The 72089-nt window shown below is 38.3% G+C and overlaps 1 non-coding gene across 1 annotated transcript; it reads right to left on the bottom strand.

Moving 5' to 3' along the window:
* Positions 1–34478: 34478 nt before the first annotated feature.
* LOC149494622 (small nucleolar RNA R71) lies at positions 34479–34585 on the bottom strand. The gene has a single exon (XR_016321952.1). It is a non-coding gene; the product is annotated as a small nucleolar RNA R71 (small nucleolar RNA).
* Between the last annotated feature and the right edge of the window lie 37504 nt (positions 34586–72089).

The following is a 72089-nucleotide window of genomic DNA, read 5'->3' as shown; positions in this document are numbered from 1 at the left end:
TTGGTTTTGGATGAAAAACGGTTGGTTATTGGTTAGAGTTTCATCCTAGGTTTTATGTAGAAAAAGGTTAACCATTAACGGGGTTCTACCCTGGGTTTGTGTAAAAGAGATTGACGATGGTTGGGTTTCACCCTGGGTTGTGTATTTTTTTTTTTATAACACTTGCCCCTGAATCCGACTTGGAGGATTTTGCCCCCTGCTTGAGAGAATTGATGCCCTTATTAGCTGAAATAGAATTTCTTCCTAATGAAAGACTAAAAATTCCGTGATTACTTCTGTGATGGGAGAATGGTGAAGGTTCTTATCACTTCTTGCCCACAGAATGGTGCTGACCATGGAATACTTCAAAACATTGGTGTTGTACTTGTCCAATCGATTGAGGAATCAAAGAGAACAAAGCCACTTATATGCTCGAGGAAACGAACAAGGTGAATGACATCGCTCGTCTGAAAGGATCGAAGAAACGATGGTCCGAGTGGAGACGAGGTATTAAAGGATTACCTCTCAACGATTGTGTTTGACATTTTTTTTTTTAGGGTTATTTTGGAAACCCCGGGGATTGAATTGACATTTTCCTCTCTCTCTTCTTTTTTTTTCGAGGAATGACTCAAAGAGTGACGCTTTCAAATGAACTTTTGAGAATGACTCGATTTTTGTGACTCGTTGGGGAATGACCACTGGTGATGGGGACTTGATTTTAGAGACTCATTGGAGACTCGATTTAAAGACTCAAATTTTTCTTGTAGTGAATTTTGACTCGAAGGAAATCAGTGATTCCCGAAAAAAATGATTTATATACTCCCAAGGAGACCTTTGAAAGGGATTTTTTTTTTTTTTTTAAGGACATACTTTGCTATTTATCCTACAAAAATGGACTCTCTAAAAGAATTCATGAGAGCACTTTTTTTTTTTTTTCGCCTTAACTTTTGCCTAGTAGCCGCCCTTTCGGGTTTTCGACTCTAGCAGGCTCTTTGCCCTAACTTTTGCCTAGACCGCCCTTTCGGGTTTTCAGCCTAGCGGGCTCAATTCTTGCCTGAAGCCGCCCTTTCGGGTTTTCAACTCCAGCTTTTATTTTTCTTTTCTTCTCTCTTTTTTTTTATTTATTTATTTTTTTTATTGGCAAAGAGAAAATGCTATTTATGATGCAAACTTATGTTTGTGACCTCGCCTTCGTGGCTGCCTACGTATCTCCAAGAACTCTTCAGGGAATGGGGAGAATCAGGTCTTTCGTAGTTCCTTCTGGGATGCGAACTTCGTGCTCGGCTGGTGCGGAATTCATCTCCGACTTGATGTTAGTGCAGAATTCATTTCTGACTTAATTTCTTCGCGGGATTCCTTCCCGGCTTGAGGTCTTTGCGAGATTCATTCCCGACTTGATGTTGATGCAGAATTCATTTCTGGCTTGATTTCGTCGCGGGATTCCTTCCCGGCTTGAGGTCTTTGCGAGATTCATTCCCGACTTGATGTTGATGCAGAATTCATTTCTGGCTTGATTTCATCGCGGGATTCCTTCCCGGCTTGATGTCTTTGCGGGATTCCTTCCCGGCTTGATGTCTTTACGGGATCCATTCCCGGCTTGATGTTGATGCAGAATTCATTTCTGACTTGGTTTCTTCGCGGGATTCCTTCCCGGCTTGATGTCTTTGCGGGATTCCTTCCCGGCTTGATGTCTTTGCGGGATTCTTTCCCGACTTGATGTTGAATCAACTTATTGACTCCAGCTCGTATGATAGTGATAACCCTAGGCGAATCTGATTTTGTTGTCGTAGTGGTTTTACCACGGGTTGACTGAAATATGACTTGTATTCATCACAAAGAGTTTTGAATACCCACATTGTGGTGGTAACTTGAGTGGCTTGAGTGTTGAAGAAGCTTTTATGCTTTGAGTTTATGACTTCGCCATGTTTGAATTCTTGAGGTTGATTTGGTTCCTTTTCTTGAACTTTATCTTCCTCTGAACTTGAAACTTATTTTCTCAATGGTTCTCCTCTCCATAAGGAATTTTGAGGAGACTCTTCCTTTTCCTTGTTTTGAGAAATGATCCTTGTTTATAAGGACACTTGTACTTGTGCCATGCTTGGCGCTTGATTTTCAAGGTGTTTGTTGTCTTCCAATTTGTGGAAATGACTGCTCCTTTTATGCTGCTTTTTCAAAATGTGAGCAGCCGCTTGATCTTTGTCCTTATGGCTGAAATGGTTAGTCATCTACCCTTGATGGGCTTGAATTTAACGGAGAGCTTGCAGTTGACCCGTTTTTGACAACTTGATTTCCCGTAGCTTTGTCCTTGATTCCTTTCTTTTGTGCAGAAGTTCCTTTTCACCTATTTTTTTTCTTTTTGCTTGTTTGCTTCCTTTTGACTAGGGGTTCCTCTCGTCCTGTTTTTCCTTTTGCTTGCGTAGAAGCAGCCTCTCCATAAAGAATTTCGAGGCAACTTGATTCTGAGATGACTTGAGTAGTGTATGGATAGCATTGCGACTTCGTGCAGACCCAACCCAATTCCAAACATAACTTCTTTATTCTGTCGCTTTTAAGCTCAAAATTCAGACGCCTCTCCGTCGGAGCAGCTTCCTTTCCTGGGTTTTCGGAGAAACCATTCTGGCCCTAACCCCTTCAATCGGCTTTACCTCGGTACTGTTTGAAGTTTTGCATACCCTTTGCTGGATCCTTTCCATGATTACCCTTCAAAACTTCCCCTTTGATGGTGCTTCTTAAGATGCCCCCAGCTTTGATTGATGCAGAGCAAATGAAAGGATGAATGCATTTTTCTTTGCCAATTTTTATTAACCTTTTTTTTTTGTCATCATTTTTTATTTTTCAATTTTTTTATTATCTTTTTCGATTTTTTTTTTTTTTGTGCTTTCACAGGAAAGGATAGGGAAAGAGTATAATCATGATTGGAATGTAAACTGATCCCTTTTTATTGATAAGACAAAATTTGTGTACAAAAGACACTTAGATTTACAAATTTGAATTGAATGAAAAAAAACTTGAATGGAAATGAAAATGAAAAGAAAAGCTAGACCCTAAAAGATAGACTCTAGGCGGACTGTGATGGACTAGGATTGGATTGACTGTAGTGACTTTGTTCCTCTCGATGCTTAAATCGATCAGACAGGTTGTTGTTGGTCTTGAACAATTCCTTTGTTCTTTTTGGAGGCTTGATCTCAACCTTCTCAGACACGAACTTCATTCATTTCTAAGAAAAGTTCGAAAGGATCGAACGATTCTTGTTCAGCAAATTTTTTTTTTTGCATTAATCCCATGGTTAGGCAAGGGATTGGTTGATATTCAGCTTGCTCTTGGGGATGATGGACCCATTGTCAACCAGGTCTTGTAGACGGTTTTTCAAAGTCCAGCATGATTCTGCTTCTTATACGAGTCTTCTTTGAGTTGACCCAACTGGATTAAGTCTTCCACCTTAGTTGCAGTCGCAATGAGCGATTGGAACATAGGCAAGTACTGTGTTTGAAGCTGTGACTGGTAGACAGGCAGTAAATTCTTGATTATTATGTCAACTTGTTCCTGTTCAGAAGGTCGGTTGATCATTTGAGCAGCTTTGGCTCTCCACCTCGAAAGGAATGAGGAGAAAGACTCATTGTTCTTTTGTTTAGTAGTTTCCAGCTCCCTCCGGGTAACATCCACTTCGATATTATAATGGTACTGTGTGTTGAAAGCATTGCACATGTCCTCCCAATTCTTCATTTTGGAACGATCCAAGCTTACAAACCACCTTAATGCAGCACCAGTCAAAGATTGCTGAAACAACTGAGCAAGGAGCTCGCTGTTCAGGCCAAACGGGTTGAGGGCTCCCACATACATTTTCAGGTGCGTTTTGGGACAAGTGGTTCCGTCAAACTTATCCATGTTGGGCATTTTGAATTTTATTGGCAGTCTCACTTCGGGGAACAAGGACAAGGAGTCCATGTCCACCACTTCCTTGTGTGTCTTGAGGGCAGTAATAGACCTTTCCAACAGTTCTAATTTTTCTCTCATTTTCTGAGCTTCCAGCTCAGAAGCGGTTCTGGAGGGCATGTCATCCAGGTCAAGGGTAGGTTTTGTCGGTTCAGTACCAGGTCCCTGATTGGAGGTAGCGGGTCCACTTCCCCCAGCGGAAGCCCCATTTCCATTATCCATACCTAGTTCAGCTATTAGTGCAGTCCTTTGGGCAGCCAATGCTTCATTCATTCTAGCCTCCATCCTGGCTTCCATTTGTTCCATGAGGTTTTGGATGTCAGACAGTGATGCCATTGGTGCAGGTGGGGTTGTTGGAGTTGTAGGTGAGAGCTCAGTTGGTGTTTCGGGTACAGGTGGTCTTTGGAGGGGTACCTGTGAAAGGACATAGTCAAAACGATTAGACTATCCTGTATAAGGTGTTTTCATAGGGTATGTGAGATAGTGTGAGGTAGGGTAATGTTGGTATGCTAGGACACCTAGGATAGGACCCAATGGGATGTGATATGTAAGGTAGAGTGCTTAGGGCTGGACACCTCGACTTTTTGAAAAGCCCTAAGTTCTCAAAGAATTTTTTTTTTTTTTGGGCCTTAGGGGCCAAAATGTGAATTTTTGGGCCTTTGAGGCCAACATGTGAGAATTTTTGGGCCTTTAGGGCCAAATTGAGAATTTTTGGGCCTTTGGGGCCAAATTGAGAATTTTTGGGCCTTTGTGGCCAAAGTGGGCATTTTTGGGCCTTTGTGGCCAAAATGTGAATTTTTGGGCCTTATAGGCCAAATTGGGAATTTTTGGGCCTTTGTGGCCAAAATGGGAATTTTTGAGCCTTTGTGGCCAAAATGGGAATTTTTGGGCCTTTAGGGCCAAATTGAGAATTTTTTGGGCCTCTATGGCCAAATTGAGAAATTTTTGGGCCTCTATGGCCAAATTGTGAATTTTCGGGCCTCTGTGGCCAAAATGTGAACTTTTGGGCCTTTGAGGCCAAGATGTGAACTTTTGGGCCTTAGGGACCAAACTGGGTATTTTTGGGCCTTTGGGGCCGAATTGCGAATTTCTGGGCCTCTGTGGCCAAATTGAGAATTTTTGGGCCTTAGGGGCCAAAATGTGAATTTCTGGGCCTTTGTAGCCAAATTGTGAATTTCAGGGCCTTTGGGGCCAAATTGTGAATTTCTGGGCCTCTGTGGCCAAATTGTGAACTTTTGGGCCTTTGAGGCCAAGATGTGAACTTTTGGGCCTTAGGGGCCAAGATGTGAATTTTAGGGCCTTAAGGGCCAAGATGTGAATTTTAGGGCCTTAGGGGCCAAGATGTGGATTTTCGGGGCCTTTGGGGCCAAATTGGGAATTCTTGGGCCTTTGTGGCCAAAATGGGAATTTTTGGGCCTTACAGGCCAAATTGGGAATTTTTGGGCCTTAGGCCAAATTGAGAATTTTTAGACCTTTGTGGCCAAAATGTGAATTTTTGGGCCTTAGAGGCCAAATTGGGAATTTTTGGGCCTTTGAGGCCAAATTGAAAATTTTTGGGCCTTTGGGGCCAAATCGGAAATTTTAGGACCAAAATGTGATTTTCCAGGTCTTAGGGACCAAAATGTAAGTTTTCAGGTCTTAGGGACCAAAATGTGAATTTTCAGGTCTCAGGGATCAAAAATGTAATTGTTTTTAGGTCTCAGGGACCAAAATGTGATTTTTCAGCTTTGAAATGGAATGTTTTTTTTTTGTAAGAGTCTTTTTTTTTTAATCATTTTCCAGACCCTCTTTTTTTTTGTAAAGTATGGGATGAATGCGTGAATGCGCACAATATCAAAACATAATTCATTTTAATGGAATGATTCAGCATCATTGGGTGCATATAACCTTAAAGGATAGGTTCTATAAGCTATGACACAAATAGAGAATCGGATTATTAAGGGACCCTTGAACCTTGAGTAAGAATGTACCTAACCACATGTGAAACAAAGAGTTTCGCGTGGGTCCAACGGTACGCATACTCATGGGCCATCCCCAAAAGGATTAGGGATGGTTTGCGGTAACAGGGAGGACGCTTTGGCTGTCCGTCGACATAATCAAAGAGACCTGCCGATCAGCGCTACTTGCTATCCAGACTCAGAAGTTTGAACAGAGAGAGAAAAAATTCATTTGAAGTTCATTTATTTTATGCAATGGAGAAAAGGATTCTCAATCGTGCAAATAAATCAACAAGTTTTAATGTCTTAGTCACATTCTACAATTAAGTCCAAATTTCCTTATCAAATATTCTTAAAGAAAGAACACTTGATTCGTGCTAGGATATCCTGCAAAACAAGGCACAACAAAATAGTACCCTAAAGAAGGGCGGGTTAGTTTACACAACAATTGTAGTCCACTTTATGCAAAATGATTACATAATCCCCAGCAGAGTCGCCAAACTGTGAACCCCTCCCCCAAATGTCATAGGCATATGAATGCATATGATTAAGGACAGAAATGCACGTGAGTGTGTGAGTCGCCACCTTGTTTAATTATTTTAGGGTAAACTAGGAAAAAACCCTGAGTGACTCCAATTTTAATTAACCTAGTTACTAGATTAATTATCCCAATGTTTAAGGCACAGTCTGCGAACCCGAGGTGGATCCCGAGACTATGTCATGCTGATAAACTAACCGATGAATGAATGCTTTGCAAGGTGAATAATGGATTAATGAAATGTTTAAATGATTTCGACTTGCCGCCCGGGGTGAAATCCTGAACGTGCCTACGTACTTCCGTTTGAATGGAAGATCAAAGTCAACGTAGTTCGATAGGCCTTCTTTGAAGGGCTTTGAAGGTGTATGCTTAATGCATGAGTGTGTGTATGCTTTGTGCATGTTTGTTTAGGCATTTTGCCAAAGGATCGATTGATTCGATTAGGCGTTCGTCGCCAAAAATGTTGGTTTTAAGGCATTTGTGCCAAAAATGGTTGTCGGGCGATTTGTCGCCAAAGTTGATATTTGGGCTTATTATTGCCAAAATTGATGTTCGGGCTTATTATTGCCGAAATGATTGATTTTAAGGCTTTTAGCCAAAATGTGTTGATTTAGGCAATCTGTTTGCCAAAATGATATGATTGGGCGATTGTCGCCAAAATGATTGATTTTAAAGCTTTTAGCCAAAATGTGTTGATTTAGTCAATCTGTTTGCCAAAAGTGTTGATTGGGCGATTGTCGCCAAAATGGTTGATTTTAGGGCCTTTGGCCGAAATGTGTCGATTTAGGCAACCTGTTTGCCAAAAGTGTTGATTGGGCGATTGTCGCCAGAATTGATTGATTTTAAGGCCTTTGGCCAAAAGATTGATTAATTTAAGGCATTTTGCCAAAAAGTTCGATTTAAGCGATTTGTCGCTAGACAGTGGTTAATCTAATTTATAGGCAATTTGTTTACCAAAATTGATTAAACCGTAGGCAATTTGTTGCCAAAATGTGATTGATTAAACTGTAGGCAATTTGTTGCCAAAACGCGATTGATTAAGGCTTTTAGCCACAATTATTGATTAATTGGACCTTTAGGCGAAGTGTTCGAAATAAAGGCAATTACACCGTAGTTATTGATTAACTAGGCATTTTAGCCAATATTGTCGGATTTAAGCTTTAACGCCACGTTTATTAATTAACCGGACATTTAAGCTTAATCGTGTTTAATTAAGACAGTTTATTTGTCTAAATGATGACGTGAATGCATTTATGCAGTTGTAGAATTATTAAGAGTAGAAGAGAAATATGCATGAAGTGCTAAAATTAAATGAGCAGAGTTTCGTTTGTGTACCTGATTTAATCGACGGCCGCTTCTTAGCTCCAGATTAAGCTCCTCGTTTAGGAAATATTAATTAATTTTATTTTGTTTAATTTTAGTGTCCAAGTATCACAATAAAAATGCAATAAAAATTAAATTAAATGCAAAAAGCGGTAAAGAAATCGCAAGGAGCGTGGGAGGGAGGAAGATCGTCCGTCAACACAGACAGAGGTGTCAAAATTGAAGAGGTAAGTGGCCTTTTATAGGCAAAAAATGGGTCGCCGGCGGCAGGTGCCACCGTGGTCGGCGGCAGGTGCCGCCGGTGCCGGTGGCAGGTGCCACCGTGACGGTGGTCGGAGCTACCGTGCTCGGCCGCGGTTACTTGGGCTTTTTCACTCCGAAGGAGTTTTCGGGAGTTCCGGGTCTCCGAAAAATATTCCGGGACCTGTTCCGTGATCGTTGCGACATTCCGGACATTTTAAGTACCATATTGGCATACTTTCGGTGAGTTTTCAAATTTACTATAGCAAAGTCCAACTAATTAGCATGGCACTGTTGCAGGCCGGACTGTTTGCAGTCTGGGAAAACTGGCTTTTTGAGCCTCAAAATTTGAGTATTCACACCATGTTTATTTCTACTCATTGATTTGGACTTCTTAAGTAATCTAACAAAAGATAAGAGATTGATTTGATTTTGAATCAAGCATTCTAAGTGAACATGGCATCTAAAACTTCAATTTAGCAAACAAAATCTAAAGTTCAAAAATCTAGCCAAACTTTAAAACATGAGATACGCAATTCTCCTTCCTTAGAATGCAAAATAGAAAATACTTAGGACAAGTTTAGCACACATGTAATGTTTCTCATCTCAAGGCATTTTTGGGTAACCTAGTTCTATTTCACAAAGTGGATGCATTTTATGCTCCGTACCACTTTTCATTAGAACAGATTTCCGTTACTTCCTCAATCTTGATTTTTCTCTGGCAATACCCTCATCCTTTATTGACTTGAAACATACTTGTATCATGGCTTTAGTTTCCCTTTTCTTCCTACTTCTTATTCAAGTTAGGATTCATGCTTCTCTTAAGCCAAAATTATGTCTAGATTTTTTTAACTAGAGATTTACAATTTCGCTAAAGAAACTTCATATGTCATGTTTCAAACCCTTATGCCTGAGTTCATAATCAAATCTAAACATATAATCATTGACCAGACGTTGACTGGGCTGTCGATGCCAAACTCTCGAAGTGATTTCCCGGGATAGATCAATTTTGGCTGATAGATCTGAGTCATGTATGCATGAAGAATGCGGGCACACAGGATGAGAAATGCAAATCTAATGTGCTAATAACCAGTATGGAAATAAGATCTCATTTTCAACAACTGGACTTAAAATTCGGCATAAATAACATAGCAATAATTTACTTTGTACTCGAACATTTCCGGCATTATCTGTTGTGACCGTTCCTTTTGGATTTTACAGTCGGCCATCTTCTCTCGAGTCCCTAATTTTTGCCTAGGAATGAAAGAATTTCCAAGCAGGATTTTATTTTGATTAATTACAAAATTTTTTTCCAATCTCATGCTTACTTTCAGATAATGCGAGAAATGAGAGAATACAAAAGGATTGCAACTCCCTTATAACTTCATTTACTTCTGGGTATTAATTCACCATAAACCATTGCATTATGTTATTAAAAACGAATTAGAGGTCCACTCTCAAAAGCAAGATCAAACGTCCATACCGAAAATTAGCCCTTATTAGTGCATGGCTGAAACGAAAACGTTATGTGATGAATGAATGTTACAGCATATGAACAGTTTATGACACATAGGGAAACGGGAGTTGGGAAATGCATGCCTTCCAACCTTATCTCTTCCACACACGAGTTCTGTTGGTAAAATTTTGACATCTGAATCCTAGGATTTGGTCTAATCTCGACAACCAGCAGGGGGTTTTGAGATTGACGATATAAACTCTCGGAAATGAATGCGGCAGAACAACAGCAAACAGAATCAGGTGTTTCTTAGGGGAAGTGACTAAGGCTTTTGACTACATGCATGGGCTTTAGTCCATTAGGCTTACAAAGTCCGGGTCCTGCAAATAGGATTCAGGCTTTTACATGGGCCTACTCCTTTTGACGCACCGTTTAGGGTACTAGGCTTGTGGTTGGTAAAATTGCTAATTCTCGGGTGGATGTGCCTAAAACGCGAGGTTTAGGCTGGATCCACCTTCGAAGTTAACAATGATACCGAGAGATAATGTGGGTAGAAAGTGTTGAGAAGAGAGAAATGCAGTATGAATGCAAGAACTTAGAAAAATAAAGGAAAGCAAATAAACAAACAAGTACGATTAAAGAATTTTCCACGGCTTTCTAACCAATTTTATTTCCAAATTTAGAAAATGTAGGTTTAGAGTTAATTCCTAATTGCAACCATCTAGTTATTTTAAAAAATAACCGGGGATTAGCGGATGCTCCCCAGTGAAGTCGCCAATCTATTTTCGTCTCGCCTCCGAGCAACTCGAAAAACGTGTTCCAACTTTTTTTGTTTTGAAAATGGAAAATGATTTTTATTTTGAACAATGGTGACAAAACCTTTTGGACTGTGGTACCGATAAATCGGTCTTACAAAACATTTGAGTCGCCACCCATTATTTCGGCAATGGGACCGTTTCCAATTTTATTTTATAAGGATGACTTCATTTAAACCCAATTTAACGCCAAAGTTATTTAAAAACTGGTCAAACGCACCAAGGCGATTCTAGGTAAGGGAATTGGGTACGCCGGTCCCGTTGGAAACCGACGCCGGGAAAAACCGGCCTCTTTTAACTTATGATTTCTAATTTATTTTAGTTAGAAAAGCCAAATTATTTATTTACTTAAACCCGACCCGAATGAATCGAACCGAGTTCTTAGGTGGAAAATGAATTAATCGTCCTATTCAATTTCAATTAGATTCAAACATTGCATCCATAATCATCCAAATTATCCACACAAAAATAATTAAAATAAATAAATGAAAGACCCGCTGTTGCCTTATGGTTAAAGGTGGGCCACAAACCAAACCTAAAAGTACATTCTACCCGATTAGAAAATTTTAACCCGAAAGCCGAAAACCCAAAATCATGTATAATTACATTGTAAACTTAATTAAATTGCAATCTGCCCACAATTAGTTGTCTTTGGATTTAAAAGAATTAAATTTTATCTCTTTTGTACAAATTATTATGTTTTTTTTAAAAGGACAAAAATCATTTCTGGAACCCTAGAACAGTCGCGCCACGCAGCTGTTCTTGGAAGAATAGTTGCGTGACGGATCTAATAGTCGCGTGACCTAACTGTTCTTCAAAGTCCAGATCCATCAAACGTATATCTTAATTCCGCAATTAAAATAAAATATTAAAAATAAAAATAAAACTGTGAATATGAACAGTTCTGTCACGCAACCTCAAGATCCGTTACGGATCTGACAGCTGCGTGACGCAACTGGTCTGGGTGAAGAAAGGATATTTTGGACATAAATAGTTCTGTCACGCAACTGCCAGGTCCGTGATGGATCTCCTGGCTGCGTGGCGCAACTGCTCTGGTCCGTAATTATTTTTCAAACAACTATTTTACGTTTTTCTTTTATTTAAACATGTTCTAATCAGATCTAAAAACAACCAAAAGTGGACAGAATACTGTTTAACTAAGATTAAACTACTAAAGCAATAATAAAATAAATAACAATGAATAAATAACTAAAAAAACACAAAGAAAAGTTTAAGGGAATTACGTGACCCTCAGACTGAGGATTGTAAATAACTTGAATGCCTTAAAGAGTGAAGGTTAAGTCGTTCCAGAAGCCTTTTCCACAAGATTTTAACACTCACCCTTTTCTCTCTTATTTTCTCTTTTTTATGATTTTCGTTTTAACTTAATGGATGTCTAATGGCTGTTTTTCTTCAAAGGAACTCAGAAGTGTTTCTGGAGAAAAACCTAGCCGCAAGTGTGTGTTTTTACGACCTAAAATTCTTGTCCCGAATAAGAGATAAAACGATGTATTTACATAGGTAGGTGTGAATACTCAAATTTTGAGGCTCAAAAGCCAGTTTTCTCGGACTGTAAACAGTCTGGCCTGCTACAGTGCCTTGCCAATTAGTTTGACTTTGCTACAGTAAATTTGACTTTGCTACAGCAACTGTGCAAACAGTCCGGCCGGACCGGATGCCATTTCGGAAAGATCACCGAAAATATGCCAATATGGTACTTAAAACGTCTGGAATGTCGCAACGATCACGGAACAGGTCCCGGAATATTTTTCGGAGACCCGGAACTCCCGAAAACTCCTCCGGAGTGAAAAAGCCCAAGTAACCGCGGCCTAGCACGGTGGCTCCGGCCGCCGTCACGGTGGCACCTGCAGCCGGCCACGGGGCACATGCCGCCGGACCGCCGGCGGCCCATGCCGCCGACCACGGCGGCACCTGCTGCCGGACAGCCGGCGGCACCTGCCGCCACCACCGCGGCACCTGCCGCCGGCGACCCATTTTTTGCCTATAAAAGGCCACTTACCTCTTCAATTTTGACACCCCTGTCTGTGTTGACGGACGATCTTCCTCCCTCCCACGCTCCTTGCGATTTCTTTACCGCTTTTTGCATTTAATTTAATTTTTTTGCATTTTTATTGTGATACTTGGACACTAAAATTAAACAAAATAAAATTAATTAATATTTCCTAAACGAGGAGCTTAATCTGGAGCTAAGAAGCGGCCGTCGATTAAATCAGGTACACAAACGAAACTCTGCTCATTTAATTTTAGCACTTCATGCATATTTCTCTTCTACTCTTAATAATTTTACAACTGCATAAATGCATTCACGTCATCATTTAGACAAATAAACTGTCTTAATTAAACACGATTAAGCTTAAATGTCCGGTTAATTAATAAACGTGACGTTAAAGCTTAAATCCGACAATATTGGCTAAAATGCCTAGTTAATCAATAACTACGGTGTAATTGCCTTTATTTCGAACACTTCGCCTAAAGGTCCAATTAATCAATAATTGTGGCTAAAAGCCTTAATCAATCGCGTTTTGGCAACAAATTGCCTACAGTTTAATCAATCACATTTTGGCAACAAATTGCCTACGGTTTAATCAATTTTGGTAAACAAATTGCCTATAAATTAGATTAACCACTGTCTAGCGACAAATCGCTTAAATCGAACTTTTTGGCAAAATGCCTTAAATTAATCAATCTTTTGGCCAAAGGCCTTAAAATCAATCAATTCTGGCGACAATCGCCCAATCAACACTTTTGGCAAACAGGTTGCCTAAATCGACACATTTCGGCCAAAGGCCCTAAAATCAACCATTTTGGCGACAATCGCCCAATCAACACTTTTGGCAAACAGATTGCCTAAATCAACACATTTTGGCTAAAAGCCTTAAAATCAATCATTTTGGCGACAATCGCCCAATCATATCATTTTGGCAAACAGATTGCCTAAATCAACACATTTTGGCTAAAAGCCTTAAAATCAATCATTTCGGCAATAATAAGCCCGAACATCAATTTTGGCAATAATAAGCCCAAATATCAACTTTGGCGACAAATCGCCCGACAACCATTTTTGGCACAAATGCCTTAAAACCAACTTTTTTGGCGACGAACGCCTAATCGAATCAATCGATCCTGTGGCAAAATGCCTAAACAAACATGCACAAAGCATACACACACTCATGCATTAAGCATACACCTTCAAAGCCCTTCAGAGAAGGCCTATCGAACTACGTTGACTTTGATCTTCCATTCAAACGGAAGTACGTAGGCACGTTCGGGATTTCACCCCGGGCGGCAAGTTGAAATCACTTAAACATTTCATTAATCCATCATTCACCTTGCAAAACATTCATTCATCGGTTAGTTTATCAGCATGACATAGTCTCAGGATCCACCTCGGGTTCGCAGACTGTGCCTTAAACATTGGGATAATTAATCTAGTAACTAGGTTAATTAAAATTGGAGTCACTCAGGGTTTTTTCCTAGTTTACCCTAAAATAATTAAACAAGGTGGCGACTCACACACTCACGTGCATTTCTGCCCTTTAGTCATATTCATTATATGCCTAGTAGCCGGGGTAAGGGGTTCACAGTTTGGCGACTCCGCTGAGGACTTATGTAATCATTTTGCATAAAGTGGACTACAATTGCTGTGTAAACTAACCTGCCCTTCTTTAGGGTATTATGTTGCTGTGCTTTATTTTGCAGGGTATCCTAACACGAATCAAGTGTTCTTTCTTTAAGAATACTTGATAAGGAGATTTTGGACTTAATCGTACAATTTAATTAAGAACATTTAAATTTGTTGATTTATTTGCACGATTGAGAATCTTTTTCTCCATTGCATAAAAAATGAATTTCAAATGAATTTCTTCTCCTTCTGTTCAAACTTCTGAGTCTGGATAGCAAGTAGCGCTGATCGGCAGGTCTCTTTGATTATGTCGACGGACAGCCAAAGCGTCCTCCCTGTTACCGCAAACCATCCCTAATCCTTTTGGGGGTAGCCCATGAGTATGCGTACCGTTGGACCCACGCGAAACTCTTTGTTTCACATGTGGTTAGGTATATCCATGCTCAAGGTTCAAGGGTCCCTTTATAAGCCTATTCTCTATTTGTGTCATAGCCTATAGAACCTATCCTTTAGGGCTGTATGCACCCAATGATGCTGAATCATTCCATTAAAATGAATTATGTTGTGATGTTGTGCTCATTCACGCATTCATCCCATACTTCACAAAACAAAAAGGGTATGGAAAATGATAAAAAAGGCATTCCATTTCAAAGCCGAAAAATCACATTTTTGGTCCCTAAGACCTGAAAAATCACATTTTTGGTCCCTGAGACCTGAAAAATTACATTTTTGGTCCCTGAGACTTGAAAAATTACATTTTAGTCCAAAAATTCACATTTTGGCCACAAAGGCCCAAAAATGCCCAATTTGGCCACAAAGGCCCAAAAAATTCTCAATTTGGCCACAGAGGCCCAAAACTTTCCAATTTGGCCACAGAGGCCCAAAAATTTCCAGTTTGGCCCATAAGGCCCAAAAATTCCCAATTTGGCCATAAAGGCCCAAAAATTCCCATTTTGGCCACAAAGGGCCAAAAAATTCTCAATTTGGCCACAGAGGCCCAAAACTTTCCAATTTGGCCACAGAGGCCCAAAAATTTCCTATTTGACCCATAAGGCCCAAAAATTCCCAATTTGGCCATAAAGGCCCAAAAATTCCCATTTTGGCCACAAAGGCCCAAAAATTCTCAATTTGGCCCCAAAGGCCCAAAAATGCCCAATTTGGCCCATAAGGCCCAAAAATGCCCATTTTGGCCACAAAGGCCCAAAAATTCCCAATTTGGCCCCTAAGGCCCAAAAAATTCACAATTTGGCCACAGAGGCCCGAAAATTCACAATTTGGCCTAAGGCCCAAAAATTCCCAATTTGGCCCCTAAGGCCCAAAAATTCACAATTTGGCCACAAAGGCCCAAAAAATTTGCAATTTGGCCCCAAAGGCCCAAAAAATTCGCAATTTGGCCCCAAAGGCCCAAAAGTTCCCAATTTGGCCACAAAGGCCCACGAATTCCCAATTTGGCCCCAAAGGCTCAAAAACTCACATGTCGGCCTCAAAGGCCCAAAAATTCACATTTTGGCCCCTAAGGCCCAAAAAAAAAAAAATTTTCTTTGAGAACTTAGGGCCTTTCGAAAAGTCGAGGTGTCCAGCCCTAAGCACTCTACCTTACATATCACATCCCATTGGGTCCTATCCTAGGTGTCCTAGCATACCAACATTACCCTACCTCACACTATCTCACATACCCTATGAAAACACCTTATATAGAATAGTCTAATCGTTTTGACTATGTCCTTTCATAGGTATCCCTCCAAAGACCACCCGTACCCGAAACACCAACTGAGCTCTCACCCACAAGTCCAACAACCCCAACTGCACCAATGGCATCACTGTCTGACATTCAAAACCTTATGGAACAACTGGAGGCCAAGATGGAGGCAAGAATGAATGAGGCATTAGCTGCCCAGAGAACTGCCCTTGTAGCTGAACTAGGTAGTGGTAATGGAAATGGGGCTTCAGCTAGGGGAAGTGGACCTGCTACCTCCAATCAGGGACCTGGTACTGAACCGACAAACCCTACCCTTAACCTAGATGACATGCCCTCCAGAACTGCTTCTGAGCTGGAAGCTCAGAAAATGAGAGAAAAATTAGAACTGTTGGAAAGGTCAATCACTGCCCTTAAAACACACAAGGAAGTGGTGGACATGGACTCCTTGTCCTTGTTCCCCGAAGTAAGACTGCCAACAAAGTTCAAAATGCCCAACATGGATAAGTTCGAAGGAACCACTTGTCCCAAAACGCACCTGAAAATGTATGTGGGTGCCCTTAACCCGTTCGGACTGAACAGCGAGCTCCTTGCTCAGTTGTTTCAGCAATCTTTGACTGGTGCTGCATTAAGATGGTTTGTTAGCTTAGATCGTTCCAAAATGAAGAATTGGGAGGACATATGCAATGCTTTCAACACGCAGTACCATTATAATATTGAAGTGGATGTTACCCGGAGGGAGCTAGAAACCACTAAACAAAAGAACAATGAGCCCTTCTCCTCGTTCCTTTCGAGGTGGAGAGCCAAAGCTGCTCAAATGATCAACCGACCCTCTGAACAGGAACAAGTTGACATAATAATCAAGAATTTACTGCCTGTCTACTAGTCACAGCTTCAAACACAGTTCTTGCCTACGTTCCAATCGCTCATTGCGACTGCAACTAAGGTGGAAGACTTAATCCAGTTGGGTCAACTCAAAGAAGACTCATACAAGAAGCAGAATCATGCTGGGTCCAGTGAGACAAATGAAATAGCCAGTATAATCCCCACGAATCCTTTACGTGTTGGGAATTTGGGAAACAATGAGCCAAGGAGGCAATATACTGATCTCGGCATGCCAATCCTTTTGGTGTTCCGAGAAGCAGTGAAAGCAAATTTACTGAAGCCCTTAGAAGCAAGGCCATTACCAAACCCCCTGCCCCGGAATTTCAAAGCCAATGAATACTGTGAGTACCATCAAGGACATGGGCATAAGACCGAATCATGCTGGACTTTGAAAAATCATCTACAAGACCTGGTTGACAATGGGTCCATCATCCCCAAGAGCAAGCTGAATATCAACCAATCCCTTGCCGAACCAGGGGATTAATGCAAAAAAAAAATTGCTGAACAAGAATCGTTCGATCCTTTCGAACTTTTCTTAGAAATGAATGAAGTTTGTGTCTGAGAAGATTGATATCAAACCTCCAAAAGAACAAAGGAATTGTTCAAGACCAACAACCACATGTCTGATCGATTGAAGCATCGAGAAGAACAAAGTCACTACAGTCAATCCAATCCTAGTCCATCATAGAGTCTATCTTTTAGGGTCTAGTTTTTTCTTTTCATTTTCATTTCCATTCAAGTTTTCATTCAATTCAAATTTGTAAATCTAAGAGTCTTTGTACATAAATTTTGTCTTATCAATAAAAAGGGATCAGTTTATGTTCCAATCATGTTTATACTCTTTCCCGATCCTTCCCTATGAAAGCACAAAAAAAAAAAAATCGAAAAAAAATAATAATAATAAAAAATTGAAAAAAAAAAAGAATGATGACAAAAAAAAAAAGATAATAAAAATTGGCAAAGCAAAATGCATTCATCCTTTCATTTGCTCTGCATCAATCAAAGCTGGGGGCATCCTAAGAAGCACCATCAAAGGGGAAGTTTTGAAGGATAATCATGGAAAGGATCCAGCAAAGGGTACACAAGACTTCAAACAGTACCGAGGCAGAGCCGATTGAAGGGGTTAGGGCCAGAATGGTTTCTCCGAAAACCCAAGAATGGAAGATGCTCCGACAGAGAGGTGTCTGAATTTTGAGCTTAAAAGCGACAGAATAAAGAAGTTATGTTTGGAATTGGGTTGAGAGTCTGCACGAAGTCGCAATGCTATCCATACACTACTCAGGTCATCTCAGGATCAAGTTGCCTCGAAATTCTTTATGGAGAGGCTGCTTCTAAGCAAGCAAAAGAAAAAACGGGTCAAAAGGAACCTCTGCACAAAAGAAAGAAATCAAGGATAAAGCTACAGGAAATCAAGTTGTCAAAAACGGGTCAACTGCAAGCTCTCCGTTAAATTCAAGCCCATCAAGGGTAGATGACAAATCATTTCAGCCATAAGGACAAAGACCAAGCGGCTGCTCACATTTTTGAAAAAGCAAGTTAAAAGAAGCAGTCATTTCCACAAATTGGATGACAACAAACACCTTGAAAATCAAGCGCTAAGCATGGCACAAGTACAAGTGTCCTTATAAACAAGGACCATTTCTCAAAATAAGGAAAAGGAAGAGTCTCCTCAAAATTCCTTATGGAGAGGAGAACCATTGAGGAAATAAGTTTCAAATTCAGAGGAAGATAAAGTTCAAGAAAAGGAATCAAATTAACCTCAAGAATTCAAACATGGCGAAGCCACAAACTCAAAGCATAAAAGCTTCTTCAACATTCAAGCCACTCAAGTTACCACCACAATGTGGGTATTCAAAACTCTTTATGATGAATACAAGTCATATTTCAGTCAACCAGTGGTAAAACCACTACAACAACAAAGTCAGATTCGCCTAGGGTCATCACTATCATACGAGCTCGGGTCAATAAGTTGGTTCAACATCATCCAGCCGGGAAGGAATCCCGCAAAGACATCAAGCCGGGAAGGAATCCTGCGAAGAAATCAAAACAGAAATGAATTCTGCATCGACATCCAGCCGGGAAGGAATCCCGCGAAGACATCAAGCCGGGAAGGAATCCTGCGAAGAAATCAAAACAGAAATGAATTCTGCATCGACATCCAGCCGGGAAGGAATCCCGCGAAGACATCAAGCCGGGAAGGAATCCTGCGAAGAAATCAAAATAGAAATGAATTCTGCATCGACATCCAGCCGGGAAGGAATCCCGCGAAGACATCAAGCGGGGAAGGAATCCTACGAAGAAATCAAAACAGAAATGAATTCTGCATCAACATCAAGCCGGGAAGGAATCCCGCAAAGACATCAAGCCGGGAAGGAATCCTGCGAAGAAATCAAAACAGAAATGAATTCTGCATCGACATCCAGCCGGGAAGGAATCCTGCAAAGACATCAAGCCGGGAAGGGATCCTGCGAAGAAATCAAAACAGAAATGAATTCTGCATCAACATCCAGCCGGGAAGGAATCCCGCGAAGACATCAAGCCGAGAAGGAATCCTGCGAAGAAATCAAAATAGAAATGAATTCTGCATCGACATCCAGCCGGGAAGGAATCCCGCAAAGACATCAAGCCGGGAAGGAATCCTACGAAGAAATCAAAACAGAAATGAATTCTGCATCAACATCAAGCCGGGAAGGAATCCTGCAAAGACATCGAGCCGGGAAGGAATCCTGCGAAGAAATCAAAACAGAAATGAATTCTGCATCGACATCCAGCCGGGAAGGAATCCCGCGAAGACATCAAGCCGGGAAGGAATCCTGCGAAGAAATCAAAATAGAAATGAATTCTGCATCGACATCCAGCTGGGAAGGAATCCCGCAAAGACATCAAGCCGGGAAGGAATCCTACGAAGAAATCAAAACAGAAATGAATTCTGCATCAACATCAAGCCGGGAAGGAATCCCGCAAAGACATCAAGCCGGGAAGGAATCCTGCGAAGAAATCAAAACAGAAATGAATTCTGCATCGACATCCAGCCGGGAAGGAATCCCGCGAAGACATCAAGCCGGGAAGGAATCCTGCGAAGAAATCAAAATAGAAATGAATTCTGCATCGACATCCAGCCGGGAAGGAATCCCGCAAAGACATCAAGCCGGGAAGGAATCCTACGAAGAAATCAAAACAGAAATGAATTCTGCATCAACATCAAGCCGGGAAGGAATCCTGCAAAGACATCGAGCCAGGAAGGAATCCTGCAAAGAAATCAAAACAGAAATGAATTCTGCATCGACATCCAGCCGGGAAGGAATCCCGCGAAGACATCAAGCCGGGAAGGAATCCTGCGAAGAAATCAAAATAGAAATGAATTCTGCATCGACATCCAGCCGGGAAGGAATCCCGCAAAGACATCAAGCCGGGAAGGAATCCTACGAAGAAATCAAAACAGAAATGAATTCTGCATCCACATCAAGCCGAGAAGGAATCCCGCAAAGACATCAAGCCGGGAAGGAATCCTGCGAAGAAATCAAAACAGAAATGAATTCTGCATCGACATCCAGCCGAGAAGGAATCCTACAAAGACATCAAGCCGGGAAGGGATCCTGCGAAGAAATCAAAACAGAAATGAATTCTGCATCAACATCAAGCCGGGAAGGAATCCCGCAAAGACATCAAGCTGGGAAGGAATCCTGCGAAGAAATCAAGACAGAAATGAATTCTGCATCAACATCAAGTCGGGAAGGAATCCTGCAAAAATTTCCAGCCGGGAAGGAATCCCGCAAAGACATCAAGCCGGGAAGAAATCCGGCGAAGAAATCAAGTCAGAAATGAATTCCGCACCAGCCGAGCACGAAGTTCGCATCCCAGAAGGAACTATGAAAGACCTGATTCTCCCCATTCCCCGAAGAGTTCTTGGAGATACGTAGGCAGCCACGAAGGCGCGGTCACAAACATAAGTTTGCATCATAAATAGCATTTTCTCTTTGCCAATAAAAAAAATAAATAAATAAATAAAAAAAAGAGAGAAGAAAAGAAAAATAAAAGCTGGAGTTGAAAACCCGAAAGGGCGGCTTCAGGCAAGAATTGAGCCCGCTAGGCTGAAAACCCGAAAGGGCGGTCTAGGCAAAAGTTAGGGCAAAGAGCCTGCTAGAGTCGAAAACCCGAAAGGGCGGCTACTAGGCAAAAGTTAAGGAGAAAAAAAAAAAAAGTGCTCTCATGAATTCTTTTAGAGAGTCCATTTTTGTAGGATAAACAGCAAAGTATGTCCTTTTTTAAAGAAAAAAAAATCCCTTTCAAAGGTCTCCTTGGGAGTATATAAATCATTTTTTCCAGGAATCACTGAGTTCCTTCGAGTCAAAATTCACTACAAGAAAAATTTGAGTCTCTAAATCGAGTCTCCAATGAGCCTCTAAAATCAAGTCTCCATCACCAGTGGTCATTCCACAACGAGTCACAAAAATCGAGTCATTCTCAAAAGTTCATTTTGAAAGCGCCACTCTTTGAGTCATTCCTCGAAAAAAAAAAAGAAAGAGAGGAAAATATCAATTCAATCCCCGGGGTTTCCAAAACAACCCTAAAAATGTCAAGCATAATCGTTGAGAGGTAATTCTTTAATACCTCATCTCCACTCGGACCATCGTTTCTTCGATCCTTTTAGACGAGCGATGTCATCCACATTATCCATTTCCTCGAGTCATATAAGTGGCTTTGTTCTCTTTGATTCCTCAATCGATTGGACAAGTACAACACCAATGTCTTGAAGTATTCCATGGTCAGCACCATTCTGGGGGCAAGAAGTGATAAGAAACTTCACCATTCTCCCATCACAGAAGTAATTACGGAATTTTTAGTCTTTCATTAAGAAGAAAATTCTATTTCAGCTAATGAGGGCATCAATTCTCTCAAGCAGGGGGCAAAATCCTCCAAGTCGGATTCAGGGGCAAGTGTTAAAAAAAAAAAAAACATACACAACCCAGGGTGAAACCCAACCATCGTCAATCTCTTTTACACGAACCCAGGGTAGAACCCGGTTAATGGTTAACCTTTTGTTTTACATAAAGCCTAGGGTGAAACCCTAACCAATAACCAACCATTTTTCATCCAAAACCTAGTCATTTGATCATTTTGACTCTAGGTGGACCCTTGGTTCTCAAAAAAAAAAAAAAAAAACAAATCTCATCTTTTCAAGCCCTCATTAAGAGGCAAAACATCTTTTCAAGTCCTCTAAGAGGCAAAATCTCTTCCCAAGCCCTCATTAAGAGGCGAAACATCTTTAAGTTGCAAACATAAATCCATGCATTTGATCATTTCATTTAAAAAAAAAAAAAAAAAAAACCAACGGCGGGGTTTCCTCTTCTACCCATCCTCAAAATTTGCTCCTTCAGATGGCCACTGGCTCTCTTAAATCATTTTTATGATAGCCAATGGGGGGCAACTGTGAATGCTCAAATTTTGAGGCTCAAAAGCCAGTTTTCTCGGACTGTAAACAGTCTGGCCTGCTACAGTGCCTTGCCAATTAGTTTGACTTTGCTACAGTAACTGTGCAAACAGTCCGGCCGGACCGGATGCCATTTCGGAAAGATCACGGAAAATATGCCAATATGGTACTTAAAACGTCCGAAATTTCGCAACGATCACGGAACAGGCCCCGGAATATTTTTCGGAGACCCGAAACTCCCGAAAACTCCTCCGGAGTGAAAAAGCCCAAGTACCCGCGGCCTAGCGGCTCCGGCCACCGTCACGGTGGCACTGCCACCGGCACCGGCGGCACTTGCCGCCGGCACCGGCAGCCGGCCCGCCGGCGGCACCTGCCGCCGGCGGCCCATGCCGCCGGACAGCCGGTGGCACCTTCCGCCACCACCGCGGCACCTGCCGTCGGACCGCCGGCGGCACCTGCCGCCGACCACGGTGGCACCTGCCGCCGGCGACCCATTTTTTGCCTATAAAAGGCCACTTACCTCTTCAATTTTGACACCCCTGTCTGTGTTGACGGACGATCTTCCTCCCTCCCACGTTCCTTGCGATTTCTTTACCTCTTTTTGCATTTAATTTAATTTTTATTGCATTTTTATTGTGATACTTGGACACTAAAATTAAACAAAATAAAATTAATTAATATTTCCTAAACGAGGAGCTTAATCTGGAGCTAAGAAGCGGCCGTCGATTAAATCAGGTACACAAACGAAACTCTGCTCATTTAATTTTAGCACTTCATGCATATTTCTCTTCTACTCGTAATAATTCTACAACTGCATAAATGCATTCACGTCATCATTTAGACAAATAAACTGTCTTAATTAAACACGATTAAGCTTAAATGTCCGGTTAATTAATAAACGTGGCGTTAAAGCTTAAATCCGACAATATTGGCTAAAATGCCTAGTTAATCAATAACTACGGTGTAATTGCCTTTATTTCGAACACTTCGCCTAAAGGTCCAATTAATCAATAATTGTGGCTAAAAGCCTTAATCAATCGCGTTTTGGCAACAAATTGCCTACAGTTTAATCAATCACATTTTGGCAACAAATTGCCTACGGTTTAATCAATTTTGGTAAACAAATTGCCTATAAATTAGATTAACCACTGTCTAGCTACAAATCGCTTAAATCGAACTTTTTGGCAAAATGCCTTAAATTAATCAATCTTTTGGCCAAAGGCCTTAAAATCAATCAATTCTGGCGACAATCGCCCAATCAACACTTTTGGCAAACAGGTTGCCTAAATCGACACATTTCGGCCAAAGGCCCTAAAATCAACCATTTTGGCGACAATCGCCCAATCAACACTTTTGGCAAACAAATTGCCTAAATCAACACATTTTGGCTAAAAGCTTTAAAATCAATCATTTTGGCGACAATCGCCCAATCATATCATTTTGGCAAACAGATTGCCTAAATCAACACATTTTGGCTAAAAGCCTTAAAATAAATCATTTCGGCAATAATAAGCCCGAACATCAATTTTGGCAATAATAAGCCCAAATATCAACTTTGGCGACAAATCGCCCGACAACCATTTTTGGCACAAATGCCTTAAAACCAACATTTTTGGCGACGAACGCCTAATCGAATCAATCGATCCTTTGGCAAAATGACTAAACAAACATGCACAAAGCATACACACACTCATGCATTAAGCATACACCTTCAAAGCCCTTCAAAGAAGGCCTATCGAACTACGTTGACTTTGATCTTCCATTCAAACGGAAGTACGTAGGCACGTTCGGGATTTCACCCCGGGCGGCATGTGACATCCTACTCCGAGTCGAGTCTTAGCATAGAGTTGAGTAGTCGAGTTGAGTCGAGTTGAACCAAACCCGGTTGGGGTAGAATGAGATTGTAAGTGGATTTCAGTGAGAGAAAAAGATTAACGCATATAGGTGAGGAGTGATTTGCATTAAAAGATTGAGCTTGGGTATTAAGTTGTAGCCTGTTAACAATTGAGGTACCATTTAGAACTTTTACACACAAATCCTTTGATTTTTGATGGCCTACCCGTAATACCCATTTCACTTTCCCATTTTCATGTTTATCTTCATCTTCTTCCTTTCCTCTTCCACCTTACTTTCAATTTTCATGGTAGTTAAGCCTTAACTTCAACTTCTCTTTTATTCAAGTAAGTAAACCTTCTTGAAGTTCATAATTGAATCATTTGGTGCTATTATTTTAGAATTCATAAGAATTCTTATTTATAGGTGAAGGGAGTTCTAAGAGTGTAGAGAAAAGAAGCTAAGGAAGAACTCAAGCTTTTGGAGTAAAGGTTTGATATCTCTTGTTATTTTTTATTTTCTTTGCATGAGAATTGTGTGGTGTGTTGCTATTGAGACAATCTTGCTTTATGTTGAGTGGGAGGACTGGTAATGGTGAGAAAACAGGGGAAAACAGGGGAGGTATTGAATAAATGAAGTAGAGAGTAGAGTTTATGTTGAAACAGGTTTTGCTGGAAATTGTACCAGTATCTTCATCTTGATTTTGACCCCATTTATTGATGGAATTAGGAAGTGCCATAGAAGAGTTATTTGTTCCTCTATGTGTTAGCTTTACATGGGTTTTTGAATCATCCAAATTGGAGTTGTATATTGAGAGATATGACCAAAAGAGTACAGACAGTGCAGGCTGGAAGCGCGCGCGCGAATTGCATGATGAGTTCGCGTTGACTTCTCGCGCTCGCGAATTTGACCTACGCGCTCACGACTTTCACCTGAAACTCTCTGACTCTTATTTAGCACATCTCGCGCTCGTGACTTTCAAGTATGCGGTCGCGACTTGTGCTCGCAAACTCTCTGACTCTCATTTGGCACATCTCGTGCTCGCGACTGTGAAGTGCACGCTCGCGTACTTGGCCCTTGGCCTGTAAGCGCTCGCGACCTTCATAGCGCGCTCGTGAATTTAGCCTGAGAATTCACTGTCTCTCATTTGGCACTTCTCGCGCTCGTGACTTTCAAGTACGCGCTCGCGACTTGTGCCCGATAACTCACTGTCTCTCATTTTGCATTCTACGCGCTCGCGACTTTGAAGTACGCGCTCGCGACTTGTGTTTTCATGCACTTTTGGATTTCTTTTTCAATGCAATTGTATTTCTTTGCTTCACTTATATGCCTCCAATCATTTTAACATCAAATACAACATTAGAACATGTATCAAAACAACATTCAAGCATGCAAATGATGTGAAATCAAATAAACATTATGATGCAAATGAAGTTATGAACTATTAATGTGATGTTGTGTTATATTATTGCTATACCAACATTATGCTCCATTGAGGTTAGGTAGAAACCATGTAGATAAGGCTATGTCGCGACATAGGATAGCAGATCTGCACCTCATACAGTTTGGTACTCCGGCTACAGGCCGTTGAGTGGATATGATTATATGGGCCATAGCAGCCAAGCATACAGTATTCATCCAGTTTCATACAGTTTTTCTTATCACTTCAGTTTCACTATAACCTTATGGAGCCATACAGATATCTTGACATAACATTTCATGAATTATACAGTATTATAAACAATACAAAAGATAATCAAGGTATCATGAAAGTATCATAATGTGTGAGCTTATATGTGCCATATATGTTTACATGGTTGGTTCTTTCTATATATGTATGTGCTTATTTGTTTCTTTATATGTTGAGAAATCCACTGAGCATTATTTGCTCAGCGAGTTACCTGTTTAACTCGCAGGTTTTGAGATTGGACCATAGAGAGTCGGCTTACAACTGCTGCAGTTCATCTGTAGAAGACTCAGTCTTCAGGGTAGCTACTCATTTTAATGTGTACCTTTTGTCTCTCCTTCTATGGCATGTACAGGGCACTCAGTTGGGCCCATTTCATTTTTGTAAACTAGTATCATGTTTTGTAAGTATAAATTACATTATTTTTGTAAACAGTACCAGCATGTTATTATATTCAATATACAGTATATTTTCAGCATGTCAGACCATACAGTCAACCAGTTTGTAGCGTCTCGACTCGGTTCATTCTGGTTTACGGGTGGACTGGGAAGGGATGTTACACGGCAAGTCGAAATAACTTAAACATTTCATTAATCCATCATTCACCTTGCAAATCATTCATTCATCGGTTAGTTTATCAGCATGACATAGTCTCGGGATCCACCTCGGGTTCGCAGACTGTGCCTTAAACATTAGGATAATTAATGTAGTAACTAGGTTAATTAAAATTGGAGTCACTCAGGGTTTTTTCCTAGTTTACCCTAAAATAATTAAACAAGGTGGCGACTCACACACTCACGTGCATTTCTGCCCTTTAGTCATATTCATTATATGCCTAGTAGCCGGGGTAAGGGGTTCACAGTAGGGCAACAGGGGACAGCTGTGTCACGCAGCTGACGGCTGCGTGACGGACCCGATAGCTGCGTGACGCAGCTCACTTTCTGGACCGTTGCCACGTACTCAAACAGAATGAAAAACATTTATGTCGGCATTCATGGTGACGTCATCTTGATTGAAGTTGCGTGACGCAACCTGCAGTGCCGTCACGCACCTAGTAGTTGCGTGACGCAACTTTAATGCAAGCCAGATACCTTTAAATTAGTCTAATTTAAATCCTTGGGTTAAAAGACTTCTGGATAGCTGTGACCCTTCATTCCGCATCCTCGTATCCTCATTGGGTTAGGTGGGGGCATAAAGACACGCTTCAACACGTCCGTGAACAGATCAGAATTTCTCCCATCAGAAGTCAGTTGAAGCACCCTTTGGCCAGCCAATCACCTTCATAACTGCCATCCTCTTCCTCTTCTATAAATTGCAATCCAAATTAAGAGGAAAATATGAAAAAATGCAGTATTAGAATACAATAGAAAAATAATAAAGTAGTACTTAGAAATAAGTTGATAAGAATCAGTTATTATTGTTTGTGCAAAGAACATGAAGGAGTTCCTCGAGGTGTGACGCCTTCCGGTGGCTTGAGTTTGATTACTTATATCTTTCTCTTATTTTATTAAAGACTTTTTGTATGTTGTTCTTCATTATTTTCTATGCAAAGCAACAATATTATTTGGTTCCATTCAATAGAAGTTTCTTTAAGTTGTCTTTTGGTCTTTGTTTAATCAAGTTTACTTTAATTATAATCTCAGAAAGAAATAATTTAGTAAGGATCAAAGAGATAGAATTCATTTAGTTGGGTTTGCATGTGAATCTTTAACTTGGTTTGTCAAAGTTAAGCCTAACTTATTGAAATAATCAAAGAATAAGAACTAGGGTTAATGTTTGATAAAGCAAGGCATTTGTTGTATGTAGAGATACATATAATAAATAGAGTAATTCTGTACTGAGAGGTTGACTTATACTTTACCACATGTGATTAAAGAATCATTTATTTCATGTTACACGTTTTGCTATAGAAAAAGAAAATCTATTGCATGATCAATTCTTCTAAGTATTCTACTATATCTTTATCAATAGAATTAAGTAGTATCTTTAATTAAAGTTTAAATAAGATCATAGTTTAATCATTCCATGTTTTATTGCTGTAAACATAAGTGTTAAGAATAAGTAGTAAGTGGACATAACCTATTCCTCGTGGGTTCGATCTTTTTATTACTACATTGCGATCCGTATACTTGCGGGTAATCAAGGGTGCAACAAGTTTTTGGCGCCGTTGTCGGGGAATGGTGTTTTGTCATTTTAACGAAAGTTCTTATATATGGTTTACAACATTTTTATCTAAATAAATAAATATTAAGTAGCAACTTACTTTTGATTCATATTTTTGCAGGAGCACATATTGAATAACTTATATGCCAAGTACTAGATCTTCAACCAACGAATTAGAAGATTATCAGCCTGAGATTGAACAATTTTTTTCAAGATAGAAAAGGAAAAAGAAAAGAAGAAATTCAGGAATTATGGCTGAGCAAAATCTACCACAGCAAAGGTTGATGGATTACGTTATTCCAAGCCTAAATGGTTCACAAAAAGGAGTAGTACGTCCACCGATAAATGCTAACCAATTTGAAATTAAATCTGCTTTATTACAAATGATCCAAAATAGTGTTCAATTTTACGGATTACCAAATGAGGATCCAAACTCTCATATAGCTAGTTTTCTTGAGATATGTGATACATTTAAAATGAATTTAGTGCCAGCGGATGCCATCAAGCTATGTCTTTTTCCTTTCACTTTGATGTTAAATTATTTAATAATCTATATGTGGCCCATGTGATTAAAGGGCTGGTTCTAATTAAGGTGGCCCAAGATGATGGTTATTGAGCTTAATGGATAAAAGCCAGTTAGGGTTTTAATACCCTTCCTCTACCTTATAAAAGATAAAGGGATCAACAACTTAGGGTTAACATGGACACAGAAAAGAAAATAAAATAGGGAGTGTGACGGCTGCCTCAAACACATACGGTGATAGCTTGTTTGAGAGAGCTCATAAAAGAAACTCCCATAGCTGTTGATTATTCTCTGACCATTGAGAGAAAACTTACGGACAAAAGGCCAGAGGAAGAAACGTAGATCTGCTGTTACGGTGAGAATTGAATTGCTGCAACGAGGTAACCCATAACATAGATTTGCTGTTAAGGATCAAGGTACGCTTCCGATTATTGTATATTCTTGTCAAACAAATTCTATGAACAATAGGTCTGGGCTATATTAAAGATTATTCAACATGGGGTATCAGAGCCTTTAGCTGTTCTAGATTTGTTTGATAGCGTTTTGTTTGGCTTAATTTATGGAAAATTAATTTCGTATTGTCATGATTGAACGAAGCCAAAATTATAGAAATTTGAAAACTGTTTGTTTTCTCTATAAATTATTTTGCTGTAATTTATAGAGAATGGTTATGACATATTATTGTGTTATGTCGTTAAAGTTTTGAGATCTTAATTCAATCTCATAAAAGTTTGCATAAATCAATGTTTAATGAATGGAAAACTTGTTAGTCACCAAAGTGGCCTTGTTTGGATTGTTTTAGACATTGATTATGCAGTTTTCAATTGTTCATATTTGTGTGATGCCATTAAATGACATAAAAGTTAAAATTGAACAATTGAGTTCGTTGATTATAATTGTTAGGTTACCCAAAGGTGGACCATTAATTATAATCAATGGCATTAAAGAGACTTATCATTGGACTAATTAATATGAATGTATATCCAAAGATAACATGCATATTGTATGGAGCATTATTGAATAGTTGAAAGGAATAAAAAAAAACGTAACTGGATTTCAGAAAGGGGCACAGGCGTGCTGCAATGAGCACGGGCGTGCTATGGACTTCCAGAGAGAAGCATGGGGCGTGCTGCAATGTAGCACGGGTGTGCTTCTCTTTGACTTGCATAAAGGCTCGCAAGTTGCTCCACAATGAAAGTCTATTAAAGCATTTTTCTTCTTGCATCATTATTGATTAAAGCTATGCATTTAAATATTATCCAAAGGTGAATCTAGATGCATAATTAAAGTTGTTATTTGTTTGAATCCATTTTATGTTTACTCGAAGCATTAACGTATGAGTATGTGTGTAATCTTGCAGCTTCCTTTAACATGTTTGCTATGGTCACTAGGTTGATTAAGTTCAATGGATTGAACTATGCTGATTGGTCTGAACAAATCCATTATCAGTTAGGAGTTCTGGACCTGGATCTGGCATTAGTCTCTGAAAAGCCAGCAGCCATTACAGAGACCAGTACTGAAGCTGACAAGTCTCATTATGAGGCTTGGGAGCGGTCTAACAGGCTAAGCTTGAACTTAATGAGGATGACAATGGAGGAAAATGTTAAGCCATCAATGCCCAGAACAGACAATGCTAGAAAGTACATGCTGAAAGTTAAGGAATACTCCCAATCGGACATAGTTGACAAGCCCATCGTAGGATCCTTGATGAGTGAGTTGACAACCAAGAAGTTTGATTGGTCACAATCCATTCATGATCATATGACTGGCATGCAGAATTTGGTAGCCAAATTGAAATCAATGGTAATGGATGTGAGTGAATCCTTTTTAGTTCAATTTATTATTACTCACTTCCTCTTGAGTTTGGTCAGTTCCAGGTGAATTACAACACCTTTAAGGAAAAATGGAACATTCAGGAAATCAAGGCCATGTTGATACAAGAGGAAGGGAGATTAAAGAAATTGAAGGAACACTCCGTCAATCTCACATTTCATAATGGAGCTAGCAGCAGCAACAACAAATCAGGCAAGAAAGGCAAGAAAAAGGGACAATGCCCCAATGACGGTTAATGAGGGCCAAATCCGTAAGGATTTGAAGTGCTACATCTGTAGGAAGAATGGTCACTTCAAGAAGGACTATCCTAAAAGGAAGATTTGGTTCGAAAAGAAAGGTATACTTTATGTTTCAGTATGTTTTTAATCAAATCTTATTGAAGTACCTAATAATACCTGGTGGTTAGGTTCTGGTGCAACTACTCATGTGTCTCATATTATACAGGGATTTCTTTCGATCCAACCCATAAATGAAACTGAAAAGTTCCTATTCATGGGAAACAAAATGAATGCACGAATAGAAGGAATTGAGACTTATAGATTGATCTGGACACTGGTTGTTATCTGGATCTTGACAAGTGTCTCTATGTTCCTGAATGTGCTAGAAATCTAGTTTCTATAGGGAGGTTGGATAATGTTGGTTTCAGTTTTAAGATTTGTAATGGTGTTTTTTCATTATACAAACTTAAGTACTATTATGGTTCTGGTACTTTGATTGATGGTTTATATCATTTTAATCTTGATGCTAAATTTATTAAATCCCTTTTTAATGTTAAACACAATATAGTATTAAACGTAGTGCACATAATGAATGTTCTGCTTCCTGTGGCATCAAAGGTTAGGTCACATATCTAAAGAAAAGATTTTGAGGTTAATGAAAGGTGGAATCTTACCTCAATTGGATTTCACTGACTGGGACGTATGTATAGATTGCATTAAAGGTAAGCAAACTAAGCACACATTAAAGAATCCAGCCATAAGAAGCAGTGATTGCTTGAACTTATACACACTGATATATGTGGCCCTTTTGATGTTCCCTCTTGGGGTGGTGAAAAATATTTTATTACCTTTATCGATGATTTCTCACGATACGGTTATGTATATTTAGTACATGAAAAGACTCAATCAGTGGATATCCTTGAGATTAATGAGGTAGAAAGACAGTTAAATAGAAAAGTTGAAGTGGTGAGATCTAATAGAGGTGGTGAATATTATGGTAAATTTAATGAAAATGGACAATGTCCAGGTCCATTTGCAAAGTTCCTTGAAAGTCGTGGCATTTGTGCGCAATACATAATGCCAGGTAGACCTCAACAGAATGGTGTAGCTGAAAAGCGAAATCGTACTCTTATGGAAATGGTTAGGAGTATGCTAAATAATTATACTGTACCTTTATCATTATGGATGCATGCATTAAAGACTGCTGCATATTTATTTAATAGGGTTCCTAGTAAGGCAGTTCCTAAGACCCCTTATGAACTGTGGACGGGAAGGAAACCTAGTCTGAGGCATCTTCATGTTTGGGGTTGCCCAGCGGAAGTAAGGATATATAATCCATATGAAACGAAGCTTGATGCTAGAACGGTTAGTGGATTTTTCATAGGATGTCTTGAAAAGTCAAAAGGGTACATATTTTATTGTGCTAACCATAGTACGAGAATTGTTGAGTCTGGTACTCAATGCTCAGTTTATTGCAAATGGCAAAATTAGTGGGAGCAATGAACCATGTAAGGTGAATGTGCAAGGGATTCAGATTGAAAATCCAACTCAGGTGGATTTTTCTAGTGTCTCTTCTTCGGTTGTTGTTCCACTTGTCGTATCACAATTTAACAACATGGTTGAACAACAAAACAACATTCAGAACCCACAAAATGACCATTTAAATGATGAACCAGCAAATAATGAATAATTCACGAATGATCAAGTGGTTTCACAAGAAATAGCATTACGAAGGTCACAAAGGCAAAGAAGGCCAGATATTTCTAGTGATTATGTGGTTTACTCACTTGAGCGTGAATGTGAAATGAGCATTGATAAGGATCTAGTCTCTTTCCAGAAAGCCATGGAATGTGATAATTCTGAAAAGTGGTTTAATGCCATGAAGGAAGAAATGCAATCAATGAGTGATAATTAAGTCTGGGATTTAGTCGAGTTGCTTGAGGGGTCAAAACAAGTTGGTTGTAAATGGGTTTTTAAGACCAAACGGGACTCTAAGAGCAACATTGAAAGATATAAGGCCAGACTTATTGCTAAAGGTTACACTCAGAAGGATGGCATTAATTTTAAAGAGACCTTTTCTCCAGTTTCCAAAAAGGACACTTTAAGAATTATTTTGGCTTTGGTGGCTCATTATGATCTAGAGCTTCACCAAATGGATGCAAAGACAGCCTTTCTTAATGATGACTTAGAGGAGGAAGTATATATGGGCCAACCAAAGGGGTTTGTGGTCACAGGAAAGGAAAACTTTGTGTGTAAGTTAAAGAACTCAATATATGGACTGAAGCAAGCTTCCCGTCAATGGTATCTTAAGTTCAATAATACCATCACTTCATATGGTTTTATATAAAGCACTATTGATCGGTGTATTTATATGAAGGTCAGTGGGAGCAAGCTCATTATGTTAGTCCTATATGTTGATGACATTCTTCTTGCTGCAAATGATGTTGGGTTGTTGTATGAAGTAAAGGGTTTTTTCTCCAAGAACTTTGAAATGAAAGATATGGGAGAGGCATCCTTTGTGATTGGAATAGAAATATTCCGTGATAGACCACAATGACTGTTAGGATTGTCTCAAAGAGCTTACATTGATAAGGTGTTAGAGAGATTCAGAATGGAAAAATGCTCTGCAGGAATAGTTCCAATTCAGAAAGGAGATAGGTTCAGCGAAATGCAATGTCCTAAAAATGATTTGGAACATAAAGAGATGGAGTCTATTCCATATGCGTCAGTGGTTGGGAGCTTAATGTATGTTCAGACATGTACTTGACCATATATTAGTTTCGCCGGAAGAATGTTAGGGTGATATCAAAGTAATCCTAGGATGGACCATTGGAAAAGCTGCAAAGAAAGTACTTAGGTATTTACAAGGCATTAAGGATCATATACTCACTTATAGAAAGTCCAACCATCTAGAATTGTTGGGATACTCAGATTCAGACTATGCCGGCTGTGTAGATTCGAGAAAGTTACATTTGGCTACTTGTTTCTTCTAGCTGGAGGAGTAGTATCATGGAAAAGTGGAAAGCAGTCTATCATTGCTACTTCCACTATGGAGGCTGAATTTGTGGCATGCTTTGAGGCCACTGTTCATGCATTGTGGTTGCGAAACTTTGTCTTCAAGTCTAGGCATTGTCGATAGTATAGCTAGACCGTTGAGAATTTACTGTGATAATTCCGCAGCTGTCTTCTTCTCTAAGAATGATAGATACTCTAAGGGTGCAAAGCACATGGATTTAAAGTACCTATCTGTGAAAGAAGAAGCGCAAAAACACAAAGTGTCAATTGAGCATATCGGTACTGATCTGATGATAGCGGATCCGCTAACTAAAGGCTTACTGCCCAAAATCTTCACTGGCCATGTTGATAGGATGGGCATTATAGATAAGCTTGTTAGCATGATGTTTAAATTTGTATATATATATATATACATATGGTTGTTTTGCTCATATTATTGTGACACTTAGGAATTCAATTAGAGATGTGTTTTTGCTTATTTATATGTTATCCACATTATAGATGTATACAATAATGGTTTGAGTGAGATAACAATAACAGTTGATTGTAACAATGTATTGTTTGTTGAATAGTTTCTCCATTAAAGTTTTATGAATTGAAGTGGTCTGTGATACATGGAAGGAATCATGTCGTTTAATGACTTATGACCGCCATAATCCGATCATCTTAATTCTAATTAAGGTAAACATGATAGTTCAAGAAACGCACATGGGCCAAGTGGGAGATTGTTAGATTATTTAATAATCTATATGTGGCCCATATGATTAAAGGGCTGGTTCTAATTAAGGTGGCCCAAGATGATGGTTATTGGGCTTAATGGATAAGAGCCAGTTAGGGTTTTAATACCCTTCCTCTACCTTATAAAAGATAAAGGGATCAACAGCTTAGGGTTAACACGAACACAGAAAAGAAAACAAAATAGGGAGTGTGATGGTTGCCTTAAACACATACGGTGATAGCTTGTTTGAGAGAGCTCATAAAAGAAACTCCCGTAGCTGTTGATTATTCTCTGACCATTGAGAGAAAACTTACGAACAAAAGGCCAGAGGAAGAAACGTAGATCTGCTGTTATGGTGAGAATCGAATTGTCGCAACGAGGTAACCCATAACATAGATCTGCTATTATGGATCAAGGTACGCTTCCGATTATTGTATATTCTTGTCAAAAAAATTATATGAACAATAGATTTGGGCTATATTAAAGATTATTCAACATTTGAAGGATAAAGCAAAAGCTTGGTTGAATTCATTGCCACCAAATTCTATCACTACTTGGGAACAACTAGCCCAAGCTTTCTTGTCTAAATACTTTCCATTAGCAAAGACTGCTAGGCTTATTAAAGAAATAACCTCATTCACCCAACATGAAAATGAATCCCTATATGAGGCATGGGATCGCTATAAAGAACTTCAATGAGTTTGCCCACACCATGGCATTCCCTAAAATATATTGATTCAAACCTTTTACAATGGGGTTAATCCTTCTCCAAGAGGTACTATAGATGTTATGGCAGGAGGGTCATTAATGAAGAAAACTACTAATGATGCAATTGAGTTGTTGGAGGAGATGGTTAACAACAACAGCATATGGCCAACCGAAAGGGCTCAAGTAAGTCATTCCAATGTTAATCATGGTCCTTCTTCTTCTTCTTCTTCAAATAATTCAGTTAAGAAAGTACATGAGCTAGATTCATTAACTATGATGCAAGCACAAATTTCTGCTTTAGCACATAAAATTGATAACTTGAATGTGAGTAAGTCAACATTTCTTACTTGTGAAAATTGTGGTCAAATGGACATGTATCAAAGGAGTGTAATTATAATCATTCGATTATGGAGGAATAAGTGAACTATGTTATAGGACAAGTTTGCGGTCCATACTCGAATAATTATAATGCTGAATATCGTAATTATCCTAACACTTTTTGGAGAAACAATGATAATCAAGATAGAGGAAATTAAGTTAATCAACCTCAAGATAGAATAGGACAATTGACAAATAAAATTGACAAGTTTTTGGATGGAATAAATTAGAAAATGAGCAGTCAAGATGATAATTTTAAATGGTTAGATTCTAAGTTTGACAAACTTTTCAAAAATCATTCTTCATCTATACATAACTTGAAGGTGCAAGTAGGGCAACTTGCCAATGCTATTTCATTGCGTAGAGTGGGAAACCTTCCAAGTAATATAGAAAAGAATCTTAGGGAGAATGTGAGTGCTATTGTTTTAAGAAGTGGAAAGGTAGTTGATAAAGTAGTTCCCTCGGGTATTGATGCTAATGCTTTGAATAATGATTCTGTTGAGCCGGTTTGTGAACCGAGCAAGGAAGGAAATTTTGCAGGATCAAAATTTTACAGGATCAAAGGAAAAGGATAATGTGAAAGTTTATCAACCAAGTCCACCTTTTCCACAAAGGCTAAAGAAGCAAGAACAAGATAAGCAATTCTTAAACTTTATAAATAAATTGAAACATTTGCATATTAACATGTCATTCATGGAAGCCATTACGCAAATTCAGAACTACGGGAAATTTCTTAAAAATTTAATCTCAAAGAAACGTAGTTGGAAAGATGTGTCAACAGTTACTTTGACTGAGGATTGTAGTTCCATAATCTCAAGTAAATTACCTACTAAACTCAAGGATCCAAGAAGCTTTACCATACCATGTAGATTAGGTGAGGTAGATTTCCCTAGATGCCTTTGTGACTTAGGAGCAAGTATTAACTTAATGCCATTATCTCTTTTTAAGAAATTGGGTTTAGAAGATGAAGTAAAACGTACTAATATGGTTTTACAACTTACTGACCAAACTATTAAAAGACCTTATGGCATTATTGAAGATGTACTTGTTAAAGTTGACAAGTTTATTTTTCCAACTGATTTTGTCATACTTGACTTTGTTTATGATGAGAATTGTCCTCTTATTTTAGGAAGGCCATTTATGAACACAGCGAGGGCATTAATTGATGTGTCAGAAGGAAAATTATTCCTTAGGATAGGTGATGATACCATTGAATTTCATATAGATAAAGCCATAAAATATCCTATGGATGAAAGAAATTGCATGAGGATTAACATAGTTGATACATGTGTGCCTGAAATATTTGCATTAGAAAATAATGTTAAGTATGAAAATGATAGTGCGAGTAATGAAGAAAAATAGTTTATAAGTTTAAGACCCGAGATGTTACTTAGAGAAAATGAACCTTTACCTCCATCAATTGAAAGACCACCAATAGTAGACCTTAAAGAATTACCTAGTCATCTAAGATATGCTTTCCTAGGTAAAGATCACACACTTCCAATAATCATTTCTAACAAATTAATTATAGATCAAGAAAATGAATTGTTAAGTATTGTTAGAAATAGGATTAGGAGTATAGGATGGCAAATTTTTGACCTTAAGGGTATAAGTCCTAATCGAGTCATGCATTACATAAATCTTGAAGATGGACATGTACCTAGGGCGGAAAGACAAAGGAGACTTAATTCTAATATGAAAGAAGTAGTGAAGAAGGAAATCATAAAGCTATTAGATGCAGGAATAATATACCCAATTTCGGATAGTCAATGGGTTAGTCCGATTCAATGTGTTTCTAAAAAAGGAGGGATGACTGTAGTAAAAAATGAAAATGGTGAACTAATCCCTACTAGGACCACTACGGGTTGGAGGGTATGCATTGACTATAGGAAGCTAAATTCAGCCACAAGGAAAGATCACTTTCCGTTGCCGTTCATAAACCAAATGTTAGAACGGATTGCTGGTCATGCTTTCTATTGCTTTCTCGATGGATATTCGGGATATTTTCAGATTTATATATTCTCGAATGACCAAGAGAAAACTACATTTAATTGTCCATTCGGTACATTTGCATATAGACGTATGCCTTTTGGATTATGTAATGCACCCGCAACATTCCAATGTTGCATGACAGCCATTTTTATTGATTACATAGAAGAAATCATGGATGTGTTCATGGATGATTTTTCTATGTATGGTGATTCTTTTGAAAGTTGTTTGAAAAATTTTGACTTAGTGTTATCAAGATGTGAAAGTGCTAATTTAGTTTTAAATTGGGAAAAATGCCACTTTATGGTTGATGAGGGCATCGTTTTGGGGCACAAAATAAGTAAAGATGGAATCCAAACGGATAGGGCAAAGATAAAAGTCATAGAAAAGTTACCACATCCTACTACGGTTAAGGGAATTAGGTCTTTTCTAGGCCATGCAGGATTTTACAGGAGATTTATAAAGAATTTCTCTATCATTGCTAAATAATTAACTAACTTGCTTGTTAAAGATGTTCCCTTTGATTTTTCTCAAGATTGTTTAAATGCCTTTAACACTTTGAAACATGCATTAGTAAGTGCACCTATTATGGCAAAACCTGATTGGGGATTACCATTTGAAATAATGTGTGATGCTAGTGATGTTGCTGTTGGTTATGTTTTAGGGCAAAGACGTGATAAGAAATTGCATGTGATATACTATGTTAGCCATGTTCTAACTAGTATTCAAATGAATTATACAATTACTGAAAAAAAAAATGTTGGCTGTAGTATATGCATGTGATAAATTTAGATCATACATGTTAGGATCCAAAGTCATAATTTATACTGATTATTCTACATTAAAATACTTGTTTGCTAAGAAAGATGCGAAACCACGTCTTATTAGATGAGTGTTGTTATTGCAAGAATTTGACATTGAGATTAGAGATAAAAAGGGTTCTGAGAATTTAGTTGCTGATCATTTATCACGTTTAGAAAATGAAGAAGGTCCAATAGGAGAGTCTATAATTATTAATGAAAGTTTTCCAAATGAAAATTTAATGTTAGTACAACATGTTCATACACCTTGGTATGCTGACATTGCAAATTTTCTAGCTTCTAAAGTAATACCTCTTGATATGAATTATGCACAACGGAAGAAGTTTTACTCAGATGTTAAAAATTTTTTGTGGGATGAATCGTTTTTGTTTAAGATATGTGGGGATGGTATGATTAGAAGATGTGTAGGGGAAACAAAAGTACAAGATATACTTATGCATTGTCATTCGAGTCCATATGGCAGGCACCATGGAACAAATAGAACTACTTCAAAGGTTTTAAAAAGTGGCTTTTATTGGCCTACATTGTTCCAGGATGCCCGTATATTTGTCTCTCATTGTGATAGGTGTCAAAGGGTCGGAAACATAAGTCGGAGAGATGAGATGCCTTTATCCAACATACTTGAGGTAGAGATATTCAATGTATGGGGGATCGACTTTATGGGACCCTTCCCTATTTCACAAGGTAAAAGTTATATCTTGGTGGCTGTGGATTATGTTTCCAAATGGGTAGAGGCACAAGCTTGTGTAACAAACAATGCAAATACGGTGGTTAAGTTTTTAAAAGCAATATTTACAATATTTGGAGTTCCAAGGGCAATAATAAGTGATGGATGTACGCACTTCTTAAATAAATCTTTTGAGAGTCTTTTGAAAAGATATGGAATACACCATAGAGTATCTACTCCATACCATCCACAAACTAGTGGTCAAGTGGAAATTTAAATCATGAACTTAAGTGGATTTTAGAAAAAATTGTCAATTCATCTCGTAAAGATTGGTCACTTAAGTTAGATGATGCACTTTGGGCATATCAAACGGCGTTTAAAACACCGATCGGGATGTCTCCATACCGTTTGATTTATGGTAAAGCATGTCATCTACCTTTGGAACTTGAATATAAAGCTTATTAGGCAATAAAAGCTCTAAATTTTGATTTGAACAAGGTAGGCATTAAGAGGAAACTTCAATTAAATGAACCTGATGAGATTAGATTGTTAGCCTATGAGAATGCCAAGTTATATAAGGAAAGAACTAAAAAGTTGCATGACACTCATATTCGAATCAAGTCATTTAAGGAAGGAGATAAAGTATTATTGTTTAATTCACGACTACGCTTATTTCCTAGAAAATTGAAGTCTAGATGGAGTGGACCATTTGAAGTGATCAGAATTTTAGATCATGGAGCTTTAGAGTTGAAAAATTTATCCAATGGTTCCACATTTATGGTAAGCGGACAAAGATGCAATATCACGCCCCGACTCTAATCACTAAAGGAATTGTCCGCTTTGGTGTAGTCCACGGACGCCCTACACATCAGTGTAGTCCCCGCACGGTTTTGTCCCGCAGGTGAAATGGGAAACTTCCCAGGAGGTCACCCATCCTGAGATTTTTGTTAAGCGAGCACGCTTAACCCTGGAGTTCTTCCAACTCTCCAGCCATTCCACCAAAAGGCGCCTCTAATGATTAGTTTCTCCCTTTTCGATATATGATTCGATTCATTCCTGTGTCCCGCATTCCACTACCCTAGCTAGCCTGCCATCCTAGGATCGCTTTGCCGGGTCGGGATGTCACAAGCCCACCAGCTTCCGCGTGGTTCATCCTCGAACCATACATCTACTGGAGGGGGTTCGGCTCTGATACCAACTATCATATATATATACATATATATATATACGTAATATAGGAAAATAATATAGGAAAATTTCTCATAAATTCCTTTTTTTTTTAAACTTTCTTAATGTCATAATGAAATTTATCATAAGAAACTTCTTATCATATAAAATCATACTTTCCTTATTCAAAATTCAAAGCACATACACCTTAAATACCCATTTTTTTTAAAACTCTAAAAAAACTCTAAACATATGAAAGTTATCAAAAGAATCATACTTATGTCATATATATGTAGATAGCATACCATACAAAAAAAAAATAATAATTAAGTAAGCCTTACCACCCTAGAGTGGTTTGGCCTCTTAATGAAAACCAAGGGGATGAATTTCCTTCTCCAACCAAGCATACTAACATAACTCTTATGCACCAAGGTATCCATTTCTATCCTCATCATGCATTATCTAAACTAATTCCACACTTTATCCCAAAATTTCCAGCAATTTTTCCCATTTATATTTATTTAAACATATCCACAATAACACTTTTCAAACTTATATCTTATTTTTGTCAAATAAATCCTCAAACATACAAATAATCCAGAGAACCTCATCACACATGATTCATACATCCATTTATCCAAATAAACCTATGATTCAAGGCATAGGAAATTTCCAGCATTAAAATAACCTTGACCTTTGCTGTGTTTTAACACATAACTTGAGTTATAGGTCTCCAAATTGAATGAAATTAGATTCATTAGAAAGCTAAGACAAAATTCTAGAAATGTTATGAAGGGACCATAGCCTAGATCAATGTGTAAGATGGTAAACAGAAGCTATGAACATAGACCAACAGTCCAGACCCGATTCAGTAGAACTAAGTCCAATGTTTATTAAATTCCTACTTAACCAAACACTCAAATTAAACCAATCCGAAATAGAGAAGTCTCAAGACATAGGGCAACAACTCTCATGAAGAACTCAGAACATAATCTTTCCATTATAGTGGTCAAAATGGGCACTCAATTGAAAGATGCATGTGGCCCGGCATAACAGAGTCAGTTTGGGTTTTTCAGCCATAATTTGAGCTATATTTATCCAAATTGGACACAAGAGGATGGGTTGGAAAGCTAAGAAGTAGACTTACAACTTTCATTAAGAGCTCAGACATAAATTGTGACATCCCAGGTTTGAGGCACAACACCTTAGGCGAATCCCACATTGACTATGCACAAGGTGGAAGTCCTATACATAAAGGGTGGCAACCTTGAACTAGTGTGACGCGTTTTGGGCTGGCAGAGTGGAGGTTTCCCTGGCCCAGAAATAAAACCGTGAGGGTTCAGGCAAATTTTGGCACCCAAAGCGGACAATATCACACTAGGGCTGGGCTGTTACAATTTGGTATCAGAGCCCAGCCTTGTCCCTCTGGCCGGTGGTGGGGCAAACCTCAGCGAGAAAGCTCAATCCCTAAGGGGGGTGTATGTGACATCCCAGGTTTGGGGCACAACACCTTAGGCGAATCCCACATCGGCTACGCACAAGGTGGAAGTCCTATACATAAAGGGTGGCAACCTTGAACTAGTGTGACGCGTTTTGGGCTGGCAGAGCGGAGGTTTCCTTGGCCCAGAAACAAAACCGTGAGGGTTCAGGCCAAGTTTGGCCCCCAAAGCGGACAATATCACACTAGGGCTGGGCTATTACTCAAATGGAAAACAAAAAGGATCGAAAAATAGTCCTTAAACTCACCTAATAACACATTTTCCCCAAATTCAGCTTGCTTTAACCATGAAAGAACATGAAAGACAAAGTTACATGGTAGAGATTTCTACCACATACTAAATACTCATCAAACATCACCCAAGAGCATGTTATTGCAACCAAAGTTCAACAAATCAATCATTTCATACAAAATCCCAAAATACATGTATGATAGCATAAATGCACAAAATCAAATTAATGATTATGTTATCAAATGAGTTTTCAAAGCATGATATTCTGGTACATGGTTTTAAAAATAAATAGTATATGTATTGGTATAATAAATGTGCAAGTAATGAATTAAATTATGAGTTGAAAGGATTAAATTCTTTATGTTATTAATTAATAGTTTATTTGATATTTCTTTAGCTATAAATGTAAATGTATGTTGAAATTTAATGATTTTATGTAATTTGTGTTTTAAGTAAGTTGTCATTGCAACTTTAGTAAGTATGTGAATTATGAGCACCACTGAGTTTTATACTCAGCGCGTTGATTTTTATCACGCGCAGGTTAAAGACTGTGGTTTTTGCTTGAAAACTAGAAGAGTAGCATCAGAGCAGAAGTGACTATTGTGGTAGTAGTAGATTGAGATTTATGTAATTAAGAATTATGGCATGTATAAGTATTATATTTTCGGAGATTGTGTTATTTGAATTATAACTTAAGCATGTAAGTAGCAATTATGTTGGTGTATATATCTTCGGAGATAAGTATAAGATTCATTAAATGATTGAATATAAAATATTTCAAGAGAGTTGGTATGATTAGTTTATTAAGACTTGATATATATACAGAATGCAATTAATTGATGAATATTAAAATGCTATTGAGGATTTATATAGTTATGAAAATATAGAAGTGTTGTTGTGTTATGATGATTATTTGGAGATGTTGGGAGTTTGGAGTTTAATTGGAAGTGTTTTGTATTCACTTGTTTGGTGAGCTCAATTTTTAGAAATTCTTACAGTATTTCTGTAGGATTTTTTTCAATCTATTTTTCAAAAAAAAAAAAAAAAGAGATGAAAACGAAATGAAATGATTATCTAAAAAAAAAAAAAAACATATCACTCGCTAAACTTGTGAATACTCAATTACTTCTAATTCATAATCTAATTTTATGATTTGTATGTTAAGTTAAGATGGTGTTTCTGGCACCGAATGTGGCATTCGTCGTCGGGTCTCACGGGACTGGGCGGAGGGTGTTACATGTAAGCTTTACTTGGGTAATAAGGTTGGTGATCCACTTCAAGTGGAGTTGCATGCAATATGAAGACACAAAGTTGGTATTTATAATATACATATATAGTATGTTTACTTTTATTGTTAGTTTTGTTTTCATTTTTTTATTCTAAGAAATTACATTTTGAATATTTTCTTTGATTAGGAACCAAAATATGGTTTAAAAGGACTAATATTTGTTTTTAAAAAGAAAAAGAGAGATTGCTTGTTAGTTAAAGTGTGTAGCAAATTTGGCCTTTGCAGAAACAGACTACGTGGGCGTGTAAGACTGTGTGTTAAGCATATAAGGGTTGGCCCTTAAGTTCGTACACAAAATCGCGAACGCGACAACTGTGCAAAAAGAAACAGGCAGATAGGATCAAAATTTGCGATTGCGATAGTAAGATTTGCGGGCGTGAACAAAGTGCACAGGAGGGCAGAAGGTCTGAGATCATCGTTCGCAAGGAGAAATCTTAAAGATCACGAGCGCGATATTGGATTCGCGTGCGCGATTGTCCAACGGACAGAAAATGAAAACTGTCTTTTCAAATTTCAAATAGAATTTCAGTTTTATTAACCAATTACAATTGAATTCAATTCAACACTTCTCCTTCCCAAGGTATTCAAACCTGCAAACTACATACACCTTTTCAAAACCAATCACATCCTTTTCCTTTTCAACTTCTACATTGACCATTCAAACCTATCCTTCCCTAAAATTGCCTATATGAAGGACTCTATTTTTTTCTTCAAACACAAAATCTGCCATTACAATACTTTTCATAAAACTCTCCTTCTTTTTACTCTCCTTAGCCGAAAAACTCTTCATTATCATCATCAATATGCCGCTCAAGCAAAAGGCAAGGAAGAAGAATGATGGTTCATCTTCTTCAGTTCCAACAAAGAAAGACTGGGCTTCAAAGTACAAGGCTCTATTTCCCATCTACACTACGGAGAAGGGAGAATGTTTCAAATGCCTCATGAAATCCAGTTACACCGGTATGTATAATCTTGACACTAATTTTCTGCAAAGTACTGGTCTTTTAGAAAAAATTCAAGAATATCTGAAAATCCTTAATTTTGAAATAGATAGTAAATTAAAGATTCCTGAGAATGCTAACATAAGTCTTGAGTTTGTGACTTCCCTTGAATGGGTTGATGAGAAACAGAATGCCATAAAATTTAGAGTAGAGGGAGAGGAATTAACTTTGGACTATGATAAAATTCATCAGTGGTTAGGATTTGCCAAAACTGGGTTTGCTTCCTGTGAACCCTCCCCCGAAGGCAAAACTATGCTTGAATGAGGTATGCTCACGTGTGTGTTTTATGAAGTCGCCACCTAGTTTATTTTTATAAGGGAAAACTAAGAAAGAACCCTAAATGACTCCAATTTTAATTAACCTAAGTCTAGATTAATTAAGTTTAAGGCACAATCTATGAACCTGAGGTGGATCCCGAGACTATGTCATGCTGATTAACTAACCTAAGTATAAATGCCTTGCAAGGTAAATTGATGCAATTGGACCAGTAAAGTGTTTTGGTGATTTCGACTTGCCGCTCGGGGTTGAATCCCGAACGTGCCTACATACTCTCGTTTGAATGAGAGATCAAAGCCGACGTAGTTCGATAAAGCCTATTCAAAGGCATTTTGAAGGGGTATGCTTCATGCATGAGTGTGTGCATGCTTCGTGCATTTTTTTAGGCATTTTTGCCAAAGGTTGATTGATTTGTTGTTTTAGGCATTTGTTGCCAAAAGGTGTTTGATTGGGCAATTTATTGCCAAAAATTGATGTTTGGGCTATTTATCGCCAAAATGGTTGATTAAGGTATTTGTGTCAAAAGTTGATATTTGATTAGGCAATTTGTTGCCAAAGATTGGTTAGGCGATTTGTCGCCAGAGTGATTGATTAAGGGCATTTGTGCCAAAGGGGTTTTGTTGAGCGATTTGTCGCCAAAAATGATTAAGGCATTCGTGCCAAAAGATGATATGTAATTTAGGCAATTTATTGCCAAAGAAAAAGTGATATTTGGGCGATTTGTCGCCAAAAAGTGGCATTCGAGTTATAGGCAATTTGCTGCCAAAAGCGATTGATTAAACCGTAGGCAATTTGTTGCCAAAACGTGATTGATTAAGCTGTAGGCAATTTGTTGCCAAAAACGTGATTGATTAAGGCTTTTAGCCACAATTATTGATCAATTGGACTTTTAGCCGAACTATTCGAAATAAAGGCAATTACACTGTAGTTATTAATTAACTAGGCACTTTAGCCAATATGTTCGGAGTTAAGCATTAATACCACGATTATTGATTAACCGGGCATTTTAGCCTAAACTTATTTACTTAAGGCAGTTTGCTGCCAAAATGACGATGGTGTGAATGCAGTTATTTAATTATTTAATTAGAATTTAGAGTAGAAGAGAATATGCACAAAATGCTGAAATTAAATGGGCAGAGTTTCGTTATTACCTGAGTTAATCGGCGGCCGCTTCTTAGCTTCAGTTTGAAAATTCCAGATTAAGCTCCTCGTTTGGGGAATACTAATTAAAATTAATTCAATTAAGTGACCAAATATCACAACAGCAGAGTAATAAAAGCTTGAACTAAATGCAGAAAAGCAGTAGAAGAACCACAAGGAGCGTAGGAGAGAAGAGAGCGTCCGTCAACACAGACCGAGTGTGTAAAACTGTCGATTCGGGGCTGTATTTATAGGGAAAAACTAGGCTGGAGGGCGGCTGCTGCCACCCTATCCTGTCCACTCGCTAGTTTTTCATTCCAAAGGCTTTTTCGGGAGTTCCGTACCTCCAAAAAATATTCCGGGATCAGTTCCGTGATCCTCGTAATTTTTCGGACGTTTCAAGTGCCATATCGGCATACTTTTGGTGAATTTTTCGAATGGCCTCCGGTCCGGCCGGACTTGTTTGCAGTCCGGGAAAACAAGGTTTTTGAGCCTCAAAATTTGAGTATTCACACTTCCAAACCGAAAGGTTGGAACGCTGCCCCGATTTGGGAAATGCTAACAGGTCAGGCATCTTTTAATGCTCGAAATGCTGGTAATAAGTGGATTAAGGATAAGAGTATTTTATATCTGCATGAGTACCTGTGTTACACTTTGTTTGGATGGAAGCCACCAAAGTCCAAACAAAGGATTTGTTTTTGCTGGAATTTATTTTGCAGGGAAAGATGGTGGATATTACAGGAATAATGTTTGATACACTCTACAATGCATCCTGTCATCAAGGCAAGATCACGTTGGGAATAAGTAGCATGGCGCCGATTCTAACCCATACTGCCTGGTTGCCTATTCCACCTTATCATGAGCAGCCAGCCGATAATTTTCGGTATATGGATGGGGTTTTCTTCAAGAAGGCTGGATTAGTAGATGAAGTGAAGGATGGTAATACCATGGTTTATCGTTGGAAGTCGTGGGAGAGAAGAGTGGGCCAACATAATGGAGATGAAGGAACTTCTCATGTGAATGAAGAACAAATAAGAAAAAGGAAAGGGAAGTCGCCGGTGACATCTTCCATTCAAGCGGAAAAGGAGGCAGAGGAAGTGGCAGCAAGTTTTGGGTCGAGTTGATGCATTATAGCAGTCCCAATAGAATTTGCAACTAACAGTTTTTGAGATGGGCTAGAAGTAACACGCCATTCAGAAAGAGCACAAGAGTATGGCACGAAAGTGGATGCCATATTTCTGAAAGAAGAACATCGAATTCACTCCGTCACCTTCGGATTCTCCAGAGGCATTAGGTTTTTTCTGAACAACTTATTTATATTTTCCTTTATATTTGTGTTATGTGTGTTGTGTGCAAGCATGTGTTGTGACTTCTCTCACAATGAGGACATTGTGTCTCTCAAATGTGGGGGAGGAAGTTCGTAATGTGTTTTTAACTAAGTTTTTATTGTGATTTTGTTTTTTGTTTTTTTCTGTGTGTTTTTTATTGTCATATACATATAAAAAAACAAAATCAAAAAAGAAAAAACATCGTTTTAACCGATATATTTTTTTTCGGTTAAAGCACAAAAATGTGAAAATTAAAAAAAATCAAATCCTTTGCCTTGGTTAAATGTTTAGTCCCTACATGTTGATTTGCTTATATTTCACTTTTTGAAATGGAGGTCTTGAATAATATACCATGATTAAGAGATTTCAATGATTATATATTTAGATTTGATTATGAACTTAGGTATTAGGGTTGAACATCACATGTGAAGTTTCTTTAGCAAAATTGTAAGTCTTTAGTTAATTATCTACACATAATTTTGGCTTGAGAGAAGCAGATTTAGGTACTAGCATTAATCTTATGTCTTATGAAGTTTTTAAGATGCTAGGGATGGGAGAGCTAAAACCAACAAGGATGTCTCTATAGTTGGCAAATCGATTAATAAAATATCCAAGAGAAATTGTAGAAGATGTGCTCGTCAAGGTAGGTAAATTCATCTTTCTTGCTGATTTTGTTATTCTTGACATTGATGAAGATAGAGAAGGATCCTTAATCCTTGGAAGACCCTTTCTTGCAACTGCAAGGGCATTGATTGATGTGTATGAAGCCTTGAGGGTAGGTCGAGAGGAGGTTGTGTTTGATGTTCTTAAATCTTGTAAATTTCCCATGGATTATAATGACTGTTTTAGGATTGATGTTGTTTATGAATGTGTAAAGGACACCCTGCATATTAAAGAGAAAAATAACATTAATAATCCAAGCATCATAGATGACAAAGAAAGTGAATCACCAAAGCAAGAACTGAAATAGCTTCCATCTCATTTAAAACATGCATTCTTAGGGGAGAATAATTCTTTTCCTATTATTATTTCTTCTCACTTAACACTTGATCAAGAGGAAAGGTTGTTGCAGGTCCTTCGAAAACATAAGAAAGCCCTAGGATGGTCAATTTCAAATTTGCAGGGAATGAGTCCAAGTGTGTGCATGCACAAGATCTCAATGGAAGAAGACTACAAACCTTCAATTGAGCATCAACGAAGATTTAACATAAACATGAAAGAGGTAGTCAAAGCAGAGATCATAAAACTTTTGGGTGCTGGCATTATCTATCTAATTTTTTATAGTAGTTGGGTAAGTCCTATTCAAGTTGTCCTAAAAAAAGGAGGTATGACAGTTATTTCTAACAAAAATAATGAGTTAATTCCTACTAAAACTGTCACAGGTTGGCGTGTGTGTATTGATTATAGGAAATTGAACAAAGCTACACGCAAAGATCACTTCCCTTTACCTTTTTTTGATCAAATGCTTGAAAACTTGCACGTTATCCCTATTATTGATTTTTAGATGGTTATTCAGGGTATTTCCAAATACCTATTGCTCCCGAGGATGAAGAGAAAACTAGTTTCACTTGCCCTTATGGTACTTTCGCTTATAGGAGAATGCCTTTTGGGTTGTGCAATGCTCCTACAACTTTTCAAAGATGCATGATGTCTATATTTTCTGACATGATTGAGAAGTTCATTGAAATATTTATAGATGACTTTTTTGTTTTTGGTTCTTCTTTTTGATTCTTATCTTTATAACCTCTCTTTAGTAATGCAGTGATGTGAGGACACTAAACTCATTTTGAATTGGGAAAAATGTCATTTTATGGTTAGTGAAGGTATTGTTTTAGGGTATAAAATCTCACAAAAAGGGATTGAAGTAGATAAAGCCAAGATAGAGGTAATTGAAAAGCTACCTCCTCCAAATTCAGTAGAAGGAGTAAGAAGCTTTCTTGGCCATGCAGGATTTTATAGGAGATTTACTAAGGATTCTCCAAAATCACAAAACCTCTTTGTAATTTATTAGTTAAAGATGTTCTTTTTGATTTTGAAAAAGAGTATTTGAATGCTTTTGACAGGTGTGAACCCCTCCCCAAAATGCCATAGGCATGTGAATGCATGTGACTAAAGGAAGAAATGCACGTGAATGAATGAGTCGCCACCTTGTTTAATTGTTTTAGGGTAAACTAGGAAAAACCCTAAGTGACTCCAATTTTAATTAACCTAGTTACTAGATTAATTAGCCCAATGTCTAAGGCATGGTCTTCGAACCCGAGGTGGATCCCGAGACTATGTCATGCTGATGAAACTAACCTAAGAATGAATGTTTATGTGATTCGACTTGCCGCCCGGGGTTAGATCCCGAACGTGCCTACGTACTTCCGTTTGAATGGAAGATCAAAGTCAACGTAGTTCGATAGGCCTCTTTTAGAGGGCTTTGAATGGGGATGCTTTATGCATGAGTGTGTGTATGCTTTGTGCATTTTGTTCAGGCATTGTGCCAAAGAATTGGTTGTTTTAGGCATTTTGCCAAAAAGTTTTGATTGGACTTATTTGCGTGCCAGAAAAATGTTGATTGGACTTATTTGTTTGCCAAAAAAAAAAAATGAATTAAGGCTTTTAGCCAAAACATTTTGTGATTTAGGCAATTTAATTGCCGAAAAAATTGATTTTAAAGGCTTTTAGCCAAAATGTGTTGATTTGAAAGCTTTTAGCAAAAAGTGCCGATTTAGGCAAGATGTTGCCAAAATTGATTTGATGATTTATTTAGGCGACTGTCGCCAAAATTGAATGATTTAAAGCTTTAAAGCCAAAAAGATTGATTTAGTTTTAAGGCATTTTGCCAAAACTTTGATTTAAGCGTTTTATTGCTAAAAAATAACTGATCTTACTTATTGGCAATTTGTTTACCAAAAGTAATTAATCAAACTGCAATGTAGGCAATTTAATGCCAAAAGAACGTGAATAATTTAGGCTACTTAGTCACAATTATTGATGAACTGGACTTAAGCCGAAAATTGTTCGAAATAAAGGCAATCATACCATAGCCATTAATAGACTAGATATTTTAAGCCAATATTGTCGGATTTAGGCTTTAATACCACGATTATTAATTAACCGGGCATTTAGCTTAATCATACTTTAATTGAGGCAATTTACTTGCCTATATGATGACATGAATGCATTTATGCAGTTGTAGAATTAAAAGGAGTAGAAGAGAAGCGTGCATGAAGTGCTAAAATTAAATAGGCAGAGTTTTGTTTACGTACCTGATTTAATCGTCGACCGCTTCTTAACTCCAGGTTAAGCTCCTCGTTAAGGGAATTAATTTTAATTTAATTTTAAGTGACCAAATATCACAACAATAAAATGAAATTAAAATTAAAAAATGCAAGAAAGCAGTAAAGAATCGCAAAGAGCGTAGGGAGAAGGAGCGTCCGTCAACACAGACTGAGTGAGGAAAAAAGGAGGCCCGAGGCCTGTATTTATAGGCGCAAAACGGACTGTTTCCGGTGGCTGGGTCGCCGGATGGACCGCCGGCTCGGCGGCCCGCCCGGCGGCCGGGCCGCCAAGTCTCGGCGGCCGGGCCGCCGGCTGAGCCGCCGGATCGGCGGCCTGCCCGGCGGCTGGGCCGCCGGGATGGGCCGCCGGCTCGGTGGCTGGCTCCGGTGGCTGAGCCACCGGGGCAGGCAGGTTTATTCCGGGGGCTTTTCCGGGAGTTCCGGACCTCCAAAAAATATTCCGAGACCAGTTCCGAGATCCTCGTAATTTTCCGGACGTTTCAAGTACCATATTGGCATATTTCCGATGAACTTTCCAAAAGGCCTCCGGTCCGGCTGGACTGTTCGCAGTCCGGAAGAAAACAGGCTTTTGAGCCTCAAAATTTGAGTGTTCACAGTTGCCCCCCCACCGGCAACCATAAAAATGATTTATGGGTGTCGGTGGTTGTCTGAAGACCAAATTTTGAGGATGGGCAGCGGAGGAAACCCCGCCGTGGTTTTTTTTTTTTTTTTGAAAATGAAATGATCAAATGCATGGATTTATGTTGGTAACTTAAAGATGTTTTTGCCTCTTAATGAGGGCTTAAAAAGAAGTTTTGCCTCTTAGAGGACTTGAAAAGATGTTTTGCCTCTTAATGAGGGCTTGAAAAGGGATTTGCTTTATTTTTACTTTTCTCATTGAGAACCAAGGGTCTACCTAAAGTCGAAATGATCAAATGGCTTGGTTTTGGATGAAAAAGGGTTGGTTATTGGTTAGGGTTTCACCCTAGGTTTTATGTAAGAAAGTTAACCATTAACCGGGTTCTACCCTGGGTTTGGGTAAAAGAGATTGACGATGGTTGGGTTCCACCCTGGGTTGTGTATGTTTTTTTTTTTTTTTTTTTTTTTTTTTTATAACACTTGCCCCTGAATTCGACTTGGAGGATTTTGCCCCCTGCTTGAGGGAATTGATGCCTTTATTAGCTGAAACAGAATTTCTTCTTAATGAAAGACTAAAATTCTGTGATTACTTCTGTGATGGGAGAATGGTGAAGGTTCTTATCACTTCTTGCCCCCAGAATGGTGCTGACCATGGAATACTTCAAAACATTGGTGTTGTATTTGTCCTTTCGATCGAGGAATCAAAGAGAACAAGGTTACTTATATGACTCGAGGAAACGGACAATGTGGATGACATCGCTCGTCTGAAAGGATCGAAGAAACGATGGTCTGAGTGGAGACGAGGTATTAAAGAATTACCTCTCAATGATTATGTTTGACACTTTTTTAGGGATTGTTTTGACATTTTTCTCTCTCCCTCTTTCTTCGAGGAATGACTCAAAGAGTGACGCTTTCAAAACGGACTTTTGAGAATGACTCGATTTTTGTGGCCCGTTGTGGAATGACCACTGGTGATGGAGACTTGATTTTAGAGACTCGATTTAGAGACCCAAAAGTTTTCTTGTAGTGAATTTTGACTCGAAGGAACTCAGTGATTCCTGGAAAAAATGATTTATATACTCCCAAGGAGACCTTTGAAAGCACCTTTTTTTTTTTTTTTTTTTTGGCCTTAACTTTTGCCTAGTAGCCGCCCTTTCGGGTTTTCGACTCTAGCAGGCTCTTTGCCCTAACTTTTGCCTAGACCGCCCTTTCGGGTTTTCAGCCTAGCGGGCTCAATTCTTGCCTGAAGCCGCCCTTTCGGGTTTTCAACTCCAGCTTTTATTTTTCTTTTCTTCTCTTTTTTTTATTTTTTATTTTTTATATTGGCAAAGAGAAAATGCTATTTATGATGCAAACTTATGTTTGTGACCGCGCCTTTGTGGCTGCCTACGTATCTCCAAGAACTCTTCGGGGGATGGGGAGAATCAGGTCTTTCGTAGTTCCTTCCAGGATGCGAACTTCGTGCTCGGCTGGTGCGGAATTCATCTCCGACTTGATGTTAGTGCGGAATTCCTTTCCGGCTTGGTGCGGAATTTATTTCCGACTTGCTGTTGGGGGAAAATTCAATTTTGCCTTAATGCTGATTGTGGAATTCATTTCCGATTTGATTTCTTCGCGGGATTTCTTCCCGGCTTGATGTCTTTGGGGGATTCCTTCCCGATCGTATGTCTTTGCAGGATTCCTTCCCGACTTGATGTTGATGCAGAATTCATTTCTGACTTGATTTCTTCGCGGGATTCCTTCCCGGCTTGATGTCTTTGCGGGATTCCTTCCCGACTCGATGCTAATGCAGAATTCATTTCTGACTTAAGTTCTTCGCAGGATTCCTTCCCGGCTTGATGTCTTTACGGGATTCATTCCCGACTGGATGTCTCTATGGGATTCATTCCCGATTTTGATGATGTTGAATCAACTTATTGACCCGAGCTCGTATGATAGTGATGACCCTAAGCGGATCTGACTTTGTTGTTGTAGTGGTCTTACCACTGGTTGACTGAAATATGACTTGTATTCATCACAAAGAGTTTTGAATACCCACATTGTGGTGGTAACTTGAGTGGCTTGAGTGTTGAAGAAGCTTTTATGCTTTGAGTTTGTGGCTTCGCCATGTTTGAATTCTTGAGGTTAATTTGATTCCTTTTCTTGAACTTTATCTTCCTCTGAATTTGAAACTTATTTCCTCAATGGTTCTCCTCTCCATAAGGAATTTTGAGGAGACTCTTCCTTTTCCTTGCTTTGAGAAATGATCCTTGTTTATAAGGACACTTGTACTTGTGCCATGCTTGGCGCTTGATTTTCAAGGTGTTTGTTGTCATCCAATTCGTGAAAATGACTGCTTCTTTTAACTTGCTTTTTCAAAGTGTGAGTAGCCGCTTGGTCTTTGTCCTTATGGCTGAAATGATTTGTCATCTACCCTTGATGGGCTTGAATTTAACGGAGAGCTTGCAATTGACCCATTTTTGACAACTCGATTTCCTGTAGCTTTGTCCTTGATTTCTTTCTTTTACGCAGAAGTTCCTTTTGACTCCTTTTGACCAAGGGTTCCTTTTGTCCCGTTTTTTTTCTCTTGCTCACTTAGAAGCAGCCTCTCCATAAAGAATTTCGAGGCAACTTGATTCTGAGATGACTTGAGTAGTGTATGGACAGCATTGCGACTTCGTGCAGACCCAATCCAATTCCAAACATAACTTCTTTATTCTGTCGCTTTTAAGCTCAAAATTCAGACACCTCTCTGTCAGAGCATCTTCCATTCCTGGGTTTTCGGAGAAACCATTCTGGCCCTAACCCCTTCAATCGGCTTTGCCTCGGTACTGTTTGAAGTCTTGCGTACCCTTTGCTGGATCCTTTCCATGATTACCCTTCAAAACTTCCCCTTTGATGGTGTTTCTTAGGATGCCCCCAGCTTTGATTGATGCAGAGCAAATGCATGCATTTTTCTTTGCCAATTTTTATTATCTTTTTTTTTGTCATCATTTTTTTTTTAATTTTTTATTATTATTTTTTTCGATTTTTTTTTTGCTTTCACAGGAAAGAATATGGAAAGAGTATGGAAGGAGTATAAACATGATTGGAACGTAAACTGATCCCTTTTTATTGATAAGACAAAATTTGTGTACAAAAGACACTTAGATTTACAAATTTGAATTGAATGAAAACTTGAATGGAAATGAAAATGAAAAGAAAAAGAACTAGACCCTAAAAGATAGACTCTAGGTGGACTGTGATGGACTAGGATTGAATTGACTGTAGTGACTTCGTTCTTCTCGATGCTTCAATCGATCAGACATGTGGTCGTTGGTTTTGAACAATTCCTTTGTTCTTTTGGAGGTTTGATATCAATCTTCTCAGATACAAACTTCATTCATTTCTAAGAAAAGTTCGAAAGGATCGAACGATTCTTGTTCAGCAAAATTTTTTTTTTGCATTAATCCCCTGGTTAGGCAAGGGATTGGTTAATGTTCAGCTTGCTCTTGGGGATGATGGACCCATTGTCAACCAGGTCTTGTAGACGATTTTTCAAAGTCCAGCATGATTCGGTCTTATGCCCATGTCCTTGATGGTACTCACAGTATTCATTGGCTTTGAAATTCCGGGGCAGGGGGTTTGGTAATGGCCTTGCTTCTAAGGGCTTCAGTAAATTTGATTTCACTGCTTCTCGGAACACCAAAAGGATTGGCATGCCGAGATCAGTATATTGCCTCCTTGGCTGATTGTTTCCCAAATTCCCAACACGTAAAGGATTCGTGGGGATTATACTGGCTATTTCATTTGTCTCACTGGACCCAGCATGATTCTGCTTCTTGTATGAGTCTTCTTTGAGTTGACCCAACTGGATTAAGTCTTCCACCTTAGTTGCAGTCACAATAAGCGATTGGAACGTAGGCAAGTACTGTGTTTGAAGCTGTGACTGGTAGACTGGCAGTAAATTCTTGATTATTATGTCAACTTGTTCCTGTTCAGAGGGTCGGTTGATCATTTGAGCGGCTTTGGCTCTCCACCTCGAAAGGAACGAGGAGAAAGGCTCATTGTTCTTTTGTTTAGTGGTTTCTAGCTCCCTCCGGGTAACATCCACTTCAATATTATAATGGTACTGCGTGTTGAAAGCATTGCATATGTCCTCCCAATTCTTCATTTTGGAACGATCCAAGCTAACAAACCATCTTAATGCAGCACCAGTCAAAGATTGCTGAAACAACTGAGCAAGGAGCTCGCTGTTCAGGCCAAACGGGTTTAGGGCACCTACATACATTTTCAGATGAGTTTTGGGACAAGTGGTTCCATCAAACTTGTCCATGTTAGGCATCTTGAATTTTGTAGGTAATCTTGCTTCGGGGAACAAGGACAAGGAGTCCATGTCCACCACTTCCTTGTGGGTTTTGAGAGCAGTGATAGATCTTTCCAACAATTCCAGCTTCTCTCTCATTTTCTGAGCTTCCAGCTCAGAAGCAGTTCTGGAGGGCATGTCATCCAGGTTAAGGGCAGAGTTTGTCGGTTCAGCAGCAGGACCCTGATTAGAGGTAGTAGGTCCGCTTCCCCCGGCCGAAGCCCCATTTCCATTACCATTACCTAGTTCAGCTATCAGGGCAGTCCTTTGGGCAGCCAATGCCTCATTCATTCTGGCCTCCATCCTGGCCTCCAGTTGTTCAATGAGATTTTGGATGTCAGTGAGTGATGCCATTGGTGCAGGTAGGGTTGTAGGAGTTGTAGGTAAAACTGGTGCAGCTGGTGAAGCTGGTGAAGCTGGTGAGGTCGGTGATAGTACTGTAGACGTGACTGGTACTTGAACGGGGGTTACCTGTGAAAGGACATAGTCAAAACGATTAGACTAATCCTATATAAGGTATTTTCATAGGGTATGTGAGATAGTGTGAGGTGGGGTAATGTATGGGTAAGGTATTTGGACTTGACCCTTATGATGTGGGGTGGTATGACCAAACAATGTTGGGTGGTGTTGATATAGGGAAGAATGACTTGACCCTGTGAGATGGGACGGTCTGACCCTATGTGGTAGGGTAGGTAATGTTGGTATGCTAGGACACCTCGACTTTTCGAATGGCCCTAAGTTCTCAAAGAAAAATTTTTTCTTGGGCCTTAGGGGCCAAAATGTAATTTTTCAGGTCTCAGGGCCCAAAAATGTGATTTTCCAGCTTTTGAAATTAAATGTTCTTTTTTTAATGAGATGATATGTCATGAATGCGCACAACATCACGTCATACTTTGTTTAATGATATGATTCGTATCATTGGGTGCATACAGTCCTAAAGGATAGGTTCTATAGGCTATGACACAAATAGAGAATTGGCTTATAAGGGGACCCTTGAACCTTGAGTAAGGATATACCTAACCACATGTGAAACAAAGAGTTTCGCGTGGGTCCAACGGTACGCATACTCATGGGCCACCCCCAAAAGGATTAGGGATGGTTTGCGGTAACAGGGAGGACGCTTTGGCTGTCCGTCGACATAATCAAAGAGACCTGCCGATCAGCGCTACTTGCTATCCAGACTCAGAAGTTTGAACAGAAAGAGAAGAAATTCATTTGAAATTCATTTTTTATGCAATGGAGAAAAGGATTCTCGATCGTGCAAATAAATTAACAAATTTAAATGTCTTAATCAAATTTGTCACTTAAGTTTAAATTTCCTCTCATCGAGTATTCTTAAAGAAAGAACACTCGATTTATGTCAAGGTACCCTGCAAAACAAAGCATAGTAAAGTAATGCCCTAAAGAAGGGCAGGTTAGTTTATTCAACACTTGTAGTCCACTATTATGCAAAAAGATTACATAGCATCCCCAGTGAAGTCGCCAAACTGTGAACCCCTCCCCAAAATGCCATAGGCATGTGAATGCATGTGACTAAAGGAAGAAATGCACGTGAATGAATGAGTCGCCACCTTGTTTAATTGTTTTAGGGTAAACTAGGAAAAACCCTAAGTGACTCCAATTTTAATTAACCTAGTTACTAGATTAATTAGCCCAATGTCTAAGGCATGGTCTTCGAACCCGAGGTGGATCCCGAGACTATGTCATGCTGATGAAACTAACCTAAGAATGAATGTTTATGTGATTCGACTTGCCGCCCGGGGTTAGATCCCGAACGTGCCTACGTACTTCCGTTTGAATGGAAGATCAAAGTCAACGTAGTTCGATAGGCCTCTTTTAGAGGGCTTTGAATGGGGATGCTTTATGCATGAGTGTGTGTATGCTTTGTGCATTTTGTTCAGGCATTGTGCCAAAGAATTGGTTGTTTTAGGCATTTTGCCAAAAAGTTTTGATTGGACTTATTTGCGTGCCAGAAAAATGTTGATTGGACTTATTTGTTTGCCAAAAAAAAATGAATTAAGGCTTTTAGCCAAAACATTTTGTGATTTAGGCAATTTAATTGCCGAAAAAATTGATTTTAAAGGCTTTTAGCCAAAATGTGTTGATTTGAAAGCTTTTAGCAAAAAGTGCCAATTTAGGCAAGATGTTGCCAAAATTGATTTGATGATTTATTTAGGCGACTGTCGCCAAAATTGAATGATTTAAAGCTTTAAAGCCAAAAAGATTGATTTAGTTTTAAGGCATTTTGCCAAAACTTTGATTTAAGCGTTTTATTGCTAAAAAATAACTGATCTTACTTATTGGCAATTTGTTTACCAAAAGTAATTAATCAAACTGCAATGTAGGCAATTTAATGCCAAAAGAACGTGAATAATTTAGGCTACTTAGTCACAATTATTGATGAACTGGACTTAAGCCGAAAATTGTTCGAAATAAAGGCAATCATACCATAGCCATTAATAGACTAGATATTTTAAGCCAATATTGTCGGATTTAGGCTTTAATACCACGATTATTAATTAACCGGGCATTTAGCTTAATCATACTTTAATTGAGGCAATTTACTTGCCTATATGATGACATGAATGCATTTATGCAGTTGTAGAATTAAAAGGAGTAGAAGAGAAGCATGCATGAAGTGCTAAAATTAAATAGGCAGAGTTTTGTTTACGTACCTGATTTAATCGTCGACCGCTTCTTAACTCCAGGTTAAGCTCCTCGTTAAGGGAATTAATTTTAATTTAATTTTAAGTGACCAAATATCACAACAATAAAATGAAATTAAAATTAAAAAATGCAAGAAAGCAGTAAAGAATCGCAAAGAGCGTAGGGAGAAGGAGCGTCCGTCAACACAGACTGAGTGAGGAAAAAAGGAGGCCCGAGGCCTGTATTTATAGGCGCAAAACGGACTGTTTCCGGTGGCTGGGTCGCCGGATCGGCGGCCCTCCCGGCGGCCGGGCCGCCGGGTCTCAGCGGTCGGGCCGCCGGGTCTCGGCGGCCCGCCCGGCGGCCGGGCCGCCGGTTCGTCGGCGGCCTGCCCGGCGGCTGGGCCGCCGGGATGGGCCGCCGGCTCGGTGGCTGGCTCCGGTGGCTGAGCCACTGGGGCAGGCAGGTTTATTCCGGGGGCTTTTCCGGGAGTTCCGGACCTCCAAAAAATATTCCGAGACCAGTTCCGAGATCCTCGTAATTTTCCGGACGTTTCAAGTACCATATTGGCATATTTCCGATGAACTTTCCGAAAGGCCTCCGGTCCGGCCGGACTGTTCGCAGTCCGGAAGAAAACAGGCTTTTGAGCCTCAAAATTTGAGTGTTCACAACAGGTTAAAGAAAGGGTTGACTTCAGCACCTATCATTACTACACCAGATCGAAGTCTTCCTTTTGAACTTATGTGCGATGCTAGTGATCATGCTATTGGACCTGTTCTTGGCAAAGAAAAGAAAAGAAATCGCATGTCATTTATTATGCTAGTCGCACATTGAATGATGCACAATTGAATTATGCCACCACTAAAAAAGAACTTCTAGCTATTGTTTTTGCTTTTGATAAATTTAGGGCTTATTTGATTGGAGCTAAAACAATAGTGTACACTGATCACTCTGCTATTAAGTATTTATTAGAAAATAAAGATGCAAAGCCTAGATTAATTTGTTGGGTTCTTCTTTTACAAGAATTTGATTTATAGATTCGTGATAAAAAAGGAACTGAAAACCTTGTAGTAGATCACTTATCTAGGCTTGAGTTGGGGGAAGAAAAGCAAGCAGAATTGCAAATCAATGAAGAATTCCCCCATGAACATCTTCTTCTTCTAACTAAAGCACAAGCTCCATGGTATACTGATATAGTTAACTACCTTGCTTAGAAAATTACTCCTCCCAATCTCTTTTATCAACAAAAGAAAAAATGTTTTCATGATCTTAAATATTACTATTGGGAGGAACCATTTTTGTTCAAGTATTGTAGTGACCAGCTTTTTCGATAATGTATAACGGAAGAGGAAATAAAAAGTGTCCTTTGAGTCTGTCAGTCAATGGAATGTGGAGGACACTTTGGAGCAAGCAAGACGGCGAGACATATTTTAGAAAGCGGTTTGTATTGGCCTAACCTATTTAAGGATGCTTTTAACTTTGTTCGTCTTTGTGATCGTTGTCAAAGGTTAGGTAATATCTCAAAGCGACATGAGATGCCATTAAACAATATCCTTGAAGTGGAGATCTTTGATCTGTGGAGCTTGGATTTCATGGGACCATTCCCATCATCTTTTTCCAATCAATACATCCTAGTAGCGATGGATTATGTCTCGAAATGGGCAGAAGCTGTTGCCCTTCCCAATAATGATGCCAAGAGTGTGATGAACTTTATCAAGAAACATATTTTCACACGTCATGGTACTCTAAGAGCAATAATCACAGACGAAGGTGAGCACTTGTGACATCCTACTGAGTCGAGTCATTACATAGAGTCGAGTTGAGTTGGGCTGAACCAAACTTGGTTCGAGTCATTAGAATCCAGAGTGTGGTAGTATTGGACTTACGATAATCGTGATAAGAAGTGGATTTATTTGCATAAAACAAAAGATCAAAGTATAAGGATTAGGACTTGCTTGCACTAAAATATAAAGCTTGGTATTAAGTTGTAACCTTTTGACAATTGAGGTACCATTTGGTAATTTTTCACACAATCATTGATATTTTGGGAGCCTACCTGTGATTTCCATGTCACTTTCCCATTTTCATCTTTATCTTCATCTTCTTCATCTTCTTCCTTTCCTCTTCCACCTTCCTTTCAATTTTAATGGTAGTTAAGCCTTAACTTCAACTTCTATTCTATCCAAGTAAGTAAACCTTCTTGAATTTCATAATTGAATCATTTGGTGATATTTTTAGAGTATTCATAAGAATTCTTATTTATAGGTGAAGTGAGTTCAAAGGTAGTAGAGAAAGGAAGCTAAAAAGAAGAGCTCAAGCTTTTTGGAGTGAAGGTTTGATATCTCTTTTCATTTACCACTTTCTTTGCATGAGAACTTGTGTGGTGTGTTGATAATGAGACAATATGTTGCTTAATGTTGAGTGAGAGGACTGGAAATGGTGAGAAAGTATGGGATGAAATGAATAAATGAAGTAGATATTGAGTTTATGCTGAAATAGGTTTTGCTAGAAAATTTACCAGTACATTCACCTTGATTTTGACTCTAATTAACGATGGAATTGGGAAGTGGTCTAGAAGAGTTATTTGTTCCTCTATGTGTTAGCTTTCCATGGGTTTTTGAATCACCCAAATCGGAGTTATAGATTGAGAGATATGACCAAAATAGTACAGACTGCGCAGGCTGGAAAACACGACGCGCGCTCGCGAATTATGCCTGTAAACTCTCTGACTCTCATTTTGCACTTCTCGTCGCTCGCGAATTTTATTGCGTGCTCATGAATTTGGCCTGTAAACTCACTGACCCTCATGTGTGCTTCTCGCGCTCGCGACTTTTAATGGCACGCTCGCGACTTGTGTTTTGATGCTCTTTTTGACCTCTTTTTCTATGTAATTGTATTCCTTTGCTCAACTTGTATGCCTCCAATCATTTTAAAACAAAAAGAAAACATGAGAACATGTATCAAAACAACATGCAAGAATGCAAATGATGTGAAACAAGGTAAACCTTATGGTTTATGAAGTTATGAAAACGTTAATATGCTTTTGTTTTATACTATTGACATACCGATATTATGCTCCATTGAGGTTAGGTAGAAACCACGTAGATAAGACTATGTCGCGACATAGGATAGCAGATCTGCACCCGATACAGTTTGGTACTCCGGCTATAGGCCGTTGAGTGGATATGATTATATATGGGCCATAGCAGCCAAGTCATACAGTATTCATCCAGTTTCATACAGTTTTTCTTATCACTTTGGTTTCACTATAACCTTATAGAGCCATACAGATATCTTGACTAAACATTGCATGAGTCATAGCATAATAAACAGCAAGAAAGATCATCAAGGTAGAATGAAAGTATCATGATATGTGTGCTTACATGTGCCATATGTGTTTACATGTTTAAGTATCCATATGTGTTTACATGGTTATTTCTACATATGTATGTGCTTACTTATTTCTTTATATGTTGTGATATCCACTGAGCTTTATTTGCTCAGCGAGTTACTTGTTTAACTCGTAGGTTTTGGGACTGGACCATAGAAAGTCAGCTTACAACTGCTGCAGTTCATCTCTGGAAGACCCAGTCTCCAGGGTAGCTACTCATTTTGATATTTTGATTCTGTATATCCTTATCATGGCATGTATAGGGGGCACAGTTGGGCCCATGTCACTTTGCAAACTAGTATAATGTCTTGTAAATATTAAGTACATTATGATATAATAGTCAATATACATTATGATATCAGCATGACAGGACATAAAGTCAACCAATTTGTAGCGTCTCGGTTCGGTTCATTCGGGTTAACGGGTGGACCGGGAAGGGATGTTACAGCACTTTTGTAACAAGTACTTAGATTCCCTTCTTTCAAAATATGGTGTTACTCATCGTGTAGGTACCCCATATCACCCTCAAACAAGTGGACAAGTGAAAGTCACTAATAGGGAAATCAAGAAAATATTGGAGACCACGGTTGGCCAATCAAGGAAAGATTAGTCCAAGAAGCTCGATGACGCTCTTTGGGCCTATAGAACTGCATTTAAAACACCAATTGGTATGTCTCCATATCGAATGGTCTACGGTAAGGCTTGTCACCTCCCTGTTGAGTTAGAACACAAAGCATATTGGGCAATCCAGTTTCTTAACTTTAATGCTAAGGAGGTTGGTTAAAAGAGGTTGCTTCAATTGAATATGATGGATGAAATGAGACTCCATGATTATGAGAATGCCAAAATCTATAAAGACCGCACCAAACAATGGCATGATAAGCATATTATCCTAAGGAATCTAAAGGTAGGCCAACATGTATTACTCTATAACTCTAGACTCCGTCTTTTTCCAAGTAAATTGCGATCTAGATGGTCTGGCCCATTCACAATCAAAGAAATTTTTCCACATGGGGCAGTTGAAATAGTGGATGGTGACTGGAGTTTCAAAGTCAATGCTTAACGCTTAAAAGTTTATCAAAATGGAGACTTTGATCCAGTCAAAATCATTATAATTCTTGTTTAGCCTAGATCAGGTTTAGGGCGTCGAGCTTAATGACATTAAACAAAAGCGCTTGTGGGAGACAACCCATTTTCTTTTCCTTAGCCTTCTTATTTTAGTTATTTTTATAGTTTTCCCAAATTTTCACCATGTTTGTTCTTCTATTTTTCAGTCAAGTTCTTTCAGGTGCAAGTTGAGGTACAGGCTCTAGCAAGCCTTTGCTGTGCTCATCAGCACGCTTTTGCCGTGCTCATCAGCACGCTCGTGCTTTAAAAAGGTGGAAATAGCTTCGAGGGTCAGGCTCTAGCATGCCCTTACCGTGCTCATCAGCACGCCTATGCCTCAATAAGTTGGAAATAGCTTTGAGGGTCAGACTCTAGCACGCCCTGACCGTGCTCTTAAGCACGCCCGTGCTAAGTAAGATAAGGTTTTGCACTTGTAGGTCAGAGGCTCGCACGCCCTTACCTTGCTAAATAACATGCCCATGCATCAGAAAGGCGAAGAAGTGCTTGAAGGTTAGAGGCACACATGCCCAAGTCGTGCTCCTCAGCACGCTTGTGCCAGGTAAGACAAATTTTTCTCTTGCAAGTCAGAGGCTCGCACGGCTGGCAGCACACCCGTGCCCGCCACCGCCTCAGAGACCCAGCAGCAAGCACACCCTGACCGTGTCGCATGGCATGCCCATGCCACGTTCTAAATCTGCGTCTTTAACGTGCCTTTTCGGTTACCGTGCACTGCCCTCTATTTAAAGCACATGCCCTAACCGTAATTACATCTCTTCTCTTTTCTTTTTAGCACGCTGCTCACCCTCGCTGCCATCTCCTTCTTCTCCATTTTTTATCTCCTTTTCTCTCAACCTAAAAGCTTAGCAACACCATTTTCTTCTCCTTTTTCTTTGACCATACCTCCAAGGTACAAACATAGCAGACCTGCATCTTCAATGGCTGCAAGAAATCAGCCAATAGCCCGTCCTTCAACTGTTTCTCCTCCACCAGCTCCTCCTACAGCTTCGATTCCTCCTCCGTTTGAGATCGACTCACCAGAACAGCAAGAAAGGTACAATAAACTCTCTCTTTGCCCTATTTTGCCAAACCACTTTGTTGATGAATCTGCTCTAGCACAAGTAGGGCTTAGAGATGCTGTTTTAGAACCCTTTAAATGTATTGGGTGGCAACAGTTTATTGCCATGAAAGACCTTGTTTATGCACATATCACTTTAGAGTTTTTGAGTTCATATTCTTCTCTTATTCGTCTTTTGCCTGTTAATTTCCCTAGTAAAATTAAATTCAGGCTTTTTGGAAGAAATTATGAACTTTCAGTAAATGAGATTAGTCACATCTTTGGTTTCCCTATTGAAAATGCCTTTAATCAAATACTTAAGGATTTTATAGATTGCAGCATATGGACCGATCTGACTGGAGAACATAACTATAATCTTAGATTTTCAAAAGTGTAAAAATTGAGAAATCCAGCCTTGAGGTATATTCATAAATTCTTAGCCAACACTATTTTTGGGCGAAGTGAGAGTGATGGGGTGTTGAGTCGAAATGAATTATATTTTATATAGGTGATCGATCAGGGTATTTTTTTGAATGTTGGCTATTGGTTATGCCTACGATGGGATAGAGTTGCACGGGTAGATAAAGGAGCTATTATGATGGGGTGTTTTATGACTCAAATTGCATCGTATTTGAGAGTTTGGATCCCTGCTGGGCCAGTTTATGATAGTGTGGGAGGAGGAATGGGCACTAGGCTAGACTTAGATATCATGGTGCATATGAAGTTGGTGGAAAAGGTAGGAGATTCGTACCGTATTGTGGGTACTCGAGACGAGAGTTCTGATGATGAAGAGGCTGAGGATGCTGATGACACTAATATGGAGGAGGGTAATCCAACTCCTTTCCCTAGTTTTGGTACTTCTTCTGGTGCAGGTACTTCTAGAGCTGGTCCTTCTTTTCAAGGAGCATCTAACTTGTCCAACGATGAAGTTCTTGCACGTATGATGTCCCGAATGGACATGTTTGATACTCGCCTTAATGGAATGGAATCCATGATTGCTGACCGTTTTCAATCCATAAGGATAATGCATGGGAGCCTCAACTCTCATATAGACACCATGCAAGGCCAATATCAGGGAATTGCTAGTCAACTCCAAACCGTGATCCAATTGTTGCAGCCACATTCACCTCCACTACCTGAATATTGATTATTTTTGGTTCTTTTTCATTCACTTTCTATTTTGAATTACTGTTCCTTTTTATGTGTATTAAGTATTTTGGATATTATATCTTCTTGTTTTTTTAGTGTTTTCTATTTATAGCTTTGTTAATTTTCGCCACCCGGCTCCTTTCGTATCTTTTCCTTCAATCTTATTGTATTTTTCAATACAATAATGGTAATGGTTCCTATACTTTCTTATTCTTTTACATTATTGATAATATGATAAGTTTGGGGAATTGCTTTAAAGCTCATTAGGGACAATGTGCTCGATTAAGTTGGGGGAAGGGAAATTTTAGTTAAAATTTTAATTTTCTTTTGTTTCATTAGTTTAATATGGTTGGAATAATTGTGAGCAAGTTTAGAAATTATCATAATTCATTAACTTGTGATAAATTTAGTTGTTCTTCGAAGTAAATTATTTCTAGCTTAAATTTTAAATTTTTTTTTGACTTAACATGATTCTTTAGTTTAACTATTTGTTTCTAAGATTATAAAAACTAATATTTTTTTTTTTTTGTGAATTCTATGATATTTAGATGTGTTTTAATCAAAATTTATTTAACCTGGGCATAAAAAAAATTTTAAATGCTTACATTTAGAAAGAGATGATTTAGGCATTCTTTGTTAAACTTCATATTTAGCCTAGGCCACCTAAATTAAAGTATAACCTTTGCAACCAATTTGAAGCCTATAAACCATAAAATTTTCTTGTTCAACCTTATTAAACCTAGCCATTAAACCAATTTCAATTCCTACCCTGAGTGCAATAATGTATAATTGAAGGATTTGATTTTTATTAAAATATAGCAACAAAAGGGAGAAAATTCCATTAATACTAGCATGTGAAGCAAGTAGAAAAACTCAAAGAGAAACACCCAATAAAAGAAGCAATCAATCAAGAATTCAAGTTTGGGGAATTAACGCAAGGAAGAAATTATCAAAGTAATATGAAGAAACCTTGCCAAAAGTATCTCGAATCATTGAGCTAGTGAAGAACTTCAAGTAAATCTCCCTTTATAAAATTTTGTTTTTAATATAAATGAACATCTTTGATATTATGCATTCTTTATACTTGTATTTACCATGTTATCCTCTTTCTTTGTTTAGCTAAGATTATATTCCTAAAACCCCGTTACAACCTAAATAAAGACCTTTTGATCTTTTTAATTGTATGCATTTCAATTGTGGAGAAAGGATGACTAATTTTGCCTATGGGAATGTTGAACTTATATTGTTAAAACATCTTATTTAAAGGTTAAATACTTTTTGTAGAAATTCATATTCTACTTGTCATGGATTGAATAAATTATTGGTGTGGAAAATCTTATTAACTTATGTTTAAATTAAGGAATGTGTTTTATTGAAAATTGAATTTTTGCTAGAATATAATTAGCATAGGGAACACTTGATTTATTCTATTGTTAATAACTTTTTGATACTTTTGAAATTGTCTTAAGTCAAGAACGCCAGCCAGTCCCTATCACTTACATGGGCCCACCTCAGGTACTTTCCTGACGTACAAATTAAGTTCTAATCCTATTTAGGCAGATGGAAGAGTCCTAATTGAGAAGAAATCCAAAACCTAAACAGTTTCCTACTTCCAAAAAGATTTCTTACTTAATGAGGATTCTATTTCCTAAACGAAGTCGGATTTTCTTCCAAGAAGTCTATATAAAGAAGGGAGCCATTCATTGTAGAGAGCCATCTCCAGTTTTGATAATTTTTGTTCTATTGTTCTTCTCTCTCTCCAAGACTTCAAGTGTTCAAGATTTGTGTCAAGATTCAAGGAAGCCGTCCACGTTATCGGATTGACTAGTTTTTATCTCTAAACTCTTATTCTTGTTTTTAGTTTTCATCATTCATACTGATTATGGAATTGTTTTCAAGTTTAATTGAGTTTTATTTAATTACTATGTTGAACTAAATTCTCATACTAGAGATTTGATGTAGCTTAATTTCGATTCCAATTTATAATATTAGATTTGGTTTTCCTTGTTCACGATATAATTTATTATTGAACTTAATGCTTCCAGGCAAAGTTTCTCCCCTGGATTGATTTACTTCATTAATCACTATTGGGAGAAGGGTTTTGATACGAAAAAGGTAATAAATTACATGAGAATAATAACTTGATGCGAAAGCTATATGAAACAACCCAAATTTATCTAACCAGTCAAATGTAAATATATGATTTGTATAGTTGATAACCCGAACAAAACCGATTGAAAAATCAAAAATCAATTGAAAACCATGATTTGAACTGAACCAAACCTGAATCGAAACAAACCAGCCCAAACCACCCAAACCCTTTTAGAATTTTCCCTCTTTCTTCTTATTTCTAGCATTCACCTCACCCCTCTTCCTCGTTTTGCGCATTCCTAGTCGCTGGCAATCCTCCTGCGCCACCAGCACATTGCCGCCGTCTCCCTCTCTCCTTCTCTTCCTCTTGCTCTCTTTCTATATCCCTGTTTCAGGCGAGTGCGTAGACCACAGCAGCTGCGACTCTGCCAGCTTGAAGTCGTCCTGACTCCGGCGAACTCAATGACCCTCTCCGTCGCGCCAACGAGCCTCCATCGCGCCACTGCCGCTGCATCTCTGTTTCTTTCCCTTTCGCGATCACTCTTAGGGAACCCAGCAACGCCAACAGCCCTGCTTCGATCGCCGCTCTCTCTCGTGATTCCGGTGAATGGTGCGACTTCCCTCCTGGATCGACGGGAACGCCAGAGACAATTTTGTCTCAGTACATTCGGCGCTCACTTCGACTTTTCGACGAACCTTGCGTGGTCAGGCGACTTCGGAGAGCACCACTGTCTCCGGCCTGATTTCAAACAACGCTGAGTTTTGGGTATTGAGACTGACTCTGGTTTTTTTTTTTCCAGAAATTTAATTGATTTCTATTATTTATGGCAAATCAAGTTAATTTAATTCTTAGTGTTGATCTATATAGTATAAGTATAGATTTAATTAAAATACTTTGATTAATTAAGGCTAATTTAAGATTAGTACCAAATAAATTTGATTTAGGAATTTTAACAATAACCTTAATGGCATGTAAGTGTGGATTAAGATAGTGTAGATGTAATGTTATTGTAAATTATAATTTTGGTTGTGTGGTGATGTTGAGATCGAAGGAGGATGGGAAATTTTATTTGATTGATTGCCTGATGGGCCGTGTGGATTGAGTTGAAATTTGATAAATTGTTGATATTTTAACAGGTGGATAGTCCAATTTTTAGGAGAGGTGCTGTCGAAATTTCAGTAGAAACTAGTTTACTTTTTAGAAATTAAATAAGTAGATAGTTTATTAGATCAACTACTTGATTTCTTAATTTAATAAGTCCTTTGTCTGATATAAATTCTTCCTTTGTATTCTTAAATTTCTTAGATTGTCCGGGCCCATCTATTGCTCCACCCGGTCAGAATGAGAGTTAGAGCTTCAGCTTCCGCCACTATGAGTAATAATAAATAATGCATATCAGTATTGCATTTGGATAGCATTTATATATATATATATATATATATATATATATATATATATATATTAATAACATCAGTATATTCTATGCATATTTTATAAATATAATATGTTACTATATATTTATGGTTGTGCATTGAGATGAATTTGTGTATTATGTAACATGAATTGCTTGATTACTTGTGCTGTGAATTATTGTGACTTATATGTGCGGAATTGGGATGAAGTGGTTCACCATGGGATTGTGAGGGCGGTCTACGAGATCGTTGGCCGTATGGGAGATCGGCACCTCGTGTGCACTTGATGATATGATTTGGATGATATGGAAAACCATAGGGTGGTTGCTTATTGTGCGCACCTGATAATCTAGATTTCATGGTAGCCCACAAGGTGGCCTCCTGTTATGTGCGCCTGATGATCTAGATTTGGCGGAAACGAACGGGTTACCTCCTGTTGGTATGGAAAAGAAAAGAGATAATGCAAAAATAATGAGAGGGCTGGTCAAGTAAGGATTAGACCCGTCGGCCAGGTATGGGGGATCGGCTCCCTAGTGCACACGTATGAGAGGGCGAGCCATGTGTGAGGACGGCTCGTTGGGGTTTTAGGTGACGCCACTGACTAATTTCCAGTTGCTTGACTATTTGAAGGTGACATTACTTGTGGGTGATGGTGTTGTGCCATATGATTGACTGTAGTATGCTCACTTTAGAATATTAGGGTGCATTATGCGTGAATGTGTGTGATGTGTATTATTTATTATTATTCACTAAGTTGCAAAACTCACCCCTCTCTCTGTCCAAACTTCTCAGGTAATAGGAAGCTGCGGAACCGACTGAAACTCTGTAATTTTCCTCGCAGGGCTACAAAATAAATTTATAACTTTTTGTTATTATTAATATTAGCTAATTTGTGTTATTAAATATGTACATTGTTCTACTCCTAAATTATTGTTGAACTCCATAGGGTATTGTGTATTTTTTTTATTCGGATGATCTTATTGTTTAATTAAGTGCATGTGAAATGGTAGCCCATATTATGAATATGACGTGATGTGATTAGGCCCCAATTAAATTGTATTCAAGATAATTGAGACTGGGCCATGATTGTGAAATTATTGTATATATATATATCCTAATTTATATGGGCTTACCGTTTCTAATAATTAGTGTGGTATGCATGAGTTGAAAGATAGGCTTACTATGGGCCTCGAGGGCTTTATGCTTACCTGGGCCCTAGTGTCGGTCCGGCCTATAGATTTGGGTCATGACAAAGGAGGTATCAGAGCATAAGTTTATAAGTCTAGAAAAGACTGCGGAGTTATTTCTATCACGTCTTGATATAGTTTTATCTTGCCTCTTACATTTCAGTGTGATTATCGTTAGAGTCATATTTGAGTCAGGCTAATAATCTAATTGATGTTAATAGGAGAGGACTTGTTATGTTTCTAATAAATTTTGTTTTATACTTTGAATTTCAGCATGATTATCGTGCCTCTTACATTTCAATGTGATTATTGTTAGAGTCATATTTGAGTCAGGCTAATAATCTAATTGATGGTAATAGGAGAGGACTTGTTATGTTTCTAATAAATTCTGTTTTATACTTTGAATTTCAGCATGGTAAATACTAGGAGAAGAGCACTCGATAACGCGGAGCAAGATGCTCCAGATGAAGCCTCTTCTAGGGCATCCAGCTATCCCTAGACACCGAAGGGGTAGACGTGATAGAAATGTAAATAATCAGGATGAGGGCGTTTAGGAAAATTGAAATGAGGAAAATATGGCTGGAAATCCTACAGAAATGAACACATTAATGACCAGGCTTCAGCAGGCTATAGCTGCGATGAATAATATGTTAATGCAGCAACAACAATTCTTTCAGGCTCAACAACAGCAGCAACAACCACAGATGCTACCTCCCATACTTGAACCGGTAGCACAGCCATTCCAGCTGGCTCCATCCCCCATTGTATAGAGAGCTGCTAATGATACACTTTATGACAGATTCATCCGGTACAAGCCGCCTAAATTTACTGGGACTGAGGATGCTCATCTGTTTCTGGCTAGAATTAGAGAATTTTGTATTGAGCTGGGATGTGATGATGAGAGGTCCATCGTGTTTACGGGCCATAGAATGGAGGGAATGTGGTCTCGTATATGTATGGCACAACCAAAGAGGGGGGTGAAATGGGTTTTCTAAAAATAAAAAAAAAAATTCACCTTTTAAAACAAAACTCAGAATTCTATTTGCAGCAGAAAAGTAATGAACTTGTGAAAATAAGTTATTAATTAGAACTATCTCATAATGTTCTATTCAGAGAAAATAGAAAGACTTTGCAAAGTGCAGCTATCAAATAGAACTGCTTCATAATGTCTTATTTAATATCAAAACTGCTTTATGATGGAAAGCTATTGTGATTAGAACTTCCTCATAAAGTTTAGAAAAACATGAAAGACTGTGTGAGAGACAGTTATCGAAATCTGACTTGCTTCACAAAGCTTTAATCAAGTTTAGAAAACTAATTAGAAACCCAAATAGTGAAATATACTGAAAATGGAAGAATAATTTAGAACTTGGTATATTCACTTAGCAGAAGTCTAGAATTCTAATGTTTAGAAAAGATAAAGCATATTTCAGATTAGAACATTAAAAACATAAACAACTTTAGCATTTCTAATATATAACTGAAGTGTAAAAATAGTATCAAGCAAGTCTTCAGAAAGTAAAAAGATTTAGCACAGTGATTTATAGTGGTTCGGCACTAACTCGACATCCACTCCCCAAGACTCATCTTGAAATCCTCAACTATGTTATCTCTTTTCAAGGGTAAGAGACAAACCAACAGTACAAGGCTATAGATCAACACCTAGATCTACCCTTTGTCCCACTAGATTTTTCAAAGGTTCTAGTTAACCTCAACCCTTTCTGTTTTTGGCAGAGTACAGAAACTCAGTTCAAGACATTAGAATCTCTCTCACGAAGAAGGTTGCTTGATAACTTATTTCACAATAGCTTCTCACCTAAGCTATTACATAAAAATTTTGTCAAATAGAAACCTGTCTACTAAAGATTACAGAATCTAAATAGACAGAAAGAAATGCAAGTATAAGCACAGGAAAAACAGTTTTAAGATTAGAAAATCATTTTAGAAATCAAAACTGTTTTTCAAGAGAAATTGTTATAAAATTTCTTTTTTCTTTTAAAGATAAAACATAAAGTATTAAGATGAAAAGAAATAAGAGGGTAGAGAGTAAGTTTTGAGAGATAAAAGATATGATCAATGGATGAATACTCTTAAAAAGAAAACTCTTTTCTCTATGTCTTTTAGGGACGAAAAACCTTTTTATAAAGAGGGATAAGAATCCCGTTTTTAGAAAGTGAATATCTCTTTTTCAAATCAGAATATTGACTTTCCTTATTTAGAAAATATCAAATCTTTGTTACCAAAACTTTTGAGTGAACATTCTATCTTTTTGGTAAGCAAATGAGAGACAATCTATCTTTCCTTTAAAAATAAAGATTTTCGAAAGTAAATATTTGAAAAATCTTTTTCGAAGGATTTATTTACCAAAAACGAAATAAGATATAATCTTCCTTCGTTTAGGTAAGAAAATAAAATCAAGATTTTGAATCTTCAAAAAATTTTGTTTCCAAAAATGAAGTGCATAATATCTTTATTCGATTTATTCTTATTACCAAAATTGCTAGAGACAAAGTCTCTTTAATTTAGGTAATTTAAATATTTCGAACCTTAAGAAAATTTGAAAAATTAAAGTAAACTTTTCCCAAAACAATTTTTATTAAAAAAATGTTAGAGACAAGCTCTCCTCCATTTTAGGTACGATAAACAAGGAACGAAAAAAGTTTTTGATCTTTAAAGAGATAGTTTCGAAAAATCCTTTTGATAAAGTGAGAGTAAATTGATTTTGTACTTATAATTGGATGTTCTCTCTATCCTACAATGAATCTAAAAATCTAACCACTAAGATCTTAAAATGTCTTCATAATCCTTGAATTTGTAGGACTTGCCTTGTTCATTTATTACTTTCCGTATATAATCTGCATAAAATATTATTAGCACAAATAATATAATTTAAATTTATTTGTTTTGTTTTAATCATCAAAATCTTGAGATTAATATTTGACTCTTGAGCCAACAATCTCCCCCTTTTTGATGATGACAAAACCAATAAATTTAACAAACATAAAACATGTGCTTCCCCTAAATTTTATGCATGAAAAGTATAAGTTCTAAGTATGTCATATGATCTATCATGAAGCAAGTTTAGAACCATTATTATGCTTCCCCTGAATAGGTGTAGTAAAAACATTTATGGGAACAAGGAATAATTCTTAGAAATTGATATTAGAACTAGCAAAATAGAAAAGACATTCTAAGTTCTAATAATCAGAGCATATGGTCAGAGCAATAAAAAAATAAATATTAATATTAGAAATAGAACAGAAATCTTAATTCCAACCTGTAGAGCAAACGTTAGAACAAGAATCTAAGTTCTAAAACTAACCATCAGTTAACCATGTAGCTCACAGAATAACACAAATTAGAAAATAATAAGCAATAAGATGTAAGAACTAAAGTTACCACATATTAGCAGAGTACTTAACCATCAAAATACCATGTGTTCTCCCCCTTTTTGTCATCATAC

This window comes from Jatropha curcas, chromosome 7 (genome assembly GCF_041381405.1).
Source record: "Jatropha curcas cultivar XTBG-Jc1 chromosome 7, XTBG_Jcur_1.0, whole genome shotgun sequence".
Lineage (NCBI taxonomy): Eukaryota > Viridiplantae > Streptophyta > Magnoliopsida > Malpighiales > Euphorbiaceae > Jatropha > Jatropha curcas.
The sequence above is the reverse complement of the archived record's forward strand: the minus strand, read 5'-3'. Positions and strand labels throughout refer to the sequence as shown.